The sequence below is a fragment of the Nannobrachium achirus genome (genome assembly GCF_963921795.1).
Source record: "Nannobrachium achirus genome assembly, chromosome: 9".
Classification (NCBI taxonomy): domain Eukaryota; kingdom Metazoa; phylum Chordata; class Actinopteri; order Myctophiformes; family Myctophidae; genus Nannobrachium; species Nannobrachium achirus.
Window position 1 is genome coordinate 1,370,582 of NC_137818.1, and position 63,465 is coordinate 1,434,046.

General features: G+C 40.0%; 1 protein-coding gene across 1 annotated transcript; it reads right to left on the bottom strand.

The window, feature by feature from the left end:
- Positions 1–20,912: 20,912 nt before the first annotated feature.
- LOC308291796 (transient receptor potential cation channel subfamily M member 5-like) lies at positions 20,913–53,291 on the bottom strand (the record flags this gene model as incomplete). Its single annotated transcript, XM_080733929.1, has 15 exons — positions 20,913–21,058; positions 21,507–21,739; positions 21,955–22,123; positions 24,481–24,655; positions 24,753–24,885; positions 25,210–25,301; positions 26,732–26,957; positions 27,094–27,212; positions 30,463–30,605; positions 50,068–50,197; positions 50,430–50,558; positions 51,591–51,689; positions 51,887–52,060; positions 52,672–52,799; positions 53,279–53,291. 15 exons carry the CDS (start codon positions 53,289–53,291, stop codon positions 20,913–20,915), a joined length of 2,109 nt encoding a protein of 702 aa, XP_080590055.1.
- Positions 53,292–63,465: the final 10,174 nt, after the last annotated feature.

A 63,465-nucleotide genomic window follows, 5' to 3' on the forward strand; every position in this document is an offset into this window, starting at 1 on the left:
AACACTCGATAGCAATGATTACTGTCACAATATTGAGCTATTTAACACTGTTACTGAACACACACTCTATAGCAATGATTACTGTCACAATATTGAGCTATTTAACACTGTTACTGAACACACACTCTATAGCAATGATTGCTATATCTTATGCATAGTAGGCCTACCGTGCTCTATCCATCTGTCATTCAGTTAAAACAAAGGTTTCTTGTGTGAATAAGGGGTAAGGCTTTCTTGGATCTCCTTTTAGTTGACCTACCAGTGAACTGTACTCTCATGAAACTGTTCCGTTTCCTATGCAAACTGACAATAAAGTCTTCAATCCATCAATCAATCAATCAATCAATAAAACCCCAGGCATAGCTTTTATACATTTTATTATTTTTTATTTTAATAAAAACCCCAGAAAATTTAATCCCCAGATAGTCTTTCAAAATGAAAGCTCCCGACAACATTTTTCACAATAAAAGACCCATAAATCATTTGTTTTTTAAAACAAAAAACGAAAAAACAACAACAACAACAACATAGATTTAACACTTTAAGTGCCATTCCCGAACTAGTTCAGGATTTCTGAACCAGCCGTAGTTTGTTTCTTCCTGGACTAGTTTGGATATGGTTTTATAATACATAACACTAGTGTGCAGTCAATGGGACTCGCTGGTGAAAGATAACCCTAACCCATGACCAAACCAGGAAGCATATAATCTCCATGGGCTCCTATTAGTCAGGGAATATTATCAGAATAGATGTCAAAGCTGGGGATAAATTCCTTACCAAACAATTTCTTCACCAATGTGTTCTAGGGTTAGGGTTACGTTTTAGTTTGAAATTCAAAATCCCTTGGAGAATCTTGGGTAACTTTGGGTCTCTCACTTACTATACACTATACTGTAAGGGAAAAAATTACTCCCAAAAAGATTGGCTGGTATCTGGTATGTGAGGGGTCGAACTAGGTGTTTTTAATTATTCTGAATCCATTTGCAAGCATTTTGCACAAAAAAAACAAAACACATTCCTTAGGCTAAATATGGACCCCACAAAACTGTGAAAAGTGATGACTCATCACTAATCCATCGTATTTAGATTTTTTAAAGCAGATCTCTCAAAAACCTGGAACGTGCCCGAGTCGCGTTAGATTTGAACCACTTTAACCATTATTTTATGCTTTAACTATTACTATAATAATCTTATCTAACAGACTATAAAAATAGCAGATGTACAAGCTCACAGCACGGCACCGAGTGCTGCGCTGTGAGCTTGTAGATCTGCTATTTTTGAAAAATCGTGAAAATGTCTTTGAATATCTTTGACCCGATCTCTGACCCCACTTCCAAATCCTTCCTCTAAATCAGTTGTTCTCAAACCTTTTCATGTCAAGGACCCCAAAATTAAATGTATTTGGCCGCGGACCCCCATCTCAAAACATGTTGTTCCAGGGACCCCCCAGAAGCAGAGATTTGAGTTACAAATGTCTGCTTTGAAAAATATATATTGAAAAAAAAATGTGCACACATTTTCACGATTTTTCAAAAATAGCAGATCTACAAGCTCGCAGAGCGGCCCCGCTGTGAGCTTGTATATCTGCTATTTTTCAATAGTTAAAGCATTGAATAATTCTAGGCCTAAATGGGTTATAGTGTATAGTAAGTGAATGAGACGCAAAGTTACCCTAGTGTGGGGATTTAAGGGGAGCAAATGCTAATTTCGTGCAATTTTGCTCTAGAGTCTAATGATTTAGCTAGGGCGCCCGAGTCTGCGACCTTCGGGGTCGCCACAGCGGCCAAATCAAGTTGGGCTCCCATTGACTTTCTATACATGGTGGGGCGGCATAGCTCAGGGGAAGGGTTCCCGAAGGGTTCCCAGTTCGAATCCGGGCTCCCCCTGAGTTAATGTCGAAGGGTCCTTGGGCAAGACTCTGAACCCCACATTGCTCCCGGTGAGCAGGTTGGTGCCTTGCATGGTTTCCTCTGCCACCGGTGTATGAATGTGTGTGTGAATGGGTGAATGTAATGCACAATCTCTGTAAAGCGCTTTGGATAAAAGCGCTATATAAATGCACCATTTACCATTTAGGAGGAAAATACCCAGAATATTTTTTTTTCTGGGTATTTAAGGAGGATCTGAGGGGTCTAACTAGGGGTTTGTCATGATGCTGAATCCATTGCAGGCATTTGTTTTGCACAAAAAACATTCCGTGGGCTAGAAATTGCCTCAGAAAACAATACACGTATGGGTGAGCATTCATGTTAGTCGGAGGCCTTAGGGTTTTTTTTTTCTTTTCGTGCTAATCAGTCTAAAAGTGCAACATTTTGCACAGATGTAGCTCAGGGCATGCTCTAATGATTTAGCTAGGGCGCCCAAGTCTGCGACATTCGGGGTCACCACAGCGGCCAAATCAAGTTGGGCTCCCATCGACTTTAGTGATGAAAAGTGATGAGTCATCACTTTTCAGAGTTTCGTGGGTGCTGTTGTGACCCCGAAGGTCGCCGACTCGGGCGCCCTAGCTAAATCATTAGAGCATGCCCTGAGCTACATCTGTGCAAAATTTTGCACTTTTAGACTGATTAGCACGAGAAAAAAAACCCTAAGGCCTCCGACTAACATGAATAATTTCTGAGGCCATTTCTAGGCCACGGAATGTTTTTTGTGCAAAACAAATGCCTGCAGTGGATTCAGCATCATGACAAACCCCTAGTTAGACCCCTCAGATCCTCCTTAAATACCCAGCGCAGTGAATGGCTGTACTCGCCGGCACACTTTGTTTGGATGATTACAAAAATAAAGGCACTAAAAGTGTTAAAAAAAATTACACATGGATTTTCAAAATAAAATATAAATTTTCAAAATGTCAGACATCGTTTTTCTAAATAAAAGGCTCCACAATTTTTTTTCTCCTGAAAGTTAAAAGCCCACTTTTTATCAAACAAAATCTTACTAAAAAACAAAAGCCCAGACATGATTCTTTACCCCTATAACCAAATCCCAAATAAAAATATTTTTTTTTCTTTCTTTTTTTTGTTGTTGAAAGTAGCAAAAATAGTCGATCTGGAATCTAACGGATAGGTAGATATAACAGATGTAATAATGAATCTAATGGATAGGTAGATATAAAAGATGTAATAATGAATCTAACTGATAGGTAGATATAAAAGATTCAATATTGTAAGCCAGGTCAGGTTGCATAAATCAGCCTCAAGGTGGCGCTAAAACAGGCGTGTTGCTTTAGTGATTTGATACATTTTGTTCAAAACGAGCCACTCCTGCAGACTTTAGATGCCACTATTAGCCAACCAGGATTGACTAGGCCAGGGCTACTCAACTTGAGATGGCTCAGGGGCCACTCAGCAAAATACCAAAAGTCCAAAGGGCCGCAAGCTAAAAATGACGGTCCTATTTTGGACGTTTACATTGATTTTGTACAGTACACAGTCTAATAATTAAGGAAACGCACAGAAAACAGCCACATTTCCATAAGCCAGGCCAAACCTCATTGAACCAAAAGATTGTCATGGATGGAATGATGAAATTGATGACATTTGAATTTTTTATCAAATTAGGCTTTATTCACAAAATGTGAAGTGAAAATGAACAGTTCTGGTTCAACCTTTTTGTAACCTCCCCTGTGTCTGGGTATGCAAGGCTAGTGAACTTTGGCAATGTAAAGGTATGTTTTCTCATGCCACTAACACTCCTTTTCATTAATAGGACAGATTTAAAATAAATAAACGTTTATACTTATTATTCAATCACTCAAACCCCAGCATCCCTATTCTTGGGGGACATTCACCAAAAATAGCCGATCTACAAGCTCACCACAAGATGCATTGTGAGCTTGTAGATCGGCTATTTTTGGTGAAGAGAGTTATTGTATGGAAAAATAACTCAAGTACAGTTCAACTCCCCCTCAGATGCACTGTACTTGTAAAACAGTTTGATGCTTTGAGCTTTGTAAAACACAACAGCTCGTTGGAGGAGATTTGTGTTAATAAGCATAGTTCCTTGGCTGCAGCGCGATCTGTTGGAATGCTTGCACTGTCGGTGCCATAGAGTTATAGTCGGAGCTGACTGGCGGAGTCGCGGAGGGAGAGACAAGCAGCGGGATTCGCTGCCGTTCATATCGCACGACCGTCATGCGTCTCCGCTCCAGTGAGCCCGACTGTGATTGTCTGCTGCAAAATCTCCGCATATTTGTCTGTCTGACTGTCTCGTTGTACTGTAGCTCTAGTGTAGCCGCCTGCATCTCTGCACTGCTACTGCATTCGCTTCCTGACTCTTATCCCTAACTACGGAGTGCACCGAGGGTCAAACATCACCGCGTTTTGCGTTTCGCGTTAACTTTGACAGGCTTAGAAAAATCATATTTTTTTTGGCATGATCATGACGGGCCGCACAGACATGCGGAAAGGGCCGCATGCGGGCCGCGGGTTGAGTAGCACTGGACTAGGCCAATGTAAAAAGAGTGGATTATTTTCCTCAGCATATTGGGAATGTGCTGCAAAGTTTCATCACAATCACGTCCTAGTGGGAATGTGCTTTAAAGTTTCATCACAATCACTCGCTGCATTCATGATTTGAGGTGTTTTGTTCAGAACAGGACACTCCTGCAAACTCAAGAAGCCAATATTAGCCAATCAGGATGGAATATGAACAATCTGACTGATCCGTGATGATCACATGACTATAGAGATAATGGGACGGATTCATCAAGCACGTTATGGCCATATTACGCTCATATTTTGATTCTTCATGCAAAATCTATTTCAACAGTACCAAACATCAAATAAAATATCTATGTGCCCATTCTGCCCAACATTTGCCAACACATATTAAAAAATAAGAGAATATATCAAACAATGTATTGCTCACACAAAGCATAATGTGCGGTAGACACAATGAAAATTCCACCAATTTGTATTTATTTCGTAGGCTAGACTATCAGTTGAATTTCGAGATGAATTATTAAGCTAGCCTTACACCTAACAACTCTGAAAAGATTTCTCAGTCGTAATAAAATCGAGGCGAGTTGCAGCGCGCTCCCGTGATTTGGTCGTTACTCAATCGTTAAGTGTGAGGTAGTGGTCCGACTCGATTTTTACCCCGACTTGAGACCCCGATTCTGTTACGAGAATATCAAACTGGTTTGATATTTACACAAATCGGGGCTGAGTCTGAATGAAACACTTTTTTTGATCTAAAAAAAATGATACCAGCACAAATTATAAAATTTACGGCACAATTCAGCACAACTCCAGCACTAAAGAATGACACCATGTTTTCATCATATTGGGTGCCAACTTCACAGAGGTAAGGAAGGCATATCTGACATTTCATTTTGTGTATTTCTCATGGAAACAGCATCATGTAAACGGGCTCTCAGTCACCCAGAGGCAGCACAGCAGCTAAGGTTACAAAGTTACAGAGAAGAATGAAAAGAACAAACTACTGTTGTGTACAGTAAAGTACTGTTGTGTACAGTAAAGTACTGTTATGTACAGAGGTTTTGTGTACAATAAAGAACTGTTGTGTACAGTGAAAAAACAAACAAAGCAGAAGTTTGTGCGCCTGCAGAAGCCTCGGTGTGTCGTGATTGGCCAGTCATTAGGTTGACGGAGGTTTGTTCAACCGTTCCAGGATTTGTCCGAGAGCGTCCGAGATCTAGTGGACACAAACAGTAAAAACAACATGAACGACAACATTTAAATGATGAAACTCTTTGACAGAATGCAGACCAACATGTGTAGTAAACTGTTGATGAGTCATCACATTAGAACATGATGAGTCATCACAGAACCAACATTAATGTTTATCTGTAGAACAGACTCTGAGGATGGAAGAGATTTAAATAAACATCTGGACGTTACCTTGGTCATTTCAGTCTGCTGTGCAGTGAACTGTTCAGTGAACTGTTTAGTCAAAGAGGCTTTGTTTTCATTCAGTTGTTTCAGCAGATTCTGTTGCTGCTTCTCCATTCTGTCCACTCTGACCACACACACACACACACACACACACACACACACACACACACACACACACACACACACACACACACACACACACACACACACACACACACACACACACACACACACACAGAGAGAGAGAGAGAGAGAGAGAGAGAGAGAGAGAGAGAGAGAGAGAGATTGATTGATCGATTGATTACAAAGTAAAACAATAAACACAATAATACAACTGTGTGACCTGACACATTGTCTCACTAGATGATGATTAAACAGTACAATGTCTATGACTGTTACACTGATGTCTGTCTGTCTGTCTGTCTGTCTGTCTGTCTGTCTGTCCAGTACATGTATTGAATACAGCTCCATTCATTTCACTGCAGCAGGTTTATGAGGTGAATTCAGTGGAGTTGACATTAAGTTAAATCAATTAAGTCACTATTATCTTACTTGTAAGAGATTACGTTCTGCCATTTAGCAGTTTTTTTAAAACACACTTTTTGCTACTACTCTACATATGTTGTCATGTGAGGGGGTCTAGGATCATGTGATGTATTAGTTAACTCATACAGTGCCCCGGGCCACAAGTGGCCGCTAGAGTGCCAGAAATCTCTCTATAGACCTTCGCTCTAGCTTCCGTCGACACTGTCCCAAGTGCCTTGGGATTTCACTCCAGCCAATGCTACACTGTAAAATAATTCGCTGTAAATTTACAGTAAATTACTGGCTACTAATTGCATTACTTTCACAGTAATTTTCACAGTAAATATTGCGCAGTAAATTACTGTAATTTCACAGCTGTGAAATGTTAGTAATTTACTGTGATTTAGCAGTATGTATTGCAGTTATTTACTGTGATATTACAGTAGTTGCCTGTATTTTTACACTATTACTGTGAATGTAAGGCGGCTCAGTAGGCAGTAATTTACTGTAAATTTACAGTAAATTGTATCTAATACAGTAAAATATTGTAAATTTTAATTTATAGGCCCATTCCCACTGGGCCAGATAACAGATAAGAAAAAGCTCTTTCTCCAGATATTTTTCCATTCAAAGTGGATGGTAGATACAGATAAAAATATCTGCCACAGATATTTCTTTTATCTGTGACAGATATTGTTTTATCTGTATCTAACTATCTATCATCCACTTTGAATGGAAAAATATCTGAAGAAAGAGATTTTTTTATCTGTTATCTGGCTCAGTGGGAATGGGCCTTAACTGTGATTTTACCATACATACACAAACATGCTAAAAGAAAAAAAGAAAGGAAAAACAACTTCATTCATTTAAACTTTTTATTGTACAATTCCAATACAAAGTGCAACATTTCAAATGGACAAAGAAGAACCACACATGAAGCCTTTTACTCAGTAGAAGTGTTAAGTCTACAAACACTCCTGGAGTTTGGTCTGGTGTCTGGAGGCCAGTTTGAAAACTGGTCGTCATAGACTTTAGTTATTTAGGAGGCTGCAACACAGTTTTCCTGTGAAACTCCAGGAGTGATTTTGTGGACTAAAAAACTTCACCTGACTTTGTATCAGCATGGTGGTGAGTAGATACAACATTTTCACTTTTGGGTGAACTGTTCCTTTAACTGCAAAATAACTCATCTACTCACCCTCATGCCAGTTGGAACAGAGGTGAAATGTGTCCATATAACACAAATGGAGGTTGCCTTCACAACTTGGGGAGAAATGGTGACTGGTTCTCTCTGGCAACCCTCCTGTGTGTTATATGAACACACTTCAGCAGGCACAAAGTATGTGAAGTACACCTCAACTTTGCACTCAGTCACATAAGTCCTGAAGGTATAAAGCAACACAGTAGTGTTAAGAACAAAGCAAACTAATGATTACAGTATGCACCTTGCTAACATGCAGGCCGAGACAGAAGAGGCGAGCATTGCTGAATGAAGTGACAGGGCATCAGCAAAGAATATTGGCAATTTTACATATCCAGATAAGAATAATGGCTGGTGGAGTTGGACAAACAAGAGTAGGGCATCTGAAACACGTATGAGTGTGTCTCATATTCGAGTCCTGAATACCATCGACCATTCAAAGTCCACAAGTTTTCTCAAATGCGTATGAGTGTGTCTCATATTGGAGTCCTGAATACCATCGACCATTCAAAGTCCACAAGTTGTCTCAAAAGTGTGCTCACGTGTGGGTTGATACGCCACGCTTCTTCTATTTGGAGCCTCTCTCAGGGTTAATGCCCATGAAGCACCTGTAAACAATAAGACAAGACAACAACTTTTACTTTCACATAAACATATATTGCATCGTTTATACAAGGCACATGCAGCAGTTCCCCTTTCCCTTTAGTAAACCCTACACCGGGTTCCCAAACTTTTTTGTCTCAGGGTATCCCATAAATATCTTTTTAATCCGAAGCACCCCTACATTATAATTTTCACTCCCAGCACCTTATATTTATAGCATATCATCGTTGTCGGGTGGAAACCTTTTATGTCCAAAACCGTTAGTTTTGTATTTATCATCCATAAAATGTACTAAACTAGTGAAAAGTGATTAGGTTGAGAGGAAAACGTTGAGATAATAGCCATTTTGGTTAGAACTGACTGAAAATAACTGTACTTCAAGTTTAAATGATACTAAATATTTGTCCAAATAAATACATTTCAAATATTATCAAATGATCTCGCGGCACCCCTGGACTGCCGTCGCGGCACCCAAGGGTGCCCCGTCACCCACTTTGAAAACCCCTGCCCTACACCACAGAAAGAAAGTAGTACTGAGAGTAAGTAACATTCAAGTATCAATGTTGCAAGCAATCCAGTACAATGCTTCAGTACAATTTCAGTGTTAATACCTCCAATCCAGAGTACACACACCATCCTCAGGAGCAGATTGAAGTTGTAGTAGATCGCGAAAACCACAGCTATCCAATAATGATCCCATCGTGTTGTCCCATCACACTTGCTCTTCAATGGACAGCATCCAGGCCATATACTTCATTAAATCACCTGAAAAGAGATACCCATTATGTGATATTGTAGAGGTGAAATGCTAATTGAACAAGAGTAGAATTTCAATGATCAGCAACATCACAAACTGTGACACAACTCACTTTATTTTGATCTACCTTGGACAATCAAGCAGGGGGTGCTTGGTAATTTCTCCGTCATCTGCACATCAGTGGCTGTGGCACACAGCTGTAAAATAAATAAGACAAGACAAGACAAGACAAGACAAGACAAGACAAGACAAGACAAGACAAGACAAGACAAGAACCACCTCAATGATTGACCATGCCCAAGAGATCTCAAGCTGACACCAAACTCTCTCCAGGACCTCTAAAACCTTATCTAGAACCTCAATCAATCTGTCAATCACATTAGATCTACTTTGTATTATTCTATGCCAAATTCTATTAGCAATGTTAAATTCAGTATAATACATTTTCAGTAGCCTATAAGTATAATACCTTTGGATAAACTCCAGAGTACAAGTGCCATCCTCAGGAAGGATACTGCAGATTGAAGTTGCAGTAGCCATCACGTGGTCCCATCTTATTCTTCAATGGACAGCATCCTTCATTATATCACCTGAACAGAGATACCCATCGTGTGATATTGTTAAGAGGTGAAATGCTAAATGCATTCCACAATACACACACACACACACACACACACACACACACACACACACACACACACACACACACACACACACACACACACACACACACAATGTATTTATGCCCACAGAGTGGCTTATCACTCTGTGGCATGTACTGTTTTGGTACAGTTTAAAAGAAATGAAATCTTTCCAAAATGTTCAGTTTATTTTACTTTAATATTATTTGATGAAGATAATATAAAAAATAAAATCTCTATTCAGACACATTCCAATATTTTTCTGACTTACATTATTTTCTAGGTATGCTTACATTATGATATTAAGGGGAAAAAAATCACCCTATGTCACCCTAATGACCATAATGTCTCACATGTGGAGGAAAGGGGAGGGTCAAAACAAAGTTTTAATGTAGGCAATTAAATATATACATTTAATCCATGCATAAAGATTTAAGGACATTATACTTATGACGGGATTTTTGACGGAAATTAAGCTCCTACTGCAGTGGACACCACAGGTAGGCTAATGATCAATCATTAATCTGATGGTGTCACCCGTCGAATATAGACCATCTCTACAGCAGTGGTTCTCAAAACTTGTGGTTCCACAAACCCCAATTTAACACTTATCAGCCAGTGGACGTCCATTTGAAAAGATATACGCCAGGGACCCCCATAAGAGAAGATTTTGAAGGCTCTGTAGTGATTCCATTTTAATTTCAAGGACCTCCAGGACATATGTAATGGTATTTCTATCTCTGAGATGATATATGTTAATTTAACTCTCAGAATGTACAAATGGGAGAGCCAGCGAGATCCACTACCGACACTGACGCGGCAGTGACAGGTCAATGGCGCGTCAGTGACGGCCGTTTATTCTACCGACCGTCGGTCAATAAAACGACCGTCAATATTTTTACTGGCTGTCGGAAAATTAAATGACGGCCGGAAAAAAAAACCGACGGAGGCAGTTTTTTTTTGTCAGCGTCGGTGAATTATTATTGACCAACTGCCCAAAAGACCGTCAGTAGCCTAATAGTTCTGACAGTCGGTTTTTTCTCTCTCTCTCTCTCCCCCTCTCTCCTACTCTCCCCTCTCTCTCTCTCTCTCTCTCTCTGTGTGTGTGTGTGTGTGTGTGTGTGTGTGTGTGTGTGTGTGTGTGTGTGTGTGTGTGTGTGTGTGTGTGTGTGTGTGTGTGTGTGTGTGTGTGTGTGTGTGTGTGTGTGTGTGTGTGTGTGCGCGCGCGTTCGTGCGTGTAATTATTGTTAAGCATCTTTCATGTTACGCTCTCGAGACGTCAACCCGAATATAAATATTTGTTAAATAAATACATTATTTAATATCAGTCATAATAATAATGGATATGATCCATAATTATGATCAATTATTATGATCCATAATTTCCTACAGCTATGAATACTTTGTTCAATCAGAGAACGGTAGACTTCAAAGCTCACAACGATAGCCTCCGCAATACAGGCTGTAACTTAATCCTTGCTTGTGAACAATGTTGCCAAGACAAATGTTGGGCAATGTTACTTTATATTGGCAATATATTACTATTACATATCTTATTGCTTTTTAATGTAATATTATATTTCGTTTCGTACTACTGTCTGAGCGAGAGTAATATAAGACAATGGCCTATTGATATGAAAATAGCTCGTTCCTTTATTAAATCGCCCTAGTGCGACACAAAAGGTTGTCGAGGTGTTAATTTGTGGGGAGTTTTGCATAAAAGCATGTGTGTGCGCGTGTGAAAAGCGTGACACGGTTCCAAAAAGGTTCGGGACGGCGTCTACCCACGTCTCATGACCAATGCAACACTGCCTGTAGGAGAAGCATTGACACCTTACTATGTAACGAAAAATGATCAGAATAAGAATAGATGTTCCATACCATATAAGATGCTTTGGGTAGCCTACTAGCTGTGTGACACACTGTGCGCAGTGGTTCCCACTCCACCCACAGTACGTGTCTGTCTGTGCGGGGAAGTGTCCAACGACAAACTTACTTGCCTTCTTGTGTTTTATTTGTTCAACTTCTTATGAAATTAAAGAAGAAAATAAACTGACATAGGCTTACTTGTAGCCTACTCATGATGTTACTGTTTATAGAGATGCAATTAATGGCTCTTTGAAGTGAGCCATGCAGAGCCATGGATCTGGCTCACTTAAAAGAGCCGTTCAAAAGACATGGCACATTTGGCTCTTTTGGCTCATTGCATATTTATATATTTAAGCATTCGTTGAAACATGAATCCACAAGGTGGCACGGTCTAGCACCACATTCCTCTGCTGACAGTTGAGATCACAATTTTGTATTTACCCTTTTTATAAAACATGTGTGTGGGTGGGTGACGTGACGTAACGTTTCCGCTGTCCTCGGTGTCAAACATGTATAAATAAAAAATATATTTGTCAAAAACCTTCTGAATATTGTGCAGGACATTAAGCTTTATGTGAACTTACTCAAGATTAAAACATTTCATTCCTCATTTCTTCAGAATTTTCAACCAAACATGGCAAAACTCATATGGTGTGACTGTCCTGACCTTGTTTCTCAAAGTGGGAACTTGAATAAAACTAAGAAAAAGAATTGCTAAAAATCATTTGAAAATGAATTTAGGCTAAAAAAATGTCTATTTGTGAGCCTATATCTTTTCAAAGTCAAAGCATAATGTTTTCAGTCATTTCTGATCAAAAACATTTTGTCCCCCAAACCAAAATCATTTGGTGTGACACTAGTTTGGACAAATTAAACAGGCAATTATTTGGACACCTATTGGCTAGAGAGGTCCTTCTTCTGTAAAGCTATTCAGCACTCCCAGCACAACTGCAAGACAGGTGTCTGAGGTGAGTTATGATTTTAACATTTTCATGAAATGCCATCTTGTTGAAACTTTGACAAACTCACCACTTTGGATGTCTGTTGGTGTGACACCTTTTCATTAAAAAAAGCTTAAGTTATTTGAAGTTTTGGTCATATTTCCATGTAGATCTAGGTTGCTTTGTTATAGCTAGCATGCTATTAGCATGCTAATGTGTACATAGTAGCCTCAAGGTAAACCTAAATGCAGAAAACGTAATATGGTGTGACACTTAATCATAATGGTGTGACATGTCTGCTTGTCACGCCATATGACTTGATTGTCACACCATATGATTTATACTGTATTTAACTACAGATATAACAATAAATAACAAAGTTCCATGTTTCTTTTGAACATTTAAACATTTGTTTTAAACATTTTTACATAAAATGTAATTTAGCTTCATTCAGTGATACTTCAAATTCATCAGACAGAGCAGAAACCCCTTCACAGAAACCTTAACATATTGTTTCAATCTAAACAATATTTTCTCTTTGTCTTAAACTATACATTCCATTTTCTTTTGTCAGCTGGAAAATGACAAGTGCTGAGAGAACGAGAAAGTACAGGGAGAAACTAAACAATGACCCAGCAAGGAGAGAGGAGCCAAAGGGGCGAGACTGCATTTTCTACGAAGAGCAGGAGGTTGTCTGTGGCATAGCATAACCGCAACAAGGCAGCCGGTTTGCTACCCTCACCAAATACGACTAGCTGATGTACAATACAGTCTAAATGTATAATCTAATCTGATCTAATACTTTTGTACTTTCACTCACTGGACTGGACAGTGGACAGTGTTAAGGTAGGACCCGAGACAAAACTAGCGAAAATAGCTGATCTACAAGCTCTCAACACGTTGTGCTGCGAGAGCTTGTAGATCAGCTATTTTCGGAGTTGCGCAACCCAGCACTCTTTAGCTAGTGGAGATGTGGTGTAATGTCATGATTCCTAATTACATTTGTTCAACACAAAATGCTGTGTTCAAGTTCAGGAGACTTCGGAAAAAAGCAATTTACCTGAATGCTGAGTTCTGTTTCCACTAATTGGTGTTAATAAAATGTTGCCTTGGCTCCAAGTGTGGCTATGCGCCTTATTGTCTCTTTAGGATCCTTCTGCCGTGGGCCGGCAGAAGACTTAGGTGTGCGTAGCATTCCTGTGCACATCCTCATCATCCATCTACTACTACAATTCTTTCTTATCCCATGTTAAAGCCCTACAATAATATCCTGTTCAGAAATATTAAGGCCATGTTATCCTGGGTAATTGTTTAATCAATCAGTAAAGTTCAGTACTCACTAATAGGTAGGTTAAAACACAGTTTGCTTTGACATATGAAGATATGATCATACGGTGTGACACTAAATCATTTGGTGTGACATTCCAAATAGTGAAAAATCAAACCTTTATTAATGATTAAACCAAAAAAATGTTTATGGATTACATAGAGAATATTATCAGGAAGAGTCACAAATATTTGTGTAATTTTAGAGAAAGTTTTGACAGAATACATTTAAAATATGTTGTAAGATCATGAACATGGGCCTCACACAGAGTGTCGATTATGAAAAAAATATACAGATATAATTAATTTTCAAAAAACTATAGTGGATCACTGGTTAGTTATGATAAAGGACTTTGATAAAGTGAGTAACTTAAGAGAGATGTACTCCATTTTCATTTTATGAACAATTATTTTCATGTCACACCATATGACGATTTTAGGCACAAGTACAACAAACTGCTGAATAAAGTCTGATTCCAATAAAATATCTAAAAACAAAATGTATTTCCATAAGGTTGAGAGTGAGTAGAACAAAAGTAAATAACTTTTATGCCTGCAATTTAAAGTTTTTTTAAAAACACATTTTTTGGGGCGTCACGTCACTGACCCGTGTATTAAGCTACCTTAATGTTATTCATGCAACACCTAACAAGCAGGCAAGCAGGCTCCTCCCTAGCGGCGTATATAGCCAGGATTTACCAACTGGCTAGGCATGGCACAATGTGGGTGGGCATGTGAGCAAATAAATAAATATTTAAATGTTGGCTATTTTAAAATAGCCAACATTTAAATATTTACATGGACATAATACAGTCATTCACTTCAAAGAGCCGTTCAAAAGATTCGTTCGCGAACGTCGCATCAAAAGAGAGAGAGAGAGAGAGAGAGAGAGAGAGAGAGGGGGGGAGAGGGAGAGAGAGAGAGAGAGAGAGAGAGAGAGACAGAAAGTGAGAGTGAGTGTCTGCTATTGTCTGCGGTGGATTCTATTCCTTTGAAGTCATAATTGGACCATTAGGTTTTTTTGTAACATAATTGTTTGTTTGTTTTACTCAGTCCTCAGCCTACTGAAGCCCATTATAACAAACTTTGAGTGCTTTGTGCAGATGCAGCCACGCAGCCCACGCTCCCCCAATAAAACAAGACGTTAACCACCATATAATAAAATAAAATAAAACTCAGATAAGACAAAAAACATGGACTGTCTTTATAGGCTTCGGTTTCCTTCAAATAGTGCATTTAATCAGTGGTGAAAAACAAAAAAGTACATTTTGACCCAAAGTAAGTGTCCAGTATAGGCTAACTTATGTACAAATCGTTTGTTATAGGCCTAAATAAAAGTCCGTAGATTCAAACAGCCTAAAATAGGCTTAATCATTTATATCTGCAAAGTGACTAGGCCTAGTAAAGTTTTCAAATAGTTGTAGGGAGTTGAAGTAGAATATTTAGCTCCGAGATGTAGTGGAGTAGAAGTAAAAGTATCGGGACCCCTTTGAAGACGTTTTCCTCTATAGCGGCCTGGTCAGCTGTGTGTGTTGTCCAGTGCCAGATGGTTCTGCTGAAAAGGCTCTATAGTGCAATAAGTGCATGCAGTTATTATAATTCCAAGACAAAGCATGGTCACTTATGTCTGTCTGGTGTCTGCACTGTGTCTGCACAAGTTTTTAAACCACCGCCCACGCGACTCCCTTGGGTAATCTCCACTCCTTTGATGTCTAAATTGGCCAATAGGTACAGGCGTGTAGCTTAATAGGCCATCGTCAATTCTTTGTTTGATGATTCCCAGCTGGTTAACAAGTTGGAGATGCGCTATCCGTGATGGATGTATAGGCTACAGACAGATCAGACCTGATATTGGTAGGCCTGTTCCCACCGGGATTGGTCGCCAAACAGCGAAAAATAGCCGATCCACAAGCACAGATTTACACAACAGATCTGCTATTTTCGGTGAGCTGCCTATAACGCTTTGATTAAATAAGATCTGATTAAATAAGCCATGTCACGGGGACCCTTATATTGTGATTTGGCAGAGCCTAAGAAGGCATATTATGGACCTACTCTATGTATTTTATTCATTTCTCCTAATAATTAACAAATGAAGCACTGGTGGGCATTACAGCTACAGATGTAATTTGTTGGGTGTAGCCTAATAAATAAAGAAAAAGAAAAAAAGACGGACACCAGTGAATGCACCGCATCATGGCGTGTCGTCATTTCATTTTAATATTTTATTTTTTACTAAGCCTGTAGCTTTGGACACTATGAACAACAAATGTACTTGACGTTAATGGAGTGAACAATAAGTTAATAAGTGTTTAGAGAGATCAGCAGCTGCCAGCTGCAGGAAAGATGACACACAAATTATTTAGCCGACATTTGGAGAGAGATTTACCGACGCTAGAAAAATGTCCTCATGGATAATACTATAATTTTGCCAAGGTATTAAACAAATGCTAAGTTAACTGAAGGTCAATAGTTGATGCTTAGCTAAACACATTTGTTTTATTTCGCTGTTTTAATATGTAAATGTTATGATGAAAAAAAAAAAAAGAAAACATGTCCAGCTCTGTGCATGGCTCAGGCCGAGAGGGAATGTACAGTATTTAATATATATATATTGGGCTTGTCATTCATTAATGCATTAAATAATGATTGCCCAGGACTCAGGAGCCATTTGATCTCGAGAAGTATAAGCCTAGTTGGGAATATATTTGCTTCCCTGAAATTAAACAAACTGTTTCACACGTGCGTGCGTGCATGCGTGGGTGCGGGAGAGTGCAAAAGCACTGCTCCAGACGCTCCATCGATCCAGCTCTCCAATGGAACTACAGGTAAGCGTTTGAAGCCACACGAATAATAATTCACCGACGCTGGCAAAAAAAAACTGCCTCCGTCGTTTTTTTTTCCGGCCGTCATTTAATTTTCCGACAGCCAGTAAAAATATTGACGGTCGTTTTATTGACCGACGGTCGGTAGAATAAACGGCCGTCACTGACACGCCATTGACCTGTCACTGCCGCGTCAGTGTCGGTAGTGGATCTCGCCCCTGCTGACAAATGGAACAAAATGGACCTGTTATCATTTAGCCAGGGACCCCCTGGAACTCCCTGAAGGACTCCTGCGGGGTCCCGTACCCCACTTTGAAAACCAATGATCTACAGGCTCCCATTTGTCGTGATGCTTGGCTTGTGGATCGGTTGCTTTTACAACAGCAACGTTTAGCCACACTGGAGCATAAAACCTCCCCCGGTGCAAATATTATCATTGATATAGTTGAGAAGAACCAAATGGACCCGGCGTAAGGATACGTACAACTGACACAAGGATTGTCTGTGGTTCTCAAAGTAGTGTCCGGTCATTATCGCGTCCGAGTGATGGAGTTCCAGATGGTCCACAGCTAAATGATAGATAGGAACCAAATGGACCCGTGTGGGTCTGTAACTCGTGCGTCGCGGGGAGTTCTTCCACGCGCGCCGGCCGTATTGAACCGGGCAGGGAACGTTCCCTACCGCGGTCCGCTAGCTAGTAAGCAGCCGACATGATATAAATAAGCCCCGCTGACGTGCAGCCTATCGGCGGCAGAAACCACACAAGCACACTGGTGAAACGGCTTGGCGAATACACCGAGCGACGCGCGCCACTATGAGCTTGTATATCTGCTATTTAGTTAAAGCGGTTTGTGAGGGAAAGACACATTTAACTCGACAGTTTAAATGTGTGTTTCCCTCACACACCGCTTTAACTAATAGCAGATATACAAGCTCATAGTGGCGCGCGTCGCTCGGTGTGTACGCTAAGCCGGTTCACCGGTGTGTTTGGGTGGTTTCTCCCGCTCGACAGGCGCACGTCAGAAGGGGAGCAGTGCTGCTTCAGAGCCTGCAGCACACATACTTTGCTGGAGCAAGACTGAACCACAGGCGAAAGCACAACTAGTTGTTATTAAGGTGGAGGGGGTAAAAAAAGAGCGTGACTTACCTTATCAGAGCAATGTTATGAACTTCACATGACTTCTGAAAGTTCCTTTGAATTGAAATTGACTTCATAATTTCATAATTCCATCTTCACCATCAGTTCACTGCTTTCCCTCTCACAATGGATATAAATTTGAAATGTAATCCCACAATGCAGCACAGTACAAGTAATTTGTTGTGATATCACAGTAACATTCTGAACACAATATTTTATTGTGAGATATATTGTAAAGTGTTGTGTAATCCTGATAACAATTTAGAGTACAGTCATTTGTTGTGTTATCACAGATGATGGTGTGATTACACAGTAATATTCAGAATACAGTATTATATTGTGAAATAATAATGTAAAGTATTGTGAGATCCTGGTAATATTTAACAGTGTATGTGTGACGAGAGGAGGAAGCTAGCTGACACATAGCCAAAATGCTAACCCCTTTAGAAGCCCGATCTAAAGCTATTTCAGTCGCAAAAAAACGTTCTCTTTGGGTCTGGGAACACAATCCGGAGAAAATCCTGTCTAAAGATGTGATTTATTATTGGAGTGGGCGGCGCGATGCGGCCGTTAGTTAGTGTATGGCCGAGTGTTGGCCCGGACCATGGATGGACGTTTAGACCGGGGCTTCGTTGAGGCCTCCGATTAAATAATTCATTTTATTAAATATCCCGTACTAGTTCGGGATAGGCACCCCGGAATACGTTGTGGCAGTATAGATTGAGGTTTTTTGGGGGGGCTCTAAACTTTATTTTAAACCATTTTCAATGGAATAAATCGTCGGACCATCTAGCGTCTCTCGTTGGCAAGCGCTGGACGAGCAAGGACCACCCACGTTGCTCCAAGCAGCTCGGGGTAAGTAAAATAGCAAATAAAATATTGTATTGGATTGAAATAAAGCCGAACTTGTTCGGGATAGGCACGATTAGGGTTAAAATGTCCATATCCCATCCCAAGTGGTTGGGACCAAAGCTTTGGGGCCTTGGTAGGCAGCCTGGTCGGAGACCTCTGCTCCGAAGGGTAAACTTTTCAAATTGTGTATTTATTTATTTCACCTGTGTAAATTTTTTTTAATTATGTTCATTTCAGAATAAAGTGACATAAAAAAGTATGTTATATAATACAGAAAATACTAGATCTGAAAGTTTTTTGTTATAAATTACATCTCATTTTCTCCATTCCAGCCAAATACAAATGACAAAATACAAAACAATATTTCAAGTACGTATTTCAAATTGATGTATTTCAAATACTGCCCATCTCTGCCCCAGGCCACCCTAGTGAGGCTGATCAGATCCTGGCATGGCTAAAAGCCTCCACTGTCTCTTGAGGACTGAGAGACAGTGGGAAGATGACTGGTGAGTATTAAGCCCGGATCATAGTCGGGTGGTGGATAGCCTTCCACCGCGGTGTAGTCTTTTCGAGTCTTTTTGAGTCATGAAACTACAACGTTACATCATTCCTCGCGGTGGAGAGCTTTCCACCGCGAGTACCGACACAACTCTCTGTTTTTACTATCAGACAGACAGGCTCTACACCCCATTCACTGATTGGTCGATCTAGACCAGTCAGTCACGGTGAAAAGGACTTCACCGTGACTGACTATGATGGCCTGCACTTATTTTCTGACTTGAGGTGGAAAGCTTTCCACCTCAAATTTGCGGTGGATAGCTCTCCACTGTAGACTCTGATCCGGGCTTTAGCTAACAGTATAAATACTACAACTACAAGACAAAGTTACTCTGACAGTATGAAGATGACTGGTGAGCATCAGCTAACAGTATAAATACTACAACTACAAGACAAAGTTACTCTGACAGTATGAAGATGACTGGTGAGCATCAGCTAACAGTATAAATACTACAACTACAAGACAACGTTACTATGACAGTATGAATATGGATGGTGAGTATCAGCTAACAGTATAAATACTCCTGGTAAAATATTATTACAACTACAAGAGAATGTTACTCTGTAGAATTTGTACTTGAGTTAAAGTAATAGATTACTTGCTGGGGGGGGGTATTCAAAAGTATATAATATAAAGGACATCTTGCTTAATATCAGTGCACTGTTACATCATTTCCAGAACTTTTCAACAAATGTCAGTTACAGAGACAAGCTCACAATGCAATATGTTATATGCTTATAGATCTACTATTTTAACATTATGTTAAATAGCTCTTAACTCTATCAACGCTTTGAACGTTCCCGTTCGCCCCATTTTTGACGGCGGCGGAACGCCAATTGTACGTTCTTTGGATCGTTCTTTTGTACCTTGGTTTGATGTCTGTAACCTGATGAGGGGTCGCGCGGGTGTGTACCGTTGAAACAGCTCCCTTAAAAGTACTCTCAAAATCCCACTGGACGTTAGCATCAATGGAGTAACAAAACACTTCCATGTGATTTCCTCTGGATCTATTGCTCTGTAGCGACTGAGCAGCCTTGAGCAGCCTTGACAAAGGAGAGCCTATCTGAGACCATTTTCACATTAATTCTTGCATGAGGCTGCCCCCTACTGCTGGTAGAGCCACGGTACACCTCTTTAAGGAGAAAAATAAAATAAAAAATGAATACATCTTTGTCTATATCTGTGTTTCTCAAACTTTTTGGTCTTCAGTACCCCTTTTTCCTGATAGCTGAATCCAAGTATCCCCTTTTATCGAAACAACATTTTGATGAGAAAATACTGGCATCAAAAATCCAGTTTTTATGTCAACATGTTGAAAATAAGAGTAGGTTGCCTTTTTAATATTCAGTAACAGTTGTGCTAGTCAGAATGTGTACTTAATTTGGTTTAAAGCTTTACAGAGCAGCATGTTCACATACATTTGTCAATGTTTTATCATTAAACTTGTAAAATAAATGTTTCCATTTTTCATTTTCTCTCAAGTACCCCCTGTAGTACCTCTGAGTACCCCTAGGGGTACACGTACCCCCATTTGAGAAACACTGGTCTATATCATCGCAAAGGTAAGGTGCTTTTGCTGGCACAAAACCCAATAATAAATAACAGCATCTGGCAGGGAAAAAGTTAAGTGGTACTGCAATAAACTGTAAGAGTATTTGTCTTCCTTTCAAGTCAAAAGTAGTCAAAAGTCAAAAGTATAATATTTGTCTTGCAGTGAATGAAAGTCATAAGTATCCAAAACTAAATATATTTAAGTAAAGTACAGTACAGTACAGAAGTAAATGTACTCTATTAGTGTCTCTCTGGTCATTATCATCTTACTTGTCAGAAATCAGCTTCATTCTCTCAGAGTCACTTCTTCTCGCTGTCTCACTCTGGACTGTGTCGATCTTCTTCATTTGCTTCGTCTCCCATTTCTTAAATTCCTCCTCCTCCTCCTCCTCCTCCTCCTCCTCCTCTGACCCTTGGGGGAAAATGGTTCAATTATTATCATGGACCATGAACAGAATGGACACATTATTAGTCAATGTAATGCTTGGTAGATGCTGTATGTACAGCGTCACAGACAATGTTACAAATGAAATCAGTATTCATGAAAAAAAATCCACTTGAACTCGTTTGTTCGTTTGTTCGTTCGTTCATGCAGGTGCTCACAATATAATACAGTTAGCCATGATTCTCTTTTGTTCCAGACTTAAATCAGATTATTTTTTATAGTTTTGGTAAATCTTTCAAATATATATATATATAAAAAAAAAAATCATCTGGAACGAATCATAATGTGTGGTCAAAACAAAATAGGCAGTTAGCAATGTTTAGCATTTTGTATAGAGACCTCAACCAGGGGTCAAATCACAAAATAACCTTTCCGTAAAGATAGAAGATTAAATAAGTATTTTTCAGTTACTGACCGTTATGTATGGAAGCTTGAGCTTCGTTGGTTTTAAGACCAGGGTTAGGGTTAGGGTTAGGGTTAGACTGATCCTTGCAGAATAGATACATGTGGGAGAGGATGAGATAAAGGTGGTTGAAGATGATGAACGGAGGAGCCAAAAAAGGACGGGACTGGTACTCCATCACAAGCTTGTAGTGCTGGAGTCTCCAGTAGAGGGTGCTCTTCTCCTGCACCTTATTGAAGGTGTGGCTGCAGGAAGGGTTGAAGGCACAAAACAACAAACTATTAAATCAAACCACTACATAACTAAGATGAATATGAAATAAGAAGTGATAGGAAGGTGATGACATGTAGTAAGATCAGAGATGAGAGACAGAGAGAGTGACAGACAGACAGACAGACAGACAGACAGACAGACAGACAGACAGACAGACAGACAGACAGAAGGCTGCATAGTTCTTTACCCGAAAATGGCGATAAGCAGGTTGATGAGCAGGATGTTGGTGACCAGCAGGAAAACCACAAGAAGAACGATCACCAGCCAGTTGTTGATCTCACTCCTGCATGGCTCAGCACCGCCCTCTATCAGTGTCATGTTGGTGGTGCAGGATTTGTTCCAGTCTTCTCCATAGACTGTTAAGAAATAGGAAAGGAAAAATGATTGTGACATCTCCCGTCTGGTTTACCAGAGACCCTGTTTTCAAGCCTCTAGGAAAAACATGGCTGTGATTGCAACCTCAACCAGAGTTTAGTTTAATTGTGGGCTTGCCTGAAAGGTGAGAACACTATGTTATCTTCATTATTTATATATAGTGAGTTCTGCCACAGACAGTACAAAAGCAGGGTCCTTAGCCAATGAGGTGCAATTGGCTGAAAAACATCTGGGAGTGGTGCTAGCTGGAGTGTTGGTAGAGCTTCACATGAAAAGGTTTGAGAACCTTTTTATGTACCCTTCCCATTTACCTAAATGCTTAGGTAAATGTCAGAATGTGACATGGACAGGGGTGATGTGTGACATTTTGTCAAACCAAAAAGCATAAACGTGTTCTCTGCTGTGAAAGTATTGTAATCGGTTCTTTATTCTGTACCTGTTTCTGAACTGCGTAGCCCCACACACAAGAACACGACACATAGCCTACAACATCAGCAGCAGCAGTCAGTGGTCCTTGAGGGGGTTCCAGCTAACTGATGGAGAGTTGGCAACCTAATGGACCCTTGTGGATCTTTTAACTCTTGAGAGTGTACAATGAACCGAGATTTATGCATGAGAAATGCATAGGCTTTTTAAAAAATCATGATACAACACATGCATGAACCTGTTAACAATCCTCTATAATTTGCAAAAAACGCCTATACACAGCGTACCCAAAGTAAATTGATTGTAGTTTTAAAACCATTTGGAGTAGTTTTACCCAGAAATAAATAATCACTCTGTGTGCAACTGACATTGAGTAATGCAAGTTTTAACTTACTGGAATAGCAGGTTTTTAATCCTCGCCTAAATATTTTCAGTAAATAGATGCCTGCATAACACTGTTATTATCATATAGGAGCTGAAAAACACAATGTGGACACATTTTGAAGCCTTACCTAGCCCAATTTCAAAGGACATGATAAAACTACAGAATATGAATATTTTACACATGTTTTACTAAGTGTATGTTTATGCGTTTTCATTTGGAGACATTTGCATATATCATATAAAAAGGTCAAAAAAGGGCTAATAGACTGGATTTTTTTAATGTTATTATTTTATTATTTTAATTTATTTATTATTATTATTATTTAATTTATTTATTTTAATGACAGCCCTAACACTCTTGGTCTGACATTCGGCGCCGCTGCTGCGTATTTACGCACGTCCAGTAGAGCTGTTACGCAGGGGTTTTTGGGTATTGTAGTTCACTTCAGCCAAAATAAAGTAGACACATTTTGTGGAGAATTTCATTGGCTATAAGAAGTGACAGTCATCAGAACAACCTGCTGCCATTGGCTGAATATATGAGCCAGGAAACGGAGTCATGGACCTCCTCTGAAAACATACTATTGGTTGCTATTGGGCGACTGGGAGACGACTGAGACAGGACTAGAAGCTCCCATTGGGTGAAATGAAGTGTCAATCATTGTGTGGAGCTTGGAGGCTATTTTAATAGTATTCAGTTGTAAAACTGAAAACTTGAACTGAAGTTAGAAGCAAAAACACGTGAAAGATTGTCATACTCTGACATCACGCTTGTATCCTTGACTATAGTTGTACAGAGGTTTCTTGGCAGAAAATGTGGTTTGGACTTTGTACAAACAATGGATTTTATCATGTTTACCCTTCCTCTACACAAGAACATCATTGTTGTGGAAATATATGATGTTGTTGGAGTACAATCCAACTCTAAACGTGAGTAGCAGCAGATTTATGAATATTTGTTTGTTTGTTTATGTCGGACTTCTGCGTTGTTAGCGGCGTGAGTTTCGGCGCTATAATCAAATGGTTTGCGGATTCGGAATCACAAGAATCTTAGCTTTAAAATGGTATACAGCTTGGCAATGCAAGTAACACAGAGGCTTGTCTAAACGTGATTGTTTGTCAACAAACGGCCGGCGGGCCCGCCGGCGGGCCCACACCTGTTAAGAGGGTAAGGAAGACCTTTATGCAATGTATGACTGCCATTCATTTATGTTGACCCAGACTAAATAATAATGAATATTTACAGATATATTCAGAATGCTGGGGTCGCCGGGTCGGTAGCCAAATTGACCCTTATTGATCTTTAACTCTTGATTAAAATGAATGATTTTAACAGTAATGGGGAAACTACATTACACGTATAGAGGAGAGTCCTACGCAAACATTAATCGCGTCTAGACAACACGTCTTTTTTGTATTTAGGTACGTCCTGAATGCCACACACACACACACACACACACACACACACACACACACACACACACACACACACACACACACACACACACACACACACACACACACGTACCATCTATTTCCTCTAGATTCATAGCTCCAAAGATGTAGAGGTACGGTCTGTAGAGCACTCGACGTAAGATACGTTCTGGGTTGGAATCGGATTCATACAGCAGAGCATGAGTGGCTACTCCATATGCCATAAGCCACACCCCCAGGAAGAAGAGGAAGGAGATGACATCTTTCATCTGAACAGTGAGAAACAAAGACATTCATTATAATATCAGTGACACATTTTGACAGCATAATAATATGTAATATTTATTAAATTAATATTTCTCTTACCATTTTGCCAACTATGATGATTTTTGGTCCCATCCCTTTGTGAATGGTGGAGATGTGAATGAGACGGATTGTGAAGACCATGTAGTCGATACACAGGACAGCTCGTCCAGACTCGTAGGACGGCTTAAACATCCTGAAGCACACGAGCAGAAGAAAACATTTCATCTTGTTTAATTCATTTTAATCAAACTCCTATTGTAGTGATATGCAGTAGAAACCATTATAATACTCAGTGGCAGCCCGGACATAAAGTATGTACATGTTTCACCTGCTTGTATACTTGCTGGCTCTGTCCACAGAACTACCTCAGTAAAGTTCAGTCCAGTCTAGAAACAGTTTTCTTCATTGCATCAATACTACTTCACCTATTTTGATGATTTGATGATTATTATCACGGTTCCTGTATTTCTCATAGCTCTCTATTTACTAAAGTAAAGAAAAATGTCTGTGTACCAACCTGCAGATGAGACCAATAATGAACAGAATGATGGCAAAGAGGTCACACCGGTTCCATTTATCCTGCCAGTACAGCTTCTTCATAGAGTATGCCTGAAAGTAATTAAACACATCAATCAAACTGAATCAAGTTGATAGATTACAGTTAATAGACAAACAATAGACAGCTATACGAGGACAATATTTGTCACATGACTTACATTACAGCTGTGGCAACATTGCAGGCAGTGAGCCTCCTCAACAAAGGTTTTGTTATTTTATAATGTTAACACAGGAAATGCAATAAGAGAGAGAGAGAGGTCTCAGCTTATCACCTGAAACCCCCCCCCCCCCCCCCCTCACTGTGCATATTATGTCTCATTACTACTCGTATATATGTTTTCCTTTTTTTTCATCTTTGGGGGGCCAAAAGAGGATTACTGTATATTATTATTTGTCTTTAAATGTCTTGATGAACACAGGATGCATGCTTGAAGCTCATCTTTCCAGCGAAATGATGACTTCAAAGGTAATTAAAAAATCACACTCGTGTGAACTGAGCGGTGGTGTGTGTGTGTGTGTGTGTGTGTGTGTGTGTGTGTGTGTGTGTGTGTGTGTGTGTGTGTGTGTGTGTGTGTGTGTGTGTGCGCAACAGCGCCCCTCCCTTAACATGTGTGGTCAGAAAAGGTTACTGCAGGCTACAGACAGACAGACACGGAGACACGGAGACAGACAGACAGACCCACACACACGGCCACGTATAGGAGCGTTGTGACCACCGCTCAAAAATCAGCCAACAAACTACAGAGGATCGCCCCGATGGTCAATTTCAACACACTGAAGACCATAACTAGTGCAATCATTCAGCGGCAGCCCCTCTTTGACTACGGAATCCACGTATGGTATCGCGACGCCCCAAAAGCCCTTAAAACTACGCTCCAAACAGCCCAAAACAAACTAACTTTAAAAACCGCCCTGAAAAAGCACTTACTGGCAGCAGACGCTCGTAACAGGTAAAAAATAAGCCCCGCCCAGCCTCCCCCTGACCCTTCTTTTGTAAATATCTATATTGTTTTTGCACTTTTTTTTCCTGACGATATCTACTGCATAGTACTGTGTTCTATCCGTTTGTCATTTAATGTTATTTGAGATACATAAAGGTTTCCTGTGTAAATAAGCCGAAAAGCTTACTAGGATGAGGATCTATTTTTAGTTGACCTTGTACCAGTTAACTGTACTGTCAATCTGTGATGAAACATTATATATCCACAAGTTTCCCCGGGGGTTTACTGGAGACTATCAGGACCAAACTTCCGGGTTTAACAGCAGACATACAAGCTCACGTCGCGTCGCAGATGCAACCCGTTGTGAGCTTGTAAATCGGCGGCGGAACCTCGATGCAGACGTTTGCGCAATGCACTATGGGGCGTTGGAAACTCGTGGATATTTTTTTCAAATTGCTAATAAAATAATCAATTTGCTAATAGAATAATCAATCAATCAATCAATCAATCAATCAAATGAAGCTCCTTCCACTCACTCACCTGTCGGATCTCCTCACATAAGAAGGTGAACACCCAGAAGTACAGCACGCATTCACTGATGGACGGCCCACTAGGGGGCACTGGCTTAAAGTCCACCAGCAGCACGTAGGCAAACAGGAAGAGGAAGAGGATGTACATCACTGCATTTCCCATGAAGGTAGTGATGGAAGCGCTCCAGAACTGACACTTCTTCCAGATCTTCTTCCATGTTGAGTCGTCTTTAGCACTGTGAGATGGAGCAACATGATTAACCTGCTAAAACTACTCTTTTAAACTAATGTTGAATTTCATGTATATTTTTGGTAATAACTATATACATAATAGCTCAACAAGTGTATTATTGTGTTAAACATGGTGCTAACCTGTCCTTGAAGGTGATGAGGTTGGTGCAGAGCAGCAGGGGGCAGAAAAAGGTGAGAAGGAACTTCCACACTGGTGTGTCTTTCTTCATGTCACCCCACCAAACCTGAGACAGCACAGACTGAGAGGCAGAACAGTGTTTTGAGTCATTTCTCTGTGTTAATGTGACACACAGATGTGTGTGTGTGTAGGCCTAATTGAATTACTGTATGTCATTCTTCAAATATTTTGCCTTCACTACCCAGATCTTTTATTTTACAGCATGGCTCTGCAACAGGCTAGCAGTCTATCCCTCTAAGGCCCACGGTTGTAATATTACAACGTTTGTATTTTATCCAAAAAAAGGTTTAAATCATTTTATTTTAGCTCCCCCTACCACCTAAACACCACCATTGGATTCTATTGTTTAGTATTACAATGCCATTGGCCACAATATTTGCATATAAATACCCCCCACAGGGGCTGACATTCACACCCGCCACACCCGCTGAAATTCCAGAGTTTTGACGAACAACATCTCACTTTTTCATGGAAGCTATACCTCACAAAAACATAAGTAAAATGCCTGTACTATTTTTTTTGGTGATCATTAGAATGTCTAGAACATGTACATATGTTATTATTGTGAAAAATATCCCCCATATGTAAATTAGAGCATGATTTATGATTTTTGATTTATGGCTATAAAATCTTACAAAAACATTTTTTTGAAAAAAAACATTACATTTTCCTCTGATTAAGACTCCTACAACACCATCTGATTTTTTTCAATTTTTTATTTCAAGTATTTCTTAATGCGGGCCTTAGAGGGCTATACATGCATGCCGAAGGCAAGACCCGCCTCAGTGGCCTTGTGGTTAGAGTGCCCGCACTGAGACTGGGAGGTTGGGTGTTTGATCCCCGGCCAGGTCATACCAAAGACTGTAAAAATGGGACCCAGTGCCTCCCTGCTTGGCACTCAGCATCAAGGGTTGGGTTGGGTTGGGTTGGGTTGGGGGGGGGGCACGGCTGCAGCTCACTGCTCCAAGAGATGGGTAAAATGCAGAGAACAAATCTTGCATACAGCAACGCATGTGGCTAATACTAGGAATCTTGAATCAAAGGTTTGGTTTACCCTGAAATTGCACCCTGCTGTATGTTAACCAATTGTCACTCCTCATGCCTAAACCTCCAGTCGGGAAAAAAACGGATGCGTTTACTTTCAACAGTCTGCTCATTGATTACTGTAAGTGGTGGATCTAACAGCACGTCGATTCGTCTCTTGCAACTATAAAAAGAAAATTCACGAAGAAAAAAGTAACTTTGGAACCAGAAAAAATAGGGCTTTTGTCCGTATATATTTAGCCGCATTTTCACTGTGAGGATGGCCTCGGGACGACTCGGGAGATCTATGAAGAGGGGCGACTGTAACAGAAATCCACCAAACCAGGTAGGAACAATCATGATTTGATAAAAGGCAAATTAAGGGGGGAATATGGTTAACCTGGAATTGCCCTTTAAGTTTAGTGTTGGAGATCGTGTTAGTCAGTGGGGAGAGTAGGACCAACGCACAGACGGACTAATGGCACATTGGTACAGTGTTACGAACCATGACAGATCTAGGGGCATAGCCCGTAACGAAGGAGTGGACAGGACATCAATGTATCAAAAGACTACAATGTTTATTCCCAAATTAGTCCCATTAAAAGCATAATGGTCCTGCCATTGCAGCAAAGGTCAAAGTTCTCAATGATGTTTCACAGTATTAACAATAATGAATATTAAGGACATTAGATATATGGTGTAGGATGTTCCATACCATTTGCAGGTTCTTAGCTCACAAAGAATATAAGAACCAAAACAGGAAAATAACAAACAAATGAAACAGGCTATTAACTCATTTAGTCCCAGCGCCCTCTAGGGGCCATAGAATGCCAGGGTATCTCTCATAGGTGAGCGCTTTAGCTTCCAGGACCTCACCTTCCAGGACCTCACGTGCTCACGTTCATGCACGTCATGGAAAGGTCCCGGATGATAATGCTAACAGAATGGCTATTCCCATTTTGTCATCTAAAAGATCATTTTTGGGCGATTTCGCCGTAAATAAACCTCGCGCCTCTTCCCTAAAGACACAATCCAGAGATATAAGCCTTCAAAGATTGGTCTTTCATTGGATTAGGCGGAGATTGGCGATTTTGTTCGCAAATAACGGCCGGCCGGGAGGTTGCTAGCTTTCGGCTAGTAGCTAGAAAAATCAGGCCAGGCTTCAGAAGGCCTCTTATCATTTTATTCATTTCATTAAAAAAAGCCGGACTACTTCGGGATCGGCACACTCGTATACTCATTGGAAGCGGCGCCGAACATTGGGTGAACATTGGGGAGCTCAAAAATGTATTTTAAACCATTTTTAATGGAATATATCGTCAGACAGAGTAGAATGGCTAGCGGCTAGCGAGCCAGGACCACCCACGACTCTACAAGCAGCTCGGGGTAAGTGAATTAATAAAAAAAAAATTGTATTGGATTGAAATAAAGCCGAACTAGTTCGGGATCGGCACAGGATGAGTTAATAAAGTCTACAAAAGGGTTACACTTAAACACCAAACTCTTTCCGAAGGAGTTTCAACCCAACTACCAAAACAAAGTACTAAAGTACTAATGAGTCGGCGGGAAGAGAGCAGCCCCTCCACAACTATGTGGTGTGCTCTCTCGCAGAGCCAGGCTCAAACTGAGGCTTTTATACTGCTGCTCTCAATCAGGCAATCAGTATCGGTGGGCGTTGCCAGGATCCGTGGGTGGATCACCAACCAGGCAGGGGCCCCTCCCAGGCCAGATCTCCACACCCCCGTCTCCATGACAACCTCCACCGACTGATCTAGAACCAAAAGCAAACACATAACTAAATACATAAGCCCAGCGGGCGTAACATACAGTCAGTCAGAGAAAGAGTAGTCTTGCTTTTGCCATCCTACTGTTCCTCTGTGCTTTGGCCCGGGGTCCAGTTGTCCAGATTTAAAATGAAGCAAACACATAACTAAAAGTTCCTATGATTGGCCACTAGTTGCGCTGTTCTGGTACCAGAAGCAGCATGTTCTCCATGTCAATCACTCCAATGCAGAGTTCATTTTGTTGACTAAGACTAAAAGACTACGATTTTAGTCGACTAAGACTAAACAATTTCAGATAACTAAAATGAGACTAAAACTAAATGGTGTATTATTCAAAAGTCTAAGACTAAAACTAAATCAGAATTTGCTGTCAAAATTAATTTGGCTAGAGACAAAACTAAAATGATCATATCTTAGCTGAGTTCAAGACCGCTCTGTAAATGTACCATAACTCAGTAACTCAGCCTGTGACCATCTGAACCACACAGTCTGAGATGGACCAACCTCTAATCCATCATGGTTGAAGAAGTTGACAGATTCAGCATCCATGGCCATCTGGAAGCAGTTTGTTCCCCAGACTGGAGACTCTCTGTTGAGCAGCTCGAGGGATTTATTCTCACTGCTCTGGTAACATGGACCCATCGCATCTGATGTGAGAAATACCACACAATGAAAGTTGTCACATAAAATGTTGTATTATGCTGTATATGTGTGTGTGTGTATAGTGCAGTGTATATCAGACTTAAAGGGGTCAGAAACCCCGCCTCTTTATTTGTTTTATCAGACTTGAGAATATGAAAAGAAAACTAAAATGTAGGCTTGCTTATCTGCTGTTCTGGGGGGAGGGGGCGGAGTAATGCAGGCATATCGTTGTGTTCTGAAAGTGTAGCCACAGAGAGAAGCTCTCCGCACTTGTTGCTGTTTGCATTTCGGAAACAAATTTTAAAACCAGCCATTGGAGGTGTAAAAAGTATAAAGATTCGGCAACTCCATGTTCTATAACCAGTTAAAATGTGTAAGTATTTTCAAACAAGCTGTCTGAGCTTTTATCCATGGCTAACTTTCTCCAGCATTGGACTGTTTACCGGAGAAGAAATGGACACTAGGCGCTAGCGCTGTTGGCTATATTTCCTGACTGTGTAGTGTGTTTGTGTGTATGTGTGTGTGTGTGTGTGTGTGTGTGTGTGTGTGTGTGTGTGTGTGTGTGTGTGTGTGTGTATGTGTGTGTGTGACAAGCGTTTGTGTGTGGTGACAGTGCGCGCACACACACACTACACACACAAAGTCCACATGCACGAAAAATAGACGCTTTCGCAACACGTTGTGAGCTTGTAGCGGCTATTTTTTACATTTACGAGTACATTTTGAATCCTGGACGTTAACTTGTAACAGAGTGTTTCTACATCGCAGTATTAATATACTTCCAACATGTAACAAGTGTTACTTTCCACCACTGAGCCCTGCCCCACGGTCGAGACAGCAGCCGCATAGCGTTCTCTGCCACGGCATGTAAACACACGGTGGTTATTCAGCTCGGAAAGAGTCAACGACCATTGAAAATACTAATATGATAAAACACCAAATACGACTTGACTTGTGTTGTGAGAGAGAACCAGGAAGGAAACACACTCACAGGCACTAACTGTAACTGTCTGAGTGTCTGTTGACAGAGTCTGGCTCTGCTCATCTCTGGCTAAAAGTAGCACACAGTGAAACCACGCCCCCCCCCCCCCCCCCCCCCTTGATACGACTCTATATAAAACAAACGTTAATATTAATTAGATATGCCTACGTCACGTCACAGAAATAAAACAGAATGAGCAAATATTTAATGAGTGGCGCCAATTTCTTTTCTAACCAGAAACTGGAAGAACACAGAAATAGCTACAGAGAATTCTGAATTCTGAAAGCTCTGAATTCACAAGCCTATATGTGACTAGTGCTGGTGGAAAGGTCCATAAGTCGGCGATTTTCAAACAGTAGAAAAGTGAGAAAATGAAGTCAATGTCGTTTTTTTTAGTTTTTTTCCATATCACACAAGTTCGAATTTGGAACAAGGGTTTCATGTCGAAAGATAGTTGTTTTAAGGTACTACAATGGCTACTTTTATTTGTTAAACTAGGCTGCTTTTGGAAGGAATTATCCATGTTTTTTGGGGGAGGAGAGATTGTGCTCTGAGAACTCATTGTCTCGAATTACACACTTGAGCACCGCCCCATACAGCGTGGTGCATCTGGTTGTAGCCTAGTGTGTAAACAAACTCAGTGCTAACTTCATCTCGCTAATGTTATCGGTTTGCAGAAGACAGTATTCTGGAAGGATTTATTTTTTGATTTATACGTGATCTGACTCTCTGAGTCGCTCTCTGGCACACAAAGAAAGACGCGGCGATGGCTTCTCGTAATGGAACAGCCGGCGCTAGTGGGAAGCTAACGCTATACAGCGTATCTCACATGTCAACCTCTCGTCTGTGGTAAAAAATAAGCCCCGCCGCTAACGAACGCTTCTTACCTTTTGTGAACATTCTGTCCAAAAAGTAAAGGTCCTATACACTTCTCTCAACTGTTTACTTTTCAAGCATGTTAGAAAATCCAATCAGCGTGTTGAAATAAAGAGTTTATATCGCTCATTTTGTCAGCCGGTGCATTATTTTCCCCACTATTATTCGTTGTGTCTATACCACGTGACCAGGGGAGGTAGCGTGTCGGCTGACAAAATGAGCGATATAAACGTTATTTCAACAAGCTGCTTTGATTTTCTTCCACAATTATGAAGTAAACAGATGAGAGACCGGCATAGGACCTTTACTTTTTGGATATAATGTTCACAAAAGGTAAGAAGCGTTCGAGAACGGCGGGGCTTAATGTTTTACTACAGACGAGTGGCCGAGCTGCGAGATACGTTATAGCGTTAGCTTCGCGCTAGCGCTGGCTGTTTCATTATGAGAAGCAGTCGCCGTTAACACAGAGAGCGTTACATTTGCGCTAGTTTTGATAATGAGGCGTCAGCTTTATAGTTAGTTGTTACTCAAGCTCACTGCAGCCCATGAACGGACAAGTTTCCCCCTTTTCTGTGCCCTAAAAAGTATGTTTTGCAAGCCCGTCTGCCACTTCCCACGTTCTTACAACAAAACGGGCTGCAAATGTGCTCTGTGTTGCTAATGCTCCCAAGACAGAAAGCGTGTAAATCCATTGATCCAAACTGTAGAAGACTGTGCTTCTGCTTTAGCTGTCTGCTTTAGCTGTGTACAGCAGATGCTCCGCAAGCTTTGTAGCCGAGGTTAAAGAGTACACTGTAAACACTTTCTTTTGTAATACACTTTTTTTACAATGTAAAAACTTTTTCTTTTGTAATACACTTTTTAGTGAAAAATAAAAAATACAAAAATAAGAAAATGACAGGATGAGCATATAAGGAGGGGAGGAGGTAGAAAAGACACTATTTCTGACATGGCTGCAAGCACTATAGCACAATAGATTACCACAGGTACTGTGTATGCTGTGCATCATCTATTCAGAGAATATCATATATCATATAAAAGAGAATTTATTTTAAATGAACCCATTAGTACGGGGTGTGGGGGTTTAGCATTGGGGGAGTGATTAGGGGTGTAGTTAAGTACTTATTGACCCTCCCATGTTTCTAGTTTTCAGAGGGCTTTTTGGACCTTTGTGTTTTATGGTGCAACAAGTTTAAAATGTCCATAACTTCTTCACAAATGTTCCAATTTCAACAAATGATACATCATATGAAAGCTTAGATTCTGTACTTGAATATATACAATATTCTGTATATTCTGAATAAAAAATACCAATGCAGACATAAGGCTCAAAGTACCAGACCTAGTCACATATGGGAAAATTGAACCATATGTGACCAAGCACGGCTGACGGCTAGTCATTGATTATTATTATTTCTTTTCATGGGAATCATAGCTACAAAATGATATATTGGTTGTGGAGATTGACCCAACAGTTTTGAAGATATGGCTTATAGAATGATGCCATGCTGAAATACTACTTCTGAATTATTGACCTTTTAAATATAATTCTAACCTGCAATGACCTGACTCCGCCACATGGGGAAGTAGAGAACACAATTCAATTCAAAGAAGCTTTATTGGCATGAGAACACAAACGTTTACATACATTGTAACTTGGAGAACTTGGCTATTTGTACTTTACTTTAGTAAATCCAATTTCCAATATTTTAACTTCTACTCCACTAGGCCTACATTTATTTCAAAACTTTAGTTATTGCTTTGTAGATTTTGATTTTAATAGTCCAAAAGATACATTAACCATTTCAGCTGTTATTGTAGCCTGTACACATTTTGGCCATTTGAAAATAGCTCACATTGTGAGCTTGTAGATCTGCTATTTTAAAAATATATGTATTTAATACCGGACTTCTACTTGTAACATAGTATATCTAAATTGCAGTGGGCATATACTTTTACTTAAGTAAACAAGAAAAGTAAAGTATTTATTCCTATAGTGGCACAACGTTCTATGGGGCACCCGTTTTCGTCAGTCCACGTTGCTCTACGGGAATGCGCTTCTAGATACGTGCGCAACACCATAACTCGTGTCCTATCGAAATTGGTCAGCTAACTGTGCTAAATAGTGCTTTATGTAACATCAGTGTTTGTGTTTGTGTAACTTCAGTCAGAAGGACAATCTGACGGTTCTGACCTGATAATAAACCACAATCCACAGGCTTAACCGCCTTGCGTTGTGAGCTTGTAGAAGAGCAACATAGAGTTGGGCCGCGTTTTATTCCATGTTTATACCATGCCTACATTAGCCTGCAGCTAGCGCTTAGCTAGCGTTAGCCGTTAGCCACTAATAGACACTCATCCAGAATAGTCTAATAAGTCAACTTTCCGACGGCGAGTGAACGATTGCATTCCATGTGTCCTTCTGATGGATTTTTTCCCCTGGCTGTCATTCCTGTCAATGTTTTATTGTCCAAAAAAAACGCTCTGAACGTTAAAACTAGATAGTTTACAATGACACTGTTCTATTCAATGCTAAGCTAACTCAATGACAAAGGACGCACTGTTTGCGGAAGTCAAACACAATACATACGTCACGAGTCGAAGCCAATCACAGACGCCTCCAGGCAGGAAACAGATATTTTTTTTTTCCAAAACCCGAGAAGAAGAACAGCGGAATAATAATACAAATAATAAATTAAATCATTATAAAAACATTACATGGTTAATAATTGTTCATTTGGAACATACGTGGCATTAAATGAACGGGATAAATACTGTGGTTTGCATCGCTAAGTAATGGAGTCCCGATATTACCGCATTTGGCTACAAAGGGCTAACAAAGGGTGCTTAATTAAAAATAGACAAGGACCAACAGGCCGGGAGGACCAACAGAATTATGCCCCGATCTCTCACATTAATTAAAAAAAGTCTTATTTACATGCAGAGTTAAGGGGATTCCAGACGGTACGCGGTCACCGCCTGCTAGTAATTCATTTTCAATGAGAGGCGGGCGGCTATTTCGTCCGCGCAGCGAAGTTTAGAGGCGGCGAGGCGAGCGGGCGCAGTCCCGTGAAAATCCCCGCGAGCGTGCTCGTTTGTGCATGCGTACGCGGGCGGTGAGAGATGGATTGTGTTCATCTTTGTGAAATACCGCGCAGCGTTTACTCAAAGAGCGAGTGTGTTTGTGTATCACCGCGGCGTGTTCCTCGCAGATCCAAGCGGGAGCCCCGGCGGCAACCGCTGTCCGTCTGTAGAGCGCCTTAAGCTCTGGCGTTTAAGTGAAATGTAGCCTAGATATTATGAGATGCTGTTGTGGCTTTATTACATTTTAGAGAGAAAAAAAAAACGTCATATTAGCTGTAGTGAAAAACCCTGGCTTGCGAGATGACTGCCCGTCAGCCACGCTGAGTCACATATCATTGCTCTCTATCACAAGTGACTCATTGATATAATATATATTTATAGAAAAAGTGATTTTGTGTTTCATGGCCCTTTAAGAGATGGACAGGCACGCACGCGCACACGTACGCATGCATGCACGCACGGCACGCACGCGCACGCGCACACACACACACACACACACACACACACACACACACACACACTACATCATAAGACAATATCACAATATATAGTTGAATTAAGTTGACTTGCGTCCTTTTTCTGGTTTACATTACCTACAGACAGTGGTGTGTTCTACCATGTAATGCTATATACTGTACGTTGTATATAGATTTATAACAGTTCTCTCTCCATCATTCTCTCAAGCACAGTGCTGGTCTGGATTTGGGTGTTTTTTTCCCCCGGTTATTGGCTCCCTACACAACGGCATTAACCAGTCTCCCCTCTGTACAGTATCGTGCCCTCCAGTCAGGTTACACTTTCCAAATGAAATCTTTTACACCCTGCCGTTGAAGTTTAACACACAGGTCAAAGGCACTGACCATGCGTCATACATGTGCACGTCGTTCTCTCACGGCTTCCGAATGCTTGAAAAACGGATGCTCCGTTATGTAGTTCCATTAGTAGTTTCACTAGCTCCCATTTTGTTTACACATTAAGAATACAGACCCATGATGAGTTGCAATTATATTATTATGGTATATTGGTTAGTAGTGAATACATTTGCTAGTTTGAGTCCTAAGAACCATTTGTAGATGAGGTCAGAAAGTAGGGAGTATAGCATGGAAGGTCACAGCTGGCAGCCAGTCAGTGCCTCCTTGTTTTTATGTCTGTGAGTAAGAGATAAGTTCTTGGAGTTTAATGAGCTCAGGAGAGAGAACGATATAGTGATGTTTTTGTTTTAGCAAATTAATAATGAACTGCGAGAGGGAGGGCAAGGCAGTCTTGTCTTGTCTGTCGTTGTTGAAGGATGTTGTGTATGTTGTGTGACTGTTACAGCACTGTAAAAAAATGTTTTCTATTATCTTTTAACATCGTTTCTGAGTCAAGGTTTTGCTGATCCTTTGAGAGTTTCAATTCCGATATGGAGTCCATAAATTAAGTAGGATTTCTACGTCACCCATTAGAGTGACGGACATCGACATCCGGTTGCCGTGTTAACACATATGGTGCCAACCCCGAGTTTCCCGAGTTTGATTTCAAATAGACCGCTGTGCCAACCCCGAGTTTCCCGAGTTTGGCCTTAATTACTTAATTAGGTTAATTACACTCTCCCCCACCTTATGACAAAGTTTGGTGCTTCTGTGATAAAAAATAAGTCAGAAATCACATATTCAACATGTGATGTGATCAAAAACAAAGACAAATGCTTCCCATGAACCACAATATTGCTAAAACATGGCTCAAATGGCTCAAATGTAAAAAATCATATCTCTCTATATCTCTCTATGCCTTTAGTGCACGGGCTAGTAAATTGGGCTAGTAAATTCCACCTTTTATCACACGATGGCGCCATTGTCAGATTAGTGGCTGAAGTGAAACCAATGAAGCCAGCATGTGTGTGTGTGTGTGTGTGTGTGTGTGTGTGTGTGTGTGTGTTTCCCCCAGGTCATGTGATCTATCACCCACGCAACAAACTAGTCTAGCCCTGGAATTAGTCTGCCTATCGTTACAATATTCTGCACAACATTTTCTACTATATCACAACAATGTCGATCACCTCCATCAAAGACGGTGGCGGTACAACAGCAGCTGTACGTTCTACTTTTGCGTCCCTTCCACGATAACAGGAAGAACCCATCGCCTGTTGTTATCAACAGGAACCTATATAATGGAGTCTAAAACATACCCTGTTTGAGGGATTTGTAATCGGACATTTGTCACTGAGAGAGAGAGAGAGAGCGAGAGAAGCCAGTGGTCCAGGGCTCACCCGCGGTCGCGGTGGTGCGAGGAGTCGGACTACGTCCTCGGTAGTTGAGGTTGGAAGTGGAACCAGTCGCGAACGCGATCCACTACGGACGAGGTCCAGCTGGACCGTCCATGCAGCCCACACAAAGGCCCCGCGTCGTGCTCCTGCCAAACCAGCGGCTCGCGTGAGGTAAATATTTCTCTCTTTCTTTCCCCCACCTTTTTTCTGTTCCTGAAGTTGTATTTGTATTTTTTCAGGAGTAACGTCTATCGCGAACTGCCGGTGGTATAGTGATCCACGATTACATTTAGAAATGTATTCAATCATTCACAGATGTTGGAGAGTCCATTCAGCTCTCAGAAGTCGCAGTCTAAAACAGCCGATCTACAAGCACACAACGCGTCGCATGGCGAGGCGTTGTGAGTCCTCTGACTGACTCGGGTGGAGAGTGGCACAGCGAGAGCGAAAAGGCACACATCTGATCCCAGACGGCCAGACCCCAACGTTCCAGTGAGATTTTATTTTATATATATATATATATATATAGCCTATATAATCGTCAGATGAATCAATGTATTTTTTATAATCTAAGTCGCTCTGGGTAGGATAAATGTGTCTGCTAAACGCTTAAAACGTTTAGGCTAAATATGTAAATTGATTTGTGAGGGAGAGAGAGAGAGATAGGGCTGGAGGGATAGAGAGAAATGTATTTTATTGGTGTGTGTGTGTGTGTGTGTGTGTGTGTGTGTGTGTGTGTGTGTGTGTGTGTGTGTGTGTGTGAGAGAGAGTGTGTGAGTGAGAGAGAGAGAGAGAGAGAGAGAGAGAGAGAGAGAGAGAGAGAATTTATTCTATTGTTGTGTGTGTATGAGAGAGGGAGGGGAGAGAGAGAAATAGTTGTGTGTGTGTGTGTGTGTGTGTGTGTGTGTGTGTGTGTGTGTGTGTGTGTGTGTGTGTGTGTGTGTGTGTGTGTGTGAGAGAGAGAGAGAGAGAGAGAATGTATTCTATGAGAGGGAGGGGAGAGAGAGAAATAGTGTGTGTGTGTGTGTGTGTGTGTGTGTGTGTGTGTGTGTGTGTGTGTGTGTGTGTGTGTGTGTGCGCGCGCGAGACAAATTGTATTGTATTGTAAATTGATTTTATTTTTCTATATTTACAGGTAGAGTGGTTCGGTGTAGAGAAACCTTGGGAGCCTGCTGACTTTCCTTTGGAGAACTGAAAACTTGGCCTGCTGTTTCTGACCGGCCTCATCTGAACATGCACACAGCCTCTGATCTTTGAACATGCACATATGCACGCACGCAGCCTCTGAACTGTGCACGCATGCAGACTCAGAACATGCACGCGCGCGCACACACAATGTGAGAAACAATGTGAACAAGCCAGAGAAACTCTGAACTAGCAAGAATACACTTGATTGAAAACAGTAAAGAAACAAAATAAAAAACACTTATTTGTCTTATTCTTTTGTATTTCTTTGAAGGAAATATACTGTAAATACAATATTGAAGTCATTGAAGTCAAAGCTAAAAAGATCAAGTGAGTTTTCAGCCTGATACAGTATCATTCACTAAAAGCTGTTTTTCTCAAAACGAGGTCTAAAAAGGGGTCATTTTTGGCCTTTTTTTTTTTTTGTCTGGCCTATAAATACAGAAGCAAACATCGTAGATTTTGTCATGACAAAACTGAATGCTGAGGCTGTCTTCGAAGTTGGTCAAAAACATGGCAAGAGCACAGTACAGACAGAAATAAGCCATGGCAACAGATGTGTTAATATGGTGCGCGCTCAAATGGGACAGAAAAAAAACGGAGTTTTTAATTCCGGATTTTAGTTCCGGATGATCGCGATCATTTTTTGTATGTATTTTTATTATATCTGTAATTTGTAGCAGGGGCTTCAGAGCGCTCTCAAGACCTGGCGCCCCAGGCAAGAGTCTGTTTCTTCTCTCCCAAAGGGCATCCCTGCTCAAGCAGACCCAGGCTGTCAGAAACCATGGCTTTGACACCAGAGCGCTGAACTCAATAGTGGGGATGAAATGGCAAGATAGGGTCTCCGATGACTTTTTTGTTACCACCGCGCTCTGACTTGACTGGTGCGTTGTCCTCTTAGAATAGATCATAAAACATGCATAGGAAATGGATCGCACACAGTGGCAAGAGTTACTTTTCTTTTTAGCTGATTAGGGAAGCGAACAGCTCAATACACGGCTTCCAAAATCAGTCCTGCAGTCACGTGATCAGGAAGTGCTTGAAAATTCAGACTCAACTCCTCAGGCTGGCGGAGCTAGGCTCACATCACGTTCGTTTGCACTTGCCGGTGCAACTCGGTGATGCAATTCCAGCGCTCTTGTTGTTGCAGGCTTCTGTAGTTGCTTTGTGTGCCCCTCCTTCTCATGCCACTATTCCAGATCCTCCCTCCTCCCTTCTCCCTGTGTGCACAGTTGAATAGGCTCCAATAACATTTCAGATTTTAGGATTCATATGTTTTGGATGAAATCCAAGGCATGGATATCTATTTCTCACTGCCTGCATGTGTTTTGCCCCAATCTTTTTACAACACCAACGGCACAACAACCGTGGATGCTGCAAGATGGAAAAAGTACTCAAATGTTTTTACCTAAGTAAAAAGTACTCTGTTACAAGTAAAACAGGCCTGTTTGCATGTGTTACTTTTTACCTAAGTAAAACTACTCTGTTACAAGTAAAACAAGGTCTGTGTTCGAATGTGTTAACCTACTGTGTTACTGCAAAAGTACCAAGAAGTGCCTTCTAAATACAGTACAAAAAGTAAAAATACCCAAATAGTGGAAAATTACATCACAATCATTGTAGTGGTGTAAAAGTACAATATTTGTATTTGAGAATTTACAAACAGTTATTGTTGGCGTGATATGGCCAGTCATCAGTGGTGTAAAGTAACTAAGTACGTTTAAAAGTAGACCTACTAAGTACTTGCATTCCGGGTACTTTATAAATAATAGATGTTTTATCCTTATGTAAATTTAAGGGAATCATAGCCTGCTAATTTTTTATAGCAATAATAGGCTACTTGACCAAAGTATCAACACTGCAATATAGAAATATATAGAAAACTATGACTCGTGTTGCCCACAGATTTCGCCAACAGAAATGCTTAACACTCGAGTACATTGGCGTAGCCAAATTTAATATTCTTTGTTATGCTAAAGAAAACGAAGCGAAACAGCTTAATATTGAAATATTTCAATTTTAGTTTGCTTTATTGCATATTTAGGATGAGAAACAGACGTTTCGGCTGTCCAGGCTTATTCAATGAAGATCCATTTCCTATGCATGTTTGAATATTGTGTTTCCAGCATCACACCGTGGGAACACACCCAAAAGCCCCCCTCCCCCCGCGTCCCATCTGACAGCGACGGATGCACCAGGACGCACCCAATCGCACCGTCGTTTTAGGTTCCATGCCAGGTCTGATGTGGGATTAACATCCACTACACAAGCTATGATCACACTTCTTCACAGACTAAACAAACAGCACAAACACTGTAAATACAGAGGATCTGACTCCTTCATTCCACTCACGGTGGTGCAATCACCGTGCATTTAACAGGATGACAGCGTGATTGATGACAGACGGCTCGGGGACTATTTAGGGCCTTCACAACGTGTGTGCGTATATACACACGCGCATGTCCTGCATGTGCAGGGAATAATTGTGGGCTCGCCTGGAAGGCGAGCACACGTATGTTATCTTCATTATTTATTGTGGGCTCGCTGAAGGCGAGTCCAGCTTGTTATACCCCAGTTTATATTTATTGTGGGCTCGCTGAAGGCGAGTCCAGCTTGTTATACCCCAGTTTATATTTATAACTTTATAACTTCCAAGGGTCCGACCACTTTCTTCGACGGATTTCAACTCCCTCAAACTTTGTGCTAGAAACTTCGTTCCAACTTAAACATGTTCAGCTTTCTACAGTGATGGTTGCTTGTATTTTTCTTTTCAAAATATTTCATATTTTTGGAAATATTTAACTTTTAAACTTTTATTTTTCCTCCTTAGAATGGGAGTCTATGTAGAAAAGTGCCCACTTTTCTGGCGCACATTCTTTGTGCTCTTATAACTCTTTCATACTTTAACATAAAAACTTCGTTCCAACTTTGAAATGTTCAGCAAGGTTTGAAGTTTCATTGTTGTTTTCGAAATTATTTAAAAGTTTATACTGTTTGAAATATTTAACTTTATTCATAAATCTTTCATCCCATAGAGAATGAATGGGATCTGACTTTAACATTTTTACTTTTTCACTAAACTTTATAGCCTCATTACTCTGGCATACATTTTACGTAGGAACGTGATTCAAACTTGAAAACGCTCACACGCTTTTGGACTTCATCGTGGTTCAAACGGTATTCGAAAACGTCATACCGTTCTTCCACAATCGCAGTCCAAAGGTAGAGTGTTTTGGGGTATTTTGGGGGTATTTTTGGCGGGAAAACCAGTCCTAGAGTGTAGCTAGAGTGTGGGAGACTTGTTCTTAAAGTAATGAAGTTCTCTGAACGAATCGTCCTCACGGCCAGAATATTTAAAATGTATGCATGTTTTTTGGCACGTTTGTAGCCACGCTCGTCGTGTTTCGTAAAGTGCAACTAAAATAAAACAGAGACTTACAGAATTTCATCTATGGCCCTCTGAGTGCCGGGTCGCGCCTCAGACGCCCCATTCACCTCAAGTAATTTTTTTCTGGTTTTCGGAATTTTTTTATTTTCCCCCAAATATTTCTAGCTTGCTCTCATGCGCACATTATTGATCCTTTTAACATCAGAATCGCAATGTTCGTAGAGCCACTCACCGAGCCACTCCCCGAGCAAAGACTATGTGTTTTCAACTTTTCGTGTTTACGGGAGAGCGATCAGTTCGTACACTTGCGCTCCCTATTCAAACCAATGGATATGGCCCATATCTTGAACAAACAGTTCTACAGCTCAGAAGCAAAGGTGCTCCTTATTAACTTTAATTACAGTGCTGAGTCAGTGGTCTCACATGATTTACAAGCTCACAATAAGTTGCACTGTGTAACTTTGTGAGCTTGTAGATCGGCTATTTATCTGGTTCTCAAAGTGTGGTCCAGGGAACACATGGACGCACGGTCGCACACACGCATGTATGCACACATACACATGCATACTCACACACACACACACACACACACACACACACACACACACACACACACACACACACACACACACACACACACACACACACACACACACAGTCACTTCCACATGATTGGTAGATCTAATTCTAAAACCAGTCCCATCCCAATGATTTTTAGATCTAATTCCATCGGCAGTTCCAAACCATAATTTGTAGCTCTAAATCCATCACTTGTCACATCCACATGATTTGTAGATCTAATTCTAAAACCAGTCCCATCCCCATGATTTTTAAATCTAATTCCATCGGCAGTTCCATACCATAATTTTTAGCTCTAAATCCATCACCTGTCACATCCACATGATTTGTAGATCTAATTCTAAAACCAGTCCCATCCCCATGATTTGTAGATCTAATTTGTAGATCTAATTCCATCGGCAGTTCCATACAATAATTTGTAGCTCATCCACATGATTTGTAGATCTAATTCTAAAACCAGTCACATCCACATGATTTGTAGATCTAATTCTAAAACCAGTCCCATCCCCATGATTTGTAGATCTAATTTGTAGATCTAATTCCATCGGCAGTTCCATACAATAATTTGTAGCTCATCCACATGATTTGTAGATCTAATTCTAAAACCAGTCACATCCACATGATTTGTAGATCTAATTCTATAACCAGTCCCATCCCCATGATTTGTAGATCTATTTCAATCGGCAGTTCCATACCATAATTTGTAGCTCTAAATCCATCACCTGTCTCATCCACATGATTTGTAGATCTAATTCTAAAACCAGTCACATCCACATGATTTGTAGATCTAATTCTAAAACCAGTCCCATACCCATGATTTGTAGATCTAATTCCATCGGCAGTTCCATACCATAATTTTTAGCTCTAAATCCATCACCTGTCACATCCACATGATTTGTAGATCTAATTCTAAAACCAGTCCCATCCCCATGATTCATCGGCAGTTCCATACAATAATTTGTAGCTCATCCACATGATTTGTAGATCTAATTCTAAAACCAGTCACATCCACATGATTTGTAGATCTAATTCTAAAACCAGTCCCATCCCCATGATTTGTAGATCTAATTTGTAGATCTAATTTTATCAGCAGTTCCATACCATAATTTTTAGCTCTAAATCCATCACCTGTCACATCCACATGATTTGTAGATCTAATTCTAAAACCAGTCCCATCCCCATGATTTGTAGATCTAATTTATAGATCTAATTCCATCGGCAGTTCCATACAATAATTTGTAGCTCATCCACATGATTTGTAGATCTAATTCTAAAACCAGTCACATCCACATGATTTGTAGATCTAATTCTAAAACCAGTCCCATCCCCATGATTTGTAGATCTATTTCAATCGGCAGTTCCATACCATAATTTGTAGCTCTAAATCCATCACCTGTCTCATCCACATGATTTGTAGATCTAATTCTAAAACCAGTCACATCCACATGATTTGTAGATCTAATTCTAAAACCAGTCCCATACCCATGATTTGTAGATCTAATTCCATCGGCAGTTCCATACCATAATTTTTAGCTCTAAATCCATCACCTGTCACATCCACATGATTTGTAGATCTAATTCTAAAACCAGTCCCATCCCCATGATTTGTAGATCTAATTTGTAGATCTAATTCCATCGGCAGTTCCATACCATAATTTGTAGCTCATCCACATGATTTGTAGATCTAATTCTAAAACCAGTCACATCCACATGATTTGTAGATCTAATTCTAAAACCAGTCCCATCCCCATGATTTGTAGATCTAATTCAATCGGCAGTTCCATACCATAATTTGTAGCTCTAAATCCATCACCTGTCTCATCCACATGATTTGTAGATCTAATTCTAAAACCAGTCACATCCTCATGATTTGTATATCTAATTCTAGAACCAGTCCCATCCCCATGATTTGTAGATCTAATTCCATCGGCAGTTCCATACCAATTTTCAATTTTCAAAAAACTTTATTTTTTCAAAAAACTTTTTTTTCAAAAAAAAAATTTTTTTTTCAAAAAATTTTTTTTTTCAAATTTTTTTTTTTTTCAAAAAACAATTTTTTTTTTTTTCAAAAAACTTTTTTTTACACCCTTGCGCTTAAATGCATTTTCTACTATCACTTCATAACAGTTTCGAGCGAGCCCACGCAGTTTCTGCAGGAACTGCTTTTCTAGTTCTTTAAAACTTCCAAGGGTCCGACCACTTTCTTCGGCATCTTTCAACTCCCTCACACTGTGTGCTACAAACTTCGTTCCAACTTCAACATGTTCAGCTTTCTACAGTGATGTGTGCTTGTACTTTTCTTTTCAAAATATTTCATATTTTCGGAAATATTTAACTTTTAAACTTTTATTTTTCCTCCTTATAATGGGAGTCTATGCAAAAAAGTGCCCACTTTTCTGGTGCAAATTCTTTGTGCTCTTATAACTCTTTCATACTTTAACATAAAAACTTCGTTCCAACTTTGAAATGTTCAGCAAGGTTTGAAGTTTCATTGTTGTTTTCGAAATTATTTAAAAGTTTATACTGTTTGAAATATTTAACTTTATTCATAAATCTTTCATCCCATAGAGAATGAATGGGATCTGACTTTAACATTTTTACTTTTTCACTGAACTTTATAGCCTCATTACTCTGGCATACATTTACGTAGGAACGCGATTCAAACTTGAAAAACGCTCACACGCTTTTGGACTTCATCGTGGTTCAAACGGTATTCGAAAACGTCATACCGTTCTTCCACAATCGCAGTCCAAAGGTAGAGTGTTTTGGGGTATTTTGGGGATATTTTTGGCGGGAAAACCAGTCCTAGAGTGTAGCTAGAGTGTGGGAGACTTGTTCTTAAAGTAATGAAGTTCTCTGAACGAATCGTCCTCACGGCCAGAATATTTAAAATGTATGCATGTTTTTTGGCACGCTTGTAGCCACGCTCGTCGTGTTTCGTAAAGTGCAACTAAAATAAAACAGAGACTTACAGAATTTCATCTATGGCCCTCTGAGTGCCGGGTCGCGCCTCAGCCGCCCCATTAACCTCTATTCATTTTTTTCTGGTTTTCGGAATTTTTTTATTTCCCCCCAAACATTTCTAGCTTGCTCTCATGCGCACATTATTGATCCTTTTAACATCAGAATCGCAATGTTCGTAGAGCCACTCACCGAGCCACTCCCCGAGCAAAGACAATGTGTTTTCAACTTTTCGTGTTTCCGGGAGAGCGATCAGTTCGTACACTTGCGCTCCCTATTCAAACCAATGGCCCTTATCTTGAACAAACAGTTCTACAGCTCAGAAGCAAAGGTGCTCCTTATTAACTTTAATTACAGTGCTGAGTCAGTGGTCTCACATGATTTACAAGCTCACAATAAGTTGCACTGTGTAACTTTGTGAGCTTGTAGATCGGCTATTTATCTGGTTCTCAAAGTGTGGTCCAGGGAACACATGGACGCACGCACGCATGTATGCACACAAACACATGCATACTCACACACCCACACGCACGCACACACACACACGCACGCACGCACGCACGCACGCACACACACACACACACACACACACACACACACACACACACACACACACACACACACACACAGTCACTTCCACATGATTGGTAGATCTAATTCTAAAACCAGTCCCATCCCAATGATTTTTAGATCTAATTCCATCACCTGTCACATCCACATGATTTGTAGATCTAATTCTAAAACCAGTCCCATCCCCATGATTTTTAAATCTAATTCCATCGGCAGTTCCATACCATAATTTGTAGCTCTAAATCCATCACCTGTCACATCCACATGATTTGTAGATCTAATTCTAAAACCAGTCACATCCACATGATTTGTAGATCTAATTCTAAAACCAGTCCCATCCCCATGATTTGTAGATCTATTTCAATCGGCAGTTCCATACCATAATTTGTAGCTCTAAATCCATCACCTGTCACATCCACATGATTTGTAGATCTAATTCTAAAACCAGTCACATCCACATGATTTGTAGATCTAATTCTAAAACCAGTCCCATCCCCATGATTTGTAGATCTATTTCAATCGGCAGTTCCATACCATAATTTGTAGCTCTAAATCCATCACCTGTCTCATCCACATGATTTGTAGATCTAATTCTAAAACCAGTCACATCCACATGATTTGTAGATCTAATTCTAAAACCAGTCCCATACCCATGATTTGTAGATCTAATTCCATCGGCAGTTCCATACCATAATTTTTAGCTCTAAATCCATCACCTGTCACATCCACATGATTTGTAGATCTAATTCTAAAACCAGTCCCATCCCCATGATTTGTAGATCTAATTTGTAGATCTAATTCCATCGGCAGTTCCATACCATAATTTGTAGCTCATCCACATGATTTGTAGATCTAATTCTAAAACCAGTCACATCCACATGATTTGTAGATCTAATTCTAAAACCAGTCCCATCCCCATGATTTGTAGATCTAATTCAATCGGCAGTTCCATACCATAATTTGTAGCTCTAAATCCATCACCTGTCTCATCCACATGATTTGTAGATCTAATTCTAAAACCAGTCACATCCACATGATTTGTAGATCTAATTCTAGAACCAGTCCCATCCCCATGATTTGTAGATCTAATTCCATCGGCAGTTCCATACCAATTTTCAAAAAACTTTTTTTTCAAAAAACTTTTTTTTCAAAAAACTTTTTTTTCAAAAAACATTTTTTTTCAAATTTTTTTTTTTCAGAAATTTTCTTTTTCAAAAATCTTTTTTTTTCAAAAAAAATTTTTTTTTCAAAAGTTTTTTCAAAAAACTTTTTTTTTCAAAAGTTTTTTCAAAAAACTTTTTTTTTTTCAAAAAACTTTTTTCAAAAAAAAATAAAAAAAAAATTTTTCAAATTTTTTTTTTTCAAAAATTTTTTTTTTCAAAATCTTTTTTTTTTTCAAAACTTTTTTTTTCAAAACTTTTTTTCAAAACTTTTTTTTTCAAAACTTTTTTTTTCAAAAATCTATTTTTTTTCAAAAAACTTTTTTTCAAAAAAAAATATTTAAAAAAAAAAAAAAAAATTCAAAAAAATATTTAAAAAAATTTTAAAAAAATATTTTTTTTTTCAAAAAACTTTTTTTTACACCCTTGCTTATAACAGTTTCGAGCGAGCCCACGCAGTTTCTGCAGGAACTGCTTTTCTAGTTTATTTATCTATCAGTCAGTCAGTATCTCCTCAAAACTTTGGCGCGCTTCATCTCTTAAACGCTTACACCTTTCAACACCATTCAAATTTTTATGTGTTCAGCTTACTGAGGACACGTGTGCTTGTATTTTTCGTTTTGAAATGTTTTGTAGTATAAATATAAAAAAATTAAAATGTTTAACTTTAAGCACCCAATGCATTTCCAATGGGTTTAGTGAGTGGGGACAGAGTGGAGAGAAGGATAATAGACCCATGTTTATGTTAAGGCGCTGTGGCTGCAGTGTTCACACTTCAGATATGCTATTTATATCATTGCGTTCACACAGGTCTGCTCTCTGATTTGATCCAAATGTCTAAGCTGTGTGATGTATAAAACTATAGTTATAGTTAAAACTATAAATAAATGTCCCTCTCCACTCTACTGATTACACAGCTGTGATCAAGAATCAAGTCCGGGCGATGGGATGTAAATCCCATAGCCATATATCCTAGAGCCCGCAGGGACAGTCAGCCATATTAGTGGTTGTTGTTGGTTGTCAGGGAGATATCAAAACCAATGCATTTCCAAGTCAGATCCACAAACACAATAAAAGCCATGCTCCACTCCTCAGTCTGGAGTGGCCACATAGAAGAACGCCTTGGTTATAGACATAGTGGAGGACAGATGTGATCTGGGATTGTTAGCCTACAGTATATGCACTCAATATACTCCACTACAGTTGGAGTCCATTTGACAGTTGCTGGTTCCCAAACACAGAATCAAAAATGTAGATCTAGAACACATAGAATATGTACAGTACAGTAAGGTTCAGTAGAGTACAGTAAAAGTACAGTAAGGTTCAGTAGAGTACAGTAAAGTACAGTAAGGTACAGAAAGGTACAGTACAGAAAGGTACAGTAGAGTACAGTACAGTAAGGTACAGTAAAGTACAATACAGTACAGTAAGGTACAGTAGAGTACAGTAAAGTACAATAAAGTACAGTAAAGTAGAATAAAGTACAGTAAGGTACAGTGGAGTACAGTAAAGTACAGTAGAGTACAGTAAAGTACAGTATAGTAAGGTACAGTAGAGTACAGTACAGTAAGGTACAGTACGGTACAGTAGAGTACAGTATAGTATAGTACAGTAAGGTACAGTACAGTACAGTAAGGTACAGTAGAGTACAGTACAGTAAGGTACAGTAGAGTACAGTAAAGTACAGTAAGTTACAGTAGAATACAGTAAAGTACAGTACAGTAGAGTACAGTAAAGTACAGTAAGTTACAGTACAGTACAGTACAGTACAGTACAGTACAGTACAGTACAGTACAGTAAGGTGCAGTACAGTATAGTAAGGTACAGTACAATACTGTAAGGTACTGTACCTTACAGTACCTTAAAGTATCCTATTTGTTGGGTTGGAATCGAGCCCACACTGTTTCGAAAGAACAGTATTTCTAGTTATGGTATAGCCTCCAAAGAAAACTAGAACAAACCACTGCCTATAGCACTACCATACCCACAATGCAATGCTCAAACAGCCAGAGCAGAGTGGAGCTGACCTAACGGCTGAAATAGTTGTTTAGACATCAGGGTAGAAATGGGTTCATTGTGGTTACGGTAAGTGATGGGTCTAAACAAAACTATTTCTGAATAATATGAATATCTGCCATTTATCTATTTTAGCATGCCATTTGACCCAACTGAGCCCTGCCTTCTGGAAGCCATTGTTTTGACCATTCTCAACGGTTTTTCATGGGAATAAGATTTGAGATTTTAAATGGATATCATATCTTTGTATTTATTATATTCTTATCTATCAGTAAGGGTAGGGAATAGGGATCTGGGAGAGCAGTTAGCAAATGAGATTGGGTGACATCAGATTCCTGGATTGTGAGGATGTAAACACTGGATATCAGTTCAGGAACCACAATCTAAAAACTTCAGTTTGATGATTAATTTAAGGTCTCACCATTTGCCAGGTTCTCAAACTTCAGTGACAGCTTTTCCATAGAACGCTTGGTCTCTGTCTCATATGCCATCTTTGACATCTGTTTAAGCATCTTACAGGCACTCAGAGCATTCAGCACTGGCTCCTCTGTCTGGGAGATGGACAGAAAGACAGATGGACAGAGAGATAGATGGACAGAAAGACAGATGGACAGAGAGATAGATGGACAGAGATGCAGAGGCGCAAAGAGACAGTGTGGCAGAGAGACACATAGACAGAGGGACAAAGAGACAGAGGACTGGTTACAGACAGGCTAAACATCACATGAAACGTAAATTAAAATGTTATATTCCTCAGCCTTCTCTGAACATCAGGTGTTTTACCATCTCCCAGAAGAAGACAGCCCAGTCACTGTGGCTCTGTAGGACAGCCCAGATAAACAGATCAAACCAGGGGGATTCACAGGGCTGTTTCCTGTATGAATGTTCTCCATCCAGCAGCTCTTTGACACGCTGAGGAGAGAAGAACAGAACTATGAAGAGGAAATGGGACATTTGCATTACAGGCCCAATGAAGGATTATTTTGAACAGATAAATCAGGCTCATGTTCGTAAAGAGTTTGATTTGAAATTGGAAAAATATGCTATTTGTGAATATCTTACCCCATCTTAATTCAAAATAAAATGTATGATTTACTCCAATGTTTACTAATACTACAGTAGGCTTCTAATGTGCTGTGTTACTGATTGCTATCGAGCCTGGCTCTTTAGTAGACTGCAACGTACACGCCTTGTTCGTACATTACACTACCAACATCAACAGAATACAGTAAACACAACATATCAAATCATTGTTGTTTATAGTTTTAGTAATTTTATCTTATCTAGAATAAAAATATTTCTACAGGGTTATTTGTTAAACTTTATATTACTGATCAGGCCTCATAAAGCTACAGTGATTGGTAGCATGTCATTGACTTGTTTTAAACTGAAGAAAGCAAGTTATTTAATTTGATAAAACAAACTGTGTAACAGATCATTATAATATTACAATAAACTACTGAACTACTATTAACCCCTTAAACCCCTTAATACCAGAGTCCCCCAGAGGTCATTACTAGGCACCAGGGGGAAATTAGACCTTATTCTGCATGGGTTTTCAGATCAAAAGGGCCCTGTACTGCTGTGAGGGGGGCCCATAGATTAGGAGATTAGAGACCCCTAATATATTGGAAATTACTAAATAGATATAATAGCCTATTAATTTATATGTAGGGTGGCTATTTTTATTCATCAAAAACTACATAAATGTAAGAAAAAACCTTGACACAGTCGCCAGTAGGGCCCTTGGGTTTATAAAACCCATCAACTCTATACAAATTATGCTACTGCTAGGCACCTGGCTATTTTCCTGCACACTAAATCTCCACCAAATAGTGATCTACCAGCTCACAACACGCCACAACACTGCGTGTTGTGAGCTTGTAGATCTGCTATGTTCAGTGGATGAAACAACATAACAGTATTATATGTTCAGAAGAATACCTTCATAGCCTTCTTGCCAGAGGTGAAGTCTTTTAGACCCAGAGCAGTGAAGTAGAACGGCTTCTCTTCACCCATGAAATTCTTCAAGACACCTGACACCTGGAGAGACAGAGAAGAGGCAGAAAGAGGACATGAGACAATCCTGTCACAAAGGACACATTTCCTGTCCGATTTCTTTCTTTCTTTCTTTCTTTCTTTCTTTCTTTCTTTCTTTCTTTCTTTCTTTCTTTCTTTCTTTCATCACCTCAGAACCACTGATCAAGGATTATAATATATTTGTCTAACCCTAAACTCACCTCCAACAGGCTGATGTCTTTCAGAGGGTCAGAGGGATCAGGTTTCCATGAGGTTCCCAGTCTCTCCTTCAGGTTCCCCAGTAGCAGCTTGTAGATCAGTGTGTCTTTCTTCACTTTGCTGTAGAGTGTCTCCAGGCGGTCAACAGTCAGGATGTTAAGGAACAGTTCTACAAACTGGGGAAAAAAGGTGACAATAATATGTAGACAATAGAGAGATTTCTGTGTGACAGACATCCGGGACATCTGGGATCTCCACAATAAATGGGCATAAAGGGGACAGATACAGAGATCTCCAAATATGTGCATAAAAGACATAAACACACACACACACACACACACACACACACACACACACACACACACACACAGACAGACAGACAGACAGACAGACAGACAGACAGACAGACAGACAGACAGACAGACAGACAGACAGACAGACAGACAGACAGAATGGGATTTCCATCTTGCATCATTCATGTTGCAGGACTAGTAGTGTAAATACAGTGTATGATAGGCTGTGTGTGTGTGTGTGTGTGTGTGTGTGTGTGTGTGTGTGTGTGTGTGTGTGTGTGTGTGTGTGTGTGTGTGTGTGTGTGTGTGTGTGTGTGTGTGTGTTGAGTACAAGGTTCTTTGTAATGTTTGTTAAATGGTTGACAGTATGTGGGTGTCATGATTCTATTGGATAGTATGAGCCTTATAGAACCCCCCCCCCCCCCCCCACCCCTTCCTGTGGTCTGCATCCAGACCCTTCTCATCATTCAGTATGTTGTGATGTTGTTTCTCACCTTCTGGTTGATTTCGATGTCACGTTTGAAGATCTGACTGCTGGCAAAGTCCTCTCTGTCCCATATCCATGCTAGAAGCAGCTCCCTACCGTAAGGGAAGGTTTTACCTGATGCACGGCACTTACTGGCTGTAACACACACACACACACACACACACACACACACACACACACACACACACACACACACACACACACACACACACACACACACACACACACACACACACACACACGTTAAATCAACATGTAGCCTTACAGTAGCCTTACAAAACTTGCAGCTCATGTCTGTCTGTCTGTCTGTCTGTCTGTCTGTCACACTTCATGCTCCATATATGGCCAAGACACTTGAAAATGACATCTGATATCATAGATGTCTGACGTCATAGACCACACGAGCCTGACACAATATATCCATATATGGGCATTCCCCATAGACCACATGAGACTGAAACAACATGTCATATGGGCATGATGCCCTGTTAGGGTAACCACACTAATACAATCATGTTTATGCCCGTATATAGAGATCCCTGATGTCATCAACATTCAGCCTCATGTGGTCTATGGAAAATATGGCCACATTTAGTCCAACTTCAACAACCAACCAGGTCTGTGCATGTTTGTAGTCAAAGTTGATCATGTGGTGACCCACATTGACAGACTGTTGGTTATAGACATTCACCAAAGGTACTGTGCCTTTAAGAGAGCGGGGGTTAGAGTGGTAATGACTTCTGGTTCCGGGGTTATGTTTGTTGTTGTGATCACGTGATGTTCTGCTGTTAGCTTCATGCACTCAGTGATTGTACGTTGTACACTTTTATGTGGAGATAAGTAAACTACCTCGACTCGCATACGACTACGGTCTCGTCTCGCTGTTTCTTAACTCATCAATCCCAAGCCAAAGCACCAGCGCTCGCCCAGCAGTCTGCTGTCACCCAGACGGATGTGTGCACGTGGCCATGTGCACGTGGCCATGTGCACAGGCGGCGGGTAATGAAGGCTAGGGCCACATGCTATGCTGGGTATTTTATACATTATATATGTGTGCGCAACATTATATAGGCTGCTTTGTGTGTGTGTGTGTGTGTGTGTGTGTGTGTGTGTTCTTGCTGTATAGCCCCCTCCCCCCAGTGAGAATCAGGTGATAATTCAGCAAGGCTAGGTCAAAATGTGGATATAGTCTACCTACGACATGCGTCATGCACTGACGTGATGACGCGGTCGCAGCTCACAGCTCCTGGTGTGTGTGGCTCTGTGTGCTCGCGCTAATGGAGCACGGGTTGCAGACTTCAGCAGTAATGCGTCGCATGGAGTCGACGCATGGTTTTATTGGACGTGGCGGACGTGGCGTGCAGCCGAAGGGAACTCATAGCCCGGCGCCATGCTCCCCACTACTATGGTCGCTCTCCGAAAGGTGGCAAAGGTTATCATGCATTTTTGAAAAGCTCTTTATCTGTAGATTATAATTTAGAATGATAACCCTTTCTGAGACACAGCTAAATTAGTGTCAGCTGCTAGAGTCCCATGAACTTTACTATACAGGAAAAATGCAAAAAGAAACACTTTTCACAGTTTTGTGGGGTGCATGCAAGTGGAGTGGGAGCGGCGTGGGGAACGAGGACCGCCTGCCGCTCCAAGCTGCTCTGCTCGGGGCCGCGTACCACATGTTTGAAGCATGCCCACATGGACACACAGACAGCTGCTGCAGCAGAATGCACAGCATGAGTGCACAATCATTTCATTCAAATCTCTCCATAATCCACACGAGTAGAAGTATTCATAAATACCTTGAGTCAGTTTGGTTCAATCACCAGACGATAAAAGGATACGATTTAAAACGCAAGTGACTGATTTGGGAAGAACTAATCACACTCTCCCTTCCCCCGCTCATCTCTCGAACGGCATGTGGTGATTAATTACCCACAGGAAGGGATATTCCACTTTCAAAAAAACTTTTGGTCATTGTATGGTCTAATCAGGCTTTTATGAACATCCTGAACAGTTTTTAGTTTGCTTCATTCAATATTTAGATATTTGATGTAAATGTTATCAGGACCTCCTCCTCCAGGGCCACTCCACATACACACCCATTGTAACTTCAAACTCCATTTTAACCATGATAGATTCATTAAAAACACCCATTATTTTTTCTGGTGACTCATATTACCCTCCTAATACGTGAGCAGGCCGTGTTTTGTCAATAACTTTTTTCATTTATTTTTAACACATATGGTGCCAACCCCGAGTTTCCCGAGTTTGTATTGGTACTAGTGCTGTGCCAACCCCGAGTTTCCCGAGTTTGGGCCGTTTTTTTTTTGGACCTCCAGAAATGTATTAGGCATGATCGCGATCGCGAAATTGCATGTTTAACCCCCATACCAACCCATTCTTTCAAACATGGCAGCCATGTTTGTTTACATCTGAAGAAAACATAATGGCTGATAAATCATGAATGCCTGAACGGATTTCCAAGCGGATTTTTTTGTTTGAAAGCTGTGAACAGCATCTACACACGTGGTGCATCATCTAGGCATGGGGGTGCACTTTTTACACACTTGCACAATTACATGGAAGTCTATGGTAACCATGGCAACGCGAGACATTGAAGAGAAAAAATCATTGCAACATAAGTGTTAATAAAATATTATTGTATTTAATTTTTTCCATTTTCCCAAATAATTATTAAAAATAAAAGAAAAAAGTTATTGAAAAAACACGGCCTGCTCACGTATTAGGAGGGTATTATGAGTCACCAGAAAAAATAATGGGTGTTTTTAATGAATCTATCATGGTTAAAATGGAGTTTTAAGTTACAATGGGTGTGTATGTGGAGGCCTCCTACAGGAGGAGGGCCTGGTAACATTTACATCAAATATCTAAATACTGAATGAAGCAAATTAAAAACTGTTCAGGATGTTCATAAAAGCCTGATTAGACAATAAAATGACCAAAAGTTTTTTTGAAAGTGGAATATCCCTTTAATATTGTCTTATACTATCTTATTAAAATGGACGATGTCTACATAAATACATCTCAGAACAAACCATCCTGAAAAGTTTGCTGAGTGCTTTTAAAGTTCATCTTTGGGAGTAGGGCGGTCAAGTCAAACATCTGTCGCGCATCGCGTGTCAAAAAGAGCAGATCTGCAAGCTCACATTTGATCTTGTAGATCTGCTATTTCCAGCATTCAAGCTATACGGCACTGTCGCAAAAACACAACAGTTTTATTTTCTTTAAAAAACAAACAGGGAAAAGTTATTTTTTAATCCAAGATAAGACTTTCCAATAAACCTTCGCAGATTACACCAACGTCATGGTCTTGGATGGCCCAGTTTCTTCACGATACGTTAGAAATATAAACATATGGAACGATGACTGCCTGGTTCACGAGAAGCGAGAGAACAAGAATAATAAGAAGACGAAACAAAAGAGCCAAGCCGACCATCATAATAACTAATATGACTGATTCATATGTAGATCTCAGTTGGAAAACAACTATGAAACTTTGGCTGTGCTGTTATGGTGCTGTGCTGTTAGATATCTGTTATATTTTGTTATGTTATGGCTCATGGTTATGGGATTAGATTCATGCCAATAGTCCAAACCTTGAAAGTAGTATTTCAAGACTGTAAAATGTTTTTGAATCTCTGAAAAAAAAATTGAATCTCTGAAAAATGTTTTTGAATCTCTGAAAAATTATTTTGAAACTCTGTACAATGTCTTGGCAGAATTTCTTCAGAGATACAACACATTTTTTCAGAGATTCAAATCACTTTTCAGAGTTTCGCCAACACATTTTCAGAGTGTCAACTTCATCAGAAACACAGTTTCAGAATATGCATTTTGGCACTTTTCTCCCTCTGTGTTTCATGTTTGAAACCTTGTAAACTCCTAAGGTTTCAAAACCTTGGGAGTGATTTTCAATCTCTGAAAATATTTTTTGTAAGACTGAAAAATGATTTTGAAACTGAAAAAAATGTGAAGAAATTCTGCCAAGACATTGTGCAGTGTTTCGCCAACATATTTTCAGAGTTTCAACTTTTTTTTTTCAGGTATTATTTTCTCAGATCTTATTTTTACAGATTCAAATAATATTTTTTCGGTTACAGATTATTATTATTTTTTTGCGCTTCTTACTTTTTCAGTTTCAACATGAAAAGTTTCAAGGTGCAGTTCTGGCAGTGTTTATGGCAACCATGCAGGGTTGCCATGTTTGCTCTTACTTTTCCAGTTTCAACTTGAAAAGTTTCAGTCTCAAATCTCAAAGTGCACTTCTGGCAGTGTTGGCATGGCAACCAGCTAGGGTTGCCATGTTTGCTAGAAGTGAGTTCTCTGGGCTTTCCTATCCATAAGTTTAGCTAAATCCATCACCAGTCCCTGTACCTATGGAAGAGATCTACATGCCCATCCACATGTTCTATAGATCAATGGAGTCATCATATGTTTTACAGATCTACAGGCCCATCCCCATGTTCTATAGATCCATGTTTCTAAGGTCCCATCCATGTGTTTCACAGATCTATGGGCTCATTCCTAGGCCCATCCCTATATCCTACAGATCTACAGATTTACTAATACATTCTATAGATCTATGGAGTCTTCCCTATGTTTTACAGATCTACAGGCCCAACACCATGTTCTATAGATCTATGGAGTCATCATATGTTTTACACATACAGGCCCATCCTTATGTTCTATAGATATATTGAGTCATCCATGTTTTCAGATCTACAGGGCCATCCCCATGTTCTATAGATCTATGGAGTCATCCATATGTTTTCAGATCTACAGATCCATCCCCATGTTCTATAGAGCCAATCCATGTTTCTAAGGTCCCATCCATATGTTTTATAGATCTATGAGCTCATTCCTAGGCCCATCCCTATATCCTACAGATCTACAATTGTACCCATACATTCTACAGATCTATGGAGTCATACATATGTTTTACAGATCTACATGCCCATCCCCATGTTCTATAGATCTATGGAGTCATCCATATGTTTTCAGATCTAAAGGCCCATCCCCATGTTCTATAGATCTATGGAGTGTAATAGTGCAATAAGTGTAATGGTGTAATAGGTGTAAAAGTGTAATAGTGTATTAAGTGCAATAGTGTAATTGCGATCGTCAGATCGCACTTACTATAAAAACCTCCACCGTCTGTCAGTCAGTCACGTCACGTCACGTCACGTCACACTTTTGCCCTGCTCATATCTCCGCAACCGTTGCCCCGATCCATGCCAAATTTTGCGCACATACTCCTTGCCTGCCAAATCCACCCATCAATTCACACATGACCCTCTTTTAGCGCCACCATGAGGCCGATTCTTGCAAAACACATTTTTGGACACAGCTCCTACAATTCTTGCCCTAAAATCACGCAAATCAGTACACAGAATGTCTACACTCATGTCATCAACATGGATCTGTCCCATATTGCGCCACCTTCAGGCCGATTTTTTAAAACACATTTTTGGACACTGCTCCTACAGATTTTGTCCTAAAATCACGCAAATCGGTACACAGTATGTCTACACTCATGTCATCAACATGGATCTATTGGAGAGACAGCCGCTGGCCGCCGCGTCCACGTCCATGGACGCGGCCGTGGACGCGTCCATGGACGCGGCCGCGAAAAAAACGGCCGTGGACGCGAGGCCGCGTCCACGGACGCAAACGGCCGGCCGTCCCGGCCGTGGACGCGGCCGTGGACGCGGCCGTGGACGCAGACGGCCGGGGACGCGGCCGTGGACGAGGCCGCGGCCGTGGACGCAAACGGCCGGCCGTGGACGCATCCATGGACGAGGCCGCGAAAAAAATGCAGCGAAAAAAAAAAAAAAGGGTGTCTATTGTATGTATTTTTTGATGGAGAATTCAAATATGACCTTCTTTTTTGCATAGGACAACTCTAACCTGCATCAATTGGTATTTTATAATTGCCAATTGTACCCTATCCATCTAAAAAACAAATTGGATGTCTATTGTATGTATTTTTTGATGGAGAATTCAAATATTACCTTCTTTTTGGGATAGGACAACTCTAACCTGCATCAATTGGTATTTTATAATTGCCAATTGTACCCTATCCATCTCAAAAACAAATTGGATGTCTATTGTATGTATTTTTTGATGGGGAATTCAAATGTTACCTTCTTTTTTAGATAGGACAACTCTAACCTGCATCAATTGGTGCATCAACCTACTTTATATCTATCTATCTATCTATCTATCTATCTATCTATCTATCTATCTATCTATTTATACTTCACCTTTAGTCCAGAAGAGAGTTCAGCCTCAGGAACTTGCACACATGGAACTGTGTCATGACTGTGTCATGGAGCTAAACAGGGCTATGTTAAATACTCACAATGAGTCTGATGGACCAATCAGAGTGGTGGTGGGGGGAGGGATCAACAATAGACAGAAACTGGATAATGCTTTGTTAACTGTCCCACCTAAGTCCCTGCTAGTCTGAACAAACATCACCTTCCCTCTCATAACACTACTACTACTACATTTATATGAAGCTGCTCTTGCATTTGAATTCAAGTCTGACACAAGTTAAGGTTAACTTAGGTAGTATTTCATTTTGCTGGCTTTTAGGGTCTGTGTGTCAGTGTGTAGGCTCACAAATTATTATAATTGTCATTAAGTGACTCTATCTATCTATCTATCTATCTATCTATCCATCAATCTATCCATCTATTTATTTATACTTACTGTTTACATTTTCTATAAATATTTATTTCTATATAAAACTCAGTTGTGTGGAGTTATTGTGTGCCTTTTCTTGTAGCTAACGAGTCCATTTGTTCACTAGACATTAAGTCAAGGTTACTATTTTGAGTTGAAGCTAAGTGTTTTATTGCTTTGTGGTTTAACATGATTTAAAAGGCAAATTCATTGTTATGGTTACTTTAGAAGACTGCTTTTGCATTCATGAGTTAAAAAGAGAGCCAAGCTAATTCAAAGAGTTAAGTTAAAGGAACACAAAACATGACCGAACTCACAGCTGCCATTGGACAGACAGTTACAACATACTCTTATCTTTCACAGAACAGACAATTATCATTTATTTTATCTATGTGAGACTATGTAGCTGCTCTAGGAGAAATAGAGCATTATATCAGCCTATTCAATTGATAATGACCAATGGGTGCCAGTTTCTAAGTAGTTAAAGCATATTAACATAACAATATATGTGGCCTAGACATGGATATTGCCCAATCAACTCGTAATCTACAGAAATGTCCACCACATCACACAGTATGAAACCTAGTAGGCTTAGTGGATTACCTATGTTAAATCATGTCAGGTTAGTTTGGTTCAAGGTTCAAGTATAATAATTTATGAGACAAAAATGTAAACAGCACAAATGTACAATCACATCTAGGCTAGAATGATAACATAAAGTCCTGACTACTCCTTGTTATTGTGGTCCTAAATACTACAATGATTAGTTTGGATGCATTGCTTCTATCATGTCCAATTAAAAATAAATACATTACATACATACAGAAATCTGCCTTCTCCTGTATTGTATTAGTGACATTCATTATAAATAGTAAAATAACAGGACAGAGCAAAAAAGGCCTCTGTTGTGTCTTTATCTGATCACATGCAATCAGACACTCACACTGCACAGCAATATATAAACTTTATTACAGGCTCAAGGCCCACAGGGTAAGAAGACAATACATTACAAAGATAATAATTTAAAAAAACAACAACAGAGAGTACATTCACCGAGCCCCACCGGAGCTAAAGAGGAACTCATGCCACTCATGCCAGTGTCCACTAATGGTAGACGTGTACCTGACAGAGCTACATCCAGGGTCTGTCATCAGTCTCTGGAACAATCTGAAACAATGTATCTTTCCTGTGGCTGTTATAATGAACACAAACAGATCAGAAAGTAATTTAACATACAACAATGTAAGGGATTCCTTTCTATTAAAAGCAAAATCATCACCGGGTCAAAGTTGTTGCTTGGTTCTCCCCATATAAAGGCATGTAGGTAACAGTAACATGATATTATGTCATGAATGATAAAAGTAATGTTTAAACACTTTGATGTGTGTGAGTTCATCTGGAGACTTACTCAGTCTGTGATTTACAGAGATCTTGATGGTCTTTGGGTTCCACCTGTTCATCAGAATTGCCGCTGGTGCCGTCTAGAGATTTCATCTTCACTTGAAGTCTGGAGTCTTGAAATGATGTACAGTGTATTCTGGACAGTTGTGGACACTCTGCAACTAACCTAACCTAACACACACTATGTGTTAATGTTGATCAATATAATAATGTAAAAATACAAAGTTAAGTAGACCTAAGTAAGAAATAGTAAATACATTGTAATAATACATTGAAGGTGAAAATGTAGGAAAACAAATGCAACTCAGCATTTAATTTATGGCAAACATTTTGCTACTCAACCCTTTCCAAATAATATACAATTAAGAAGTGGGATGTTCCACTTACATTTTTAAAAAGCTAGAAGTCTCACCTATTATAGTAACCATGTGAATTGCTAATAATGTTATGGGTCAGATGTGTAAAGATCTATCACATTGTATTGTTCTTTTCAGACTCAACAATAATAATGATGATGTTACTTAAATGCTGATCAATGTGTGAATCTAGCTCTTATCAGGTGTGTGTTTTCTCTCCCTGTCCTGTGCTGTCCTCAGTTAAACCAAGACAGTGCTGTTGTGACCAATGTGGAAAAAGCCTTCAGCTCAATTTATTATCTCAAAGTAGACCAGAGAATTCATACCGGAGTGAAGCCATTCAGCTGTGAACAATGTGGGAAGTATTTTGCTCGGTCTGGACAATTAAAAGATCATAAGCGTTCACATACTGGAGAGAAACCTTATTGTTGTGACCAGTGTGGGAAAAGATTTGTTCAAAAGGGGATTTTAAAAGAACACCAGAGAATTCACACTAGAGAGAAGCCCTATTGCTGTGACCAGTGTGGGAAAAGCTTTACTCGATTGTCTTATCTCAAAATACATGAACGAATTCACACAGGAGAGAAACCATACAGCTGTGTCCAATGTGGGGAAAAGTTCAGTTTAATGGCTGCTCTGAAAGTACACCAGAGATTTCACACCGAAGAAAAGCCTTACTGCTGTGAACACTGTGGCAAACGTTTCACTGTAAAATCTAGCCTCGTACAACACAAGAAGATTCACACTTGAGAGAGACCTTACTGCTGTCACCAATTTGGGAAAAGGTTCACTCTGAAGACGGCTCTGAAAAGACACCTGAAAATCCACACTGGTGAGAAGCCATATACTGCTGTGTCCAGTGTGAGAAAAGGTTCAGTGATATGCATCATCTCAAAGCACACCAGAAAAATCACACTGGAAAGAAACCGTATTGCTGTGACCAGTGTGGAAAGAGCTTTCCTAGACTGGAACATATCAAAATACACCAACAAATTCACACCGGAGAGAAACCTTATATCTGTAACCAATGTGGGGAAAGCTCTGTCAGGTACACGTCTACCGTTAGAGGACACTGGCATGAGTGCCTCTTTAGCTCCGGTGGGGCTTGGTGAATGTACTCTCTGTTGTTGTTTTTTTAATTATTATCTTTGTAATGTATTGTCTTCTTACCCTGTGGGCCTTGAGCCTGTAATAAAGTATTGCTGTGCAGTGTGAGTGTATGATTGCATGTGATCAGATAAAGACACAACAGAGGCCTTTTTTGCTCTGTCCTTTTATTTTACTATTTATAATGAATGTCACTAATACAATACAGGAGAAGGCAGATTTCTGTATGTATGTAATGTATTTATTTTTAATTGGACATGATAGAAGCAATGCATCCAAACTAATCATTGTAGTATTTAGGACCACAATAACAAGGAGTAGTCAGGACTTTATGTTATCATTCTAGCCTAGATGTGATTGTACATTTGTGCTGTTTACATTTTTGTCTCATAAATTATTATACTTGAACCTTGAACCAAACTAACCTGACATGATTTAACACCACTAAGCCTACTAGGTTTTATACTGTGTGATGTGGTGGACATTTCTGTAGATTACGAGTTGATTGGGCAATATCCATGTCTAGGCCACATATATTGTTATGTTAATATGCTTGAACTACTTAGAAACTGGCACCCATTGGTCATTATCAATTGAATAGGCTGATATAATGCTCTATTACCCCTAGAGCAGCTACATAGTCTCAAATAGATAAAATAAATGATAATTGTCTGTTCTGTGAAAGATAAGAGTATGTTGTAACTGTCTGTCCAAATGGCAGCTGTGAGTTTAGGTCATGTTTTGTGTTCCTTTAACTTAACTCTCTTGAATTAGCTTGGCTCTCTTTTTAACTCATGAATGCAAAAGCAGTCTTCTAAAGTAACCATAGACAATGAATTTGCCTTTTAAATCATGTTAAAACACAAAGCAATAAAACACTTAGCTTCAACTCAAAATAGTAACATTGACTTAATGTCTAGTGAACAAATGGACTCTTTAGCTACAAGAAAAGGCACACAATAACTCCACAACAACTGAGTTTTATAGAAATAAATATTTATAGAAAAATGTAAAACCGTAAGTATAAATAAATAAATAGATGGATAGATAGATAGATAGATAGATAGATAGATAGACTAGATAGAGTCACTTAATGACAATTATAATAATTTGTGAGCCTACACACTCACACACAGACCCTTAAAAGCCAGCAAAATGAAATACTACCTAAGTTAACCTTAACTTGTGTCAGACTTGAATTCAAATGCAAGAGCAGCTTTATATAAATGTAG